The 61,232-nt window shown below is 40.1% G+C and overlaps 1 protein-coding gene across 13 annotated transcripts; it reads right to left on the reverse strand.

Annotated features, from left to right (window-relative positions):
* Positions 1–21,213: 21,213 nt before the first annotated feature.
* On the reverse strand, positions 21,214–58,304 carry ZNF248 (zinc finger protein 248). Of its 13 annotated transcripts, none has more exons than XM_086381486.1 (8): positions 49,294–49,425; positions 47,547–47,692; positions 47,416–47,457; positions 41,239–41,333; positions 40,363–40,402; positions 34,272–34,398; positions 33,897–33,992; positions 21,214–28,613 (listed from the first exon to the last, which is right to left on the reverse strand). In XM_086381486.1, the coding sequence occupies exon 8, from the start codon at positions 28,057–28,059 to the stop codon at positions 27,118–27,120; it is 942 nt and encodes a 313-aa protein (XP_086237612.1). In that variant the 5' UTR covers positions 28,060–28,613; positions 33,897–33,992; positions 34,272–34,398; positions 40,363–40,402; positions 41,239–41,333; positions 47,416–47,457; positions 47,547–47,692; positions 49,294–49,425; the 3' UTR covers positions 21,214–27,117. The 13 variants fall into 13 exon arrangements, with proteins under 13 accessions (XP_086237612.1, XP_086237608.1, XP_086237610.1 ...); XM_086381482.1 differs by having other exon boundaries at positions 21,214–28,616; positions 49,294–49,424; XM_086381484.1 differs by lacking the exon at positions 49,294–49,425 and adding an exon at positions 48,449–48,943 and having other exon boundaries at positions 21,214–28,616.
* Positions 58,305–61,232: the final 2,928 nt, after the last annotated feature.

Raw genomic sequence — 61,232 nt, forward strand, 5'->3', positions numbered from 1 at the left:
CGCAACTACTGAGCCCATGTGCTGCAACTTTGCCTAGATCCTGTGCTCTGAAACAAGAAAGGCCATCCCAATGAGAAGCAATGAAGAGTAGCCCCCACTCACTCCAACTAGAGAAAGCCAGTGCTGCCATAAAATAAATGTTTTATGAAAAGAATTTTTGAACCCAAAACTTTAACACTAAAAACAATTCAACTCTTCAGAGGTTTGATGTTTCATCAATTGAAAGTAGAAATCAGGTTCCAGAAGTAACGTGGGAAGCTCGGCCTACTCACTGAGACCAGGTTGCTATAGTTTTCCAGCATCACATCCCTATACAAAGTCTTCTGAGTTGAGTCTAGCCACTGCTACTCTGTCTGGATGAAGTTGGTTGACACATCCTTGAATGATACTAGTCCCTGTAAGAGTACATTTTATTTAATCTGAATTGTTAACAATTGGAGAATGTGAAAAATATGTATAAGAAATGGACTTTATTGCATGCACTGATACAAGTTATAAAAATTTGATTTGATGCATACAGTATATGATGTTTTCATTTTTATAGGAGAAATAGGTATTAGAAATAGCTTGTCAACAAGCTTAGTGATTAATTACTGAATTAAAAAATCCTTCGGTTGGACTTCTCTGGTGGTGTGGTGGTTAAGATTGCCGGTGCAGGTGACATGGTTTCGATCTCTGGTCTGGGAAGGTTCCACACGCCACAGGGCAACTAAGCCGGTGCACTGCAACTATTAAGCCTTGTGCTCTAGAGCCCAAGAGCTGCAGCTACTGAACTACTGAATCTGTGCTGTAGTTCAATAAGGGAAGCCTCTGTCATGAGAAGCCCATGCAGTGCAACTAGGGAGTAGCTCCCACTTGCTGAAACTTGAAAAAGACTGTGCCCACCCGTGAAGACCCAGTGCAGTTGAAAATAAAATACATAAATAATAAAGAAAAGAAGCATTAGGAAAGCTTCTATTGAGCTCACTACTCTGTACATGGAAACATTCTAATTGCCCAGAAAAACCAAGATCAATAGCTTAAATTCTAGTAGCAAAATAGATATACTAGCATCTATTTACAATAAGATATTATAGGAACTATGTAGAAATGCTTACAAGATTGTTGTTTAGTCACTTAGTCATGTCCAACTCTTTGCAACCCCCTGGACTGTAGCTTGCCAGGCTCCTCTGTCCATGGGGTTTCCCAGACAAGCATACTGGAGTGGGTTGCCATTTCCTTCCCCAGGGGATCTTCCTAACCCAGGGATCAAACCCACATGTCCTGCACTGGCAGGTGGATTCCTTACAGCTGAGCCATCAGGGAAGCCTGTACAAGGTATATAATGTAGACATAGGGAAGGAAAAATGAGTTCCATTCTATTATTTTGTGGCTGTTATGAGGCTGAAAGTCTTTGAGTAGTTGTATTATGTAAAAATATGCATTAGCCTCCACATGGTCAAATGCATTTTGTAGGCATTTAAAATGTATTTTAGAAGTTAAGTTCAGAGGAGAGCAACTAGAGTGTGTGTTACATCAACAGAGTAAAGGGATATGGTAAGATAAAGAACTAAACTAGGCCAGACATGGAATAATTCAGAACCAGTTTCTATAAATCAGTGGTCTCCAAACATCCTTTGATCATCACTCCATCATTTGAAGTACACTATTTGTATATATTGTACATAAGTACATGTAATTACTACTCAAGGATTATTTAATGAAAATCACTTTCTCAATTTTAGATAAAAATTTAATACAAATTGTAATATCTTCTTCAAAGATTCTGATGGACGGTCTTACACATATCCTAGAATGCCCATTTCCCATTCTGAAAGCCCCCACTCCAGAAAATGTGGAATCAGTAAAAAGATGTGAATAAGTCCTGGACTTACATAATTTCAGATTTAACATTCTGGAATGGTGGTTCCCAATTCTGCCTGCACATCTGAGTCACCTTGGAAAGTATATAGACCAGACTCTATAATGTTAGTTTTTAGAAAAATGTTCAAAAGTGGTCAAACCCACAGAAATACTGCAAAAACAAAATGTGTACAAGGAATACTCACATACCTAGATTCACTTTTTGCTAACATTTAACCCATTTTGTCATTTGTAGGTGTTCCCTCTTCTTCTTTACCTATAAACACATATCTGCTAACATACACTCACACTTTTTCCTGTACTATTTGAAGCTAAGTTACGTATATCATGGCCATAAATATTTCAGTGTGTATTGCTAAGAATAGGGATATTCTCCTATATAACCAAGGTATAGTTATCAAATTCAGTACATATCACATCGACATAGTACTTTTTTTTTAAGTTTCTTAAATTTATTGAGAACTCTACATCTGTCTTACATTACATATATTGTTTGAGAAGTTGGAGTTTAACTTGTTATTCATTCAATGTAAATAATGGGTTTTTTTTTGGGGGGGGGTCGGGCATAAAGCATTGCTGGCAAAAATCTGATAATGATCTAATTTTCTTTCCTTTGTAAGTCACTTGCACTTTTCATCTAGTTATTGCTCCTATTTTTTTTTCTTTTTTAAAGTCAAGTAATTGTATGAATATGTCTTGCTTGAGTTGATATGCTCAGATATAAGTTGTGCTTTTTCTTTTTTAAAATTAATTAATTAATTTTAATTGGGGGCTAATTACTTTACAATATTGTAGTGGTTTTTGCCATACATTTACATGAATCAGCCATGAGTGTACATGTGTCCCCCATCCTGAACCCCCCTCCCACCTCCCTCCCCATCCCATCCCTCAGGGTCATCCCAGTGCACTGGCCCTGAGCACCCTGTCTCATGCATCGAACCTCAACTGGCGATCCATTTCATGTATGGTAATATACATGTTTCACTGCTATTCTCTCAAATCATCCCACCCTTGCCTTCTCCCAGAGTCCAAAAGTCTGTTCTTTATATCTGTGTCTCTTTTGCTGTCTCACATATAGGGTCATCATTATCGTCTTTCTAAATCCATATATATGCATTAGTATACTGTATTGGTGTTTTTCTTCCTGACTTACTTTACTCTGTATAATAGGCTCAAGTTTCATCCCCCTCATTAGAACTGATTCAAATGCTTTATTTTTAATAGCTGAGTAATATTCCATTGTGTATATGTACCACTGCTTTCTTATCCATTTGTCTGCCGATGGACATCTAGGTTGCTTCCATTGACATGGTACTTTTATCTGTTATCTTTCTTATGTCAGTTTTGTTAATGGACACAATAACCTCTTTTACAGAACTTTCCTCTTCCAAGCAGATTCAATCTGGGGTCAAGTATTGCATTTAGTTGCCATGTTTCTTTAGGTTCTCTTGTTCTAGGACATTTCCACAGTTTTTGTCTTTTATGACATTGGCATCTTTGAAAAATATTGTTCCCAACCCTTTCTAAATGGGCTTCCCTGGTGGCTCAGAGATAAAGAATCCACCTGTAATGCAGGAGATAAAGAAGATACAGGTTCAATCCCTGGGTGGGGAAGATCCTTTGGAGGAGGGCATGGCAACCCATTCCACATTCTTGCCTGGAGAACATCATGGACAGAGGAGACTAGTAGGCTACAGTCCATAGGGTAAAAAGAGTTGGACACAACTTAAGCGACTGAGCACAGCCTTTCAAAAAATTAGAATGCTCACTTTCAGTGTGTCTGCTGTTTCCTCATGGTTAGGTTCAGGTTATGTGAACTAGGCTGGAAAGTGCATAGGTGATGTTGTTCCCTCCATAGGCATCCCATCCACAGCATACGCTGCCACTCTCCCTCAGTGAAAATGCTAATTCTGATCTCTTTGGCAAAGGGTTGTCGAATTTCTCCACCACATAATTACTGCCTTTTTAAATTCCCTTGGAACTAATAAGCGATCTCTGGGGAGACTTTAAGACCATGAAAAGCCCTCAGTCCTCATCAGATTTAGCATCAGTTGATGATTCTTTTTTAAATTTGCAAATTTTCTTTTTTCCTTTGGCCACACCTCATGGCATGCAGAACTTCTCCGACCAGGGGTCAAGCCAGTGCTCCTTGCAGTGAAAGCACAGTCTTAACCCCTGTACCACCAGGGAAGCCCCAATTCATGATTCTTGCCTGATACAATCTTCACTATGATAAATGCAAAATGTTTTTCAGCTTCTGTACTCCTCCCATATTTACCAATTTGCTCTTAATTTACCATAAGCAAGAAATCTCCTTTTTGCCAATTTATTATACATATGCTATGCTATGCTAAGTCACGTCAGTCGTGTCCAACTCTGTGTGACCCCATAGACGGCAGCCCACCAGGCTCCCCCGTCCCTGGGATTCTCCAGGCAAGAACAGTGGAGTGGGTTGCCATTTCCTTCTCCAATGCATGAAAGTGAGAAGTGAAAGTGAAGTCGCTCAGTCGTGTCTGACTGTGTGACCCCATGGACTGCAGCCTACCAGGCTCCCCCGTCCCTGGGATTCTCCAGGCAAGAACACTTGAATGGGTTGCCATTTCCTTCTTCAATGCATGAAAGTGAGAAGTGAAAGTGAAGTTGCTCAGTCATGTCCGACTCTTAGCGACCCCATGGACTGCAGCCTACCAGGCTCCTCCGTCCGTGGGATTTTCCAGGCAAGAGTACTGGAGTGGGGTGCCATTCCCTTCTCCTATTATACATATAGACTCACAAATTCCTATTTTTCCCAGTGGTTTACAATTCATTATTGTACCTAATTATATTGGTGTTCAACTATCTCAAATTTGACTGGTAGAAGCCCCTTCAACCTGACATGCCCTGTGGTTACTTTGAATACTTCTTTCCTTTAGGGCATAACACGATGTCCCAAATTCATCTTACACTCATCCTGCTCCAGCCCTGGAACAGTCAGTTCTCCAGTGAGTTCTGGTTCCTTTCAGTGGGGAGTGGTATTAGACATCAAGCTCCAGATGCAAGGTGTATGCCAAAATGCTGGGGTTTTTTTTTGGCTGAGCCAGGCCTTAGTGTAGCATGTGGGACCTTTAGCTGTGGCATTGGGGATCTTATTTTTTTTAGTTGCAGCATGTGGGGTTTGGTTCCCTGACCAAGGATCGAACCTGGGCTCCCCGCATTGTGAGCATGGAGTCTTATCCATTGGACCACCAGGGAAGTTTTAACCACAATGCTGTTTTTTTACCCCTAATTTTTTCATTTTGATTTTCAAACTTAAAGAAAAGCTGAAAAAACTAAAATGAACACTTGAATAATCATCACCTAAATTCCTTTTTGTAATATTTTTGGTACTTCTTTCTATATATAACTTTTGCTGAATTACTTGAAATTTGCAGTGATCATGACACTTCACTCTTCTATATTTCAGCATGTATATCCTTAGAATAAAGTCACATTCCCATACATCACATTCATACCTGAGGAGATTAATTCAATAATATAATCTAACACAACTCTTATTTATGCAATTGTTTCAAAATAGTTCCCCAATCCAGAATTCAATCCAGTCTCACATATTACACTTGGTTGTTGTCTTCTATCTTCTCTAATCTAAGAACAAAGTTTATCTTTTTGTTTTGATTTTTTTAAATATCCAGGACTTCTCCAGTGGCCTAGTGGTTGAGACTCCATGCTTCCAGCACAGGGGGAGCAGGTTTGATCCTTGGTCAGGGAAGATCTCACATTACATGTGGAAGCACCCCAAAATAAAATTAATTAAATAAAAAAAAAATCCAGACCAGCTGTTTTGTAAAATATCCCATATCCTGGATTTGTCAGATTGTTTCCTTATGGCTAAATGCAGATCAGCTTTTTATATTTTGGAAAAGAGCACAACACAGGTGCTTTGCACACCTCTTATTGCAACAGAAAGGGGAACTAAACACCAGATTATCCCTCTACTGGTGAAAATGAGTATGAGTATTTGGTTAAAGTTTGATCACCAGCAATCTCCATTGTAAAGGTACACTTTCTCCTGGAATTGATAAGTACTCTGGGGAGAGAGAGGAAGCGATGCTTTAAGGCCTTATAATTATTTAATAATTAACCTGTTCACCTTCAACATTTCAGTCAATGGTTTTAGTACCAATGGATGATTGCTGTAAAGTCAGTTAATACTGTGGGGCTTATAAAATGGTGATTTTCTTATTCTCATTCCTTCTGTATTTGCTAGTTGGCATTTTTTTCCATGAGGAAGAGCTTTCTTTCTTTCTTCTATATCTCTCTTCTGTATCACTAGGAACTCATGACATTTTTTTGGTTGTTGTGTAATAATCCATTACCAGTTATTCTTTTTGAAGCTAAGCTGTCTCAGTTTGGTCAGTGGTGGCCTTCTGTGTTCTTTTAATCAGGTATTTCAGTACATTTTTATTTATAGCATAAAATGATTTTCCAGAATTTACTTTATACTTTCCATGTCCCATCTGCAAACAGTACAATTATCAAAATCAAGAAATTAACAGCATAGGAATTCCCTGGTGGTCCAGTGGTTAGGATTCCTCACTGTCACTGCCAAGGGCCTGCATTCAAGTCCTGGTCAGGGAACTAAAATTCCACAGGCCAAAAAAAAAAAAAAGGAAATTAACATTGGTATGCTATTAACCAAACTATACTCTTTATTTAGATTTCACCAATTTTTCCATTAATATTCTTTTTTTGTTCCAAGATCTAATCCAGGATTCCACACTCTAAGATGAATTAAGAACTAATCAAATAAATTAGAATGTCCAGAAATAGATGTGTGGAGACATGCTAATACACTGTGGCATTACAATTGCAATTAAATTACAATTACAAACATTAATAATGAGTTGGTACACCTGGCTTTGTGTGTTAAAAGGTAAAACTAGATTCCTTCCTCAAACTATCTACAATAGTGAATTCCATATTGATTCAAGGCTTAAATATTTTACTTAAATATTTTAAAATAGTATTAATGTTAATTAAAGAAAATACTGTGATCTTGGGTTAGAAAAGAATTTTAAAATAAAATTCAAAAGAAAAAAAAATCAAATGGGAAAGATCAAAAGATCAGCCTACACAAAAACACAGAACTCTCATAAGGCCAAAGGCACTGCAGAGGGAGTCTGGGAGAGTTAGAGAAAACATACACAAAAAATACAATAGAAAAAGAATTACTGTTTAAAATATATAAAATATTATTTAAATTAATATAGAAAAATACAATTTAAAAATGAAGTCATTCACAAAAGCAATGAAAAGCCAATATATGTGATGTACAAGCTCATTAGTAATCTCAGAGTGAAAGTCACTCAGTTGTATCCAACTCTGTGACCCTATACAGTCAATAGAATTCTCCAGGCCAGATTGCTAGAGTGGGTAGCCATTCCCTTCTCCAGAGGATCTTCCCAACTCACGGACTGAACCCAGGTCTCCCACATTGCAGGTGGATTCTGTACCAGCTGAGCTACCAGGGAAGCCCAAGAATATTGGAATGGGTAACCTTTCCCTTCTCCTTTCCCTTCTCTTCCTGACTCAGGAATCGAACCAGAGTCTCCTGCATTGCAGGCAGATTCTTTACCAGTTGAGCTACATGGAAAATCATTTCTGGAAGTAATTTCAGATATGCAAATTAAAATTATGAGCTTTTTTCAGAAGTGTGATTGGCAGACTTCCCCTGTGGTCCAGTGGTTAAGAATCTGCCTGCCAATGCAAAGGACATGGGTTTGATCCCTGCTCTGGGAAGATTCCACATGCCAAGGAGCAATAAGCCCAGGCACCACAACTACTGAAGTCTGCAAGCCTAGAGCCCATGCTCCACAATAAGAGAAGCCTGCATACTGCAACTAAGACCCAGTGCAGACATAAATAAATAAAATAGTCACAATCAAATTTCTCAAAAAAAAAAAAAGAAGGAAATGAGATTGGTAATACATCTAGAGTCTGACAATACCAGTTGCTGATTGCTGGCAAGAAAGCAGGGTAAGTGGCAGTCTTATGCACAGCTCCACCGTCTAGCTAAGGAAAATACTCATGCAGAGCTATTTTAAGGGCATGCAGAGCATTCAACCTTCTTCCGATATTCTAGATCTTACTGCTGGACCAAGCAAGACCATTGGAAAATTGTCTATTCAAACCCTGTAATGGACTGAACATTTGTGTCCCCTCTTCACTGTCCCAATTTGTATGTATGTTGAAGCCCTAATCCCCAATGTGATGGTATTTGGAGATGGGGTCTTTGGGAGGTAGTTGGCTCATCAGCATGGAGGCCTCATGATAAATTTAGTTCCTTTAGAAGAAAAGACACAAGAGAGCCTGCCCCCCCGCCCCAGCCCTCTTTCTCAACCACATGAGGATACAAGGAGAAGGTGGCCATCTGCAAACTGAAAGAGGGCCCTCAGTTCAGTTCACTTCAGTTCAGTGGCTCAGTCGTGTCCGACTCTTTGCGACCCCATGAATCACAGCACGCCAGGCCTCCCTGTCCATCTCCAACTCCTGGAGTTCACTCAAACTCATGTCCATCGAGTTGGTGATGCCATCCAGGCATCTCATCCTCTGTTGTCCCCTTCTTCTCCTGCCCCCAATCCCTCCCAGCATTAGAGTCTTTTCCAATGAGGCAACTCTTCGCATGAGGTGGCCAAAGTTTGGAGTTTCAGCTTCAGCATCAGTCCTTCCAATGAACACCCAGGATTGATCTCCTTTAGGATGGACTGGTGGGATCTCCTTGCAGTCCAAGGGACTCTCAAGAGTCTTCTCCAACACCACAGTTCAAAAGCATCAATTCTTTGGCACTCAGCTTTCTTCACAGTCCAACTCTCCCATCCATACATGACCACTGGAAAAACCATAGCCTTGACTAGACGAACCTTTGTTGGCAAAGTAATGTCTCTGCTTTTCAATATGCTATCTAGGTTGGTCACAACTTTCATTCCAAGGGGTAAATGTCTTTTAATTTCATGGCTGCAGTCACCATCTGCAGTGATTTTGGAACCCAGAAAAATAAAGTCTGACACTGTTTCCACTGTTTCCCCATCTATTTCCCATGAAGTGATGGGACCAGATGCCATGATCTTAGTTTTCTGAATGCTGAGCTTTAAGCCAACTTTTTCCACTCTCCACTTTCACTTTCATCAAGAGGCTTTTGAGTTCCTCTTCACTTTCTGCCATAAGGGTGGTGTCATCAGCATATCTGAGGTTATTGATATTTCTCCTGGCAATCTTGATTCCAGCTTGTGCTTCTTCTAGGCCAGTGTTTCTCATGATATACTCTGCCTATAAGTTAAATAAGCAGAGTGACAATATACAGCCTTGACATACTCCTTTTCCTATTTGGAACCAGTCTGTTGTTCCATGTTCAGTTCTAACTGTTGCTTCCTGACCCGCATACAGATTTCTCAAGAGGCAGGTCAGGTGGTCTAGATTCCCATCTCTTGAAGAATTTTCCAGAGTTAATTGTGATCCACACAGTCAAAGGCTTTGGCATAGTCAATAAAGCAGAAATAGATTCTTTTCTGGAACTCTCTTGCTTTTTCCATGATCCAGCAGATGTTGGCAATTTGATCTCTGGTTCCTCTGCCTTTTCTAAAACCAGCTTGAACATTAGCAAGTTCACGGTTCACATATTGCTGAAGCCTGGCTTGGAGAATTTTGAGCATTACTTTACTAGCATGTGAGATGAGTGCAATTGTGTGGTAGTTTGAGCATTCTTTGGCATTGCCTTTCTTTGGGATTGGAATGAAAACTGACCTTTTCCAGTCCTGTGGCCACTGCTGAGTTTTCCAAATTTGCTGGCATATTGAGTGCAGCACTTTCACAGCATCATCTTTCAGGATTTGGAATAGCTCAACTGGAATTCCATCACCTCCACTAACTGTGTTCGTAGTGATGCTTTCTAAGGCCCACTTGACTTCACATTCCAGGATGTCTGGCTCTAGGTCAGTGATCACACCATCGTGATTATCTGGGTCATGAAGATCTTTTTTGTACAGTTCTTCTGTGTATTCTTGCCACCTCTTCTTGATATCTTCTGCTTCTGTTAGGTCCATACCATTTCTGTCCTGTAAATCATAGTTGGTTGATGGTGTTATGCAAGTTTTCTATGTTCTTGATGATTTTTCTACTGTTTCTACTATTGATTAATTGGTGTTACCCAATTGTTCCCTCCCCGTGTGCACACAATCATTAACAATAGCAGTCTCTACCTTAGGTTGGGAAAGAGCATCGCTGCAAGAGGGGCTGGAGCAGGAGCCTGATGTAGGCTGGGAGGTACCCTGGGATGGTTACGGCATGCCTGCCAGAGTCCCAGGCAGTTTTCAATCCACTGCCTCTGTGCTATGACCAGGAGTAAAGCAAAACTGTGCACATACTCCTCAAGCTAAGAAGGCTCATATTTTCTGGTATCAGACCCCCATAGCTGAGGTGCCTAATGTGTAGTTCAAACCTCTCACTCCTCAGGGACATAGCTCCTCCTCTGTGTCTACCACTAGGGGTGTGGGTCCCAACCAGGTCACTCCTCTTTTCCTGCCAGACCCTGTAAGGAGCTTTCTTTACAGCCTTGGTTGTAGAAGAGCTGTTCTGCTAGTCTCCAAGTCAATTTGAGGGAAAGTCGTTCTATATGTTGTTGTAGTTCTGACGTGTTCGTGAAGGAAGGTGGGCTTGGCATCCTCCTATTTGCCATCTTTATCTTGCTCATGTTCTCTATTTCTTCATGAGTCAATCTTCGTAGATATTATTTCTTCATGAGTCAATCTTTGTAGGTTTTGTGTTTCTAGGAATCTGTTTCATCTATGTTATGCAATTTGTTGGAATAAATTACTCAGTACTTTCTTTTAATTCTTTTTATTTCGGTAGGATGAGCAGCTATGTCCCCACTTTCATTTCTGATTTTAGTAATTTGAGCCTTCCCTCTTTCTTTTTTTTTTAATCAAGCTAAAGTTTTGTCAAGTTCATTCATCTTTTCAAAATCAGTTCTTCAGTTTGCTGATTTTTTTGTTGTTGTTGCTTTTCTATTCTCTATTTTCTTCTACTCTGTTATTATTTCCTTCTTTCTGTTATGTTTGAATTTAGCTAGTTCTTCTTTTCCTAGTTCCTAGTTTGGTTGTTTTGAGCTCCTTTTTATTTTTAAATGTAACTACTGATAGGTATTGCTTTCATGGAATCCTTAAGTTTTGATATATTGTTTTTGCTTTCATTTGTCTCTAAGTATTTTACAATTTCCCTTGTAATTTCTTCTTTGACCCTTTGGTTTTTTAAGTGTGTCTTGTAATTTCCACAAACCTGTGTATTTTCTAGCTTTTCTTCTATTTATGATTTCTAACTTCATCCTGTTGTTGTCAGAGAAGATACTTCTTATGACATCTATCTTTTAAAATCTATTGAGAGTTAACTTGTGGACTAACATAGCCTATTCTGGAGAATGTTCCATGTGCACTTGAGAAGAATGTGTATTCTCCTATTGTTTGGTAGTTTTCTGTATGCATTTGTTATATCTAGTTGATTTACTGTGTTTTTTTAATCCTTTATTTCTCTATCTCGTTCCTCTATCCCCTATTGAGAATAGAGTATTAAAGTCTCCAAGAAGTATTGCAGAACTATATATTTCTCTTCTTTTCTGTTCATTTTTGCCTCATCTATTTTGATGGTCTGTATTAGGTGCATAAATGATTATTTTTGAAACTTTTATTGGGTGGAACCTTTTATTGGGTTGGATTCCTGAGTTTGGAAGATCCCCTGGAGAAGGGAATGGCTACCCACTCCAGTATTCTGGCCTGGAGAATTTCATGGACAGAGGAGCCTGGTGGGCCACAAGTTCATGTGGTCGCAGAGTCAAACATGACTGAGCAACTAACACTTTCACATCACTATACTTCTTTACAAAGTTTATTTTTAATTGAAGCATAAGTGCTTTACAATATTGCCTTGGTTTCTGCTAACATCAACATGAATTATCCATAGGATACATATGTCCCCTCCCTCTTGAACCTCTCTCCCACCTCCCACCTCATTCCACCCCTCTAAGTTGTTACAGAGCCCGGGTTTGAGTTTCTTGAGACATACAGCAAATTCCCATTGGCTATCTATTTTGCATATGGTAGTGTATATGTATCCATGTTACTCTCTCCATTCACCCCATCCTCTCATCCTCTCCCCACCCCCATGTCCATAAGTCTGTTCTCTATGTGTCTCCACTGCTGCCTTGCAAATAGGTTCATCTATACCATTTTTCTAGATTCCATATATATGTGTTAATATATGATATTTATTTTTCTCTTTCTGACTTACTTCACTCTGTATAATAGGCTCTAGGTTCATCTACCTCATTAGAACTGACTCAAATGCGTTCCTTTTTATGGCTGAGTAATATTCCATTTTATATATGTACCACAGCTTCTTTATCCATTCATCCACTGATAGACATCTAGATTGCTTCCATATCCTAGCTTTTGTAAATAGTGCTGCAATGAACACTGGGGTACATCTGTATTTTTCAATTTTTATTAACAAAATATAATGCTTTCTCTCTTAAAATTTTAAAGCCTTAAAAAAAAAAAACTGATAGTATAGAGACCTCTGCTGTCTCTTGGCTATTATTTGTACATAATATCTTTTTCAATCCTTCCACTTTTAATCCATTTTTGTCTTCAGATGAAAAGTGAATATGTTGTAGGACAGCATACCATTGGCTCATTATAAAAAATCCTTCTGCCAATCTTTGTCTTTTGACTTGAGAGTTTTATCCATTTACATTTAATCACTTATAAGAAAGGATTTATTTCTGTCATTTTGCTATTTATTCTCTATATGCCTAATAACTTTTTTCCCTTATTTTCTACATCAATGTCTTCCATTTAGTCTTTTTGTAGTGAAGTGTTCAGTTCAGTTCAGTCACTCAGTCATGTCCAACTCTTTGTGACCTCATGGACTGCAGCACACCAGTCCTCCTTATTCATCACCATCTCCCAGAGCTTACTCAAACTCATGCCCATCGAGTTGGTGATGCCATCCAACCATCTCATCCTCTGTTGTCCCCTTCTCCTCCTGCCTTCAATGTTTCCCAGCATCAGGGTCTTTTCTAATGAGTCAGTTCTTTGCATCAGGTGGCCAAAGTATTTGGTGTTTTTAATTTTCTCCTCATTTCCTTTTGTGTATTTTATATAGCTACTTTTATTTGCATTTATTATAGGGATTACATTTAACACTTTACAGTTAATAACATTTAATTTCAATTTATACCTGCTTAACTTTAATAAGATATGAAAAATCTGTTTCTTTACAGCTCTATCCCAACCCCTTTCAGTTACTGATGTCATAAAATTACATCTTTGTGCATTATGTATCCCAAAACATACACTAATAATTTTCAATGCATCTATATATTAACATAGAAAAAAATGGAGTTACAAAAAAGTTATAGTAACACTAGTTTTTATAATTATTTATGTATTTAACTTTACCATAGATATTTATTTAACAGTTTTGAGTTTCTGTCTAGTGTCTTTTCATTCCTATCTTAAGGACTCCTTTAAACATTTTATTAAGGATGGATCTAGTGGTAACAAACTTCCTCAGCCTTTGTTTATCTTCCGATGTCTTAGCTTCTCATTTTTTAAGGACAGTTTTGTAAGATATAGGATTGACTTGACAGATTGTTGTGTTTTTGTTTTTCCTTTAGAGCTTTGAATATACCACCCACTGCCTTTTGGCATCTAAGGTTTCTGGTGAAAAATCTAATGATAATCTTCTTGGTGATTCCTCATATGCGATAAGTTGGTTCTCTTGCTGCTTTCAAGGTTCTCTTTTTGTGACTGGCTTTGGACAGCCTTTCTGTGAAAAGTTTCTGAGGTCAATATTGGAGACGCATTTTGAGCTCAGGTAGACACTTATTTGTCTTTTCCTTGCTTCTTTCTAGTAAACTACATGTTCCATGATTTAGCCTAGATCTCTCATGATGCCTTCAGTCTCCTTGGAGAGAGCATAGGACCTCTTGATTCTATGATCTGCCTTTTCCCCTTTGCAGAAATCTCTGAGCCATGCCCCAGATGTAGGAGTGGAGACAGTGGCATTCTGTGACACCCATATTTTAGGATAATGCTGTGTGGACATAGTAGCCTCTGATCTTATTTTCCCTTTTGGCTTGGAACCTCTACCCAACATAGTCAAATTGGGGGTGACTGGGGCCTCAGTATTCTCAGTGTGCTGGGGAATAGAAGCTCTTGGCTTTTCTTCAGCTGCACTTGTCTACAATGCAGGCTGTAAAAGAGGCTGCAGGAGAAATGTAAGAAATGACTGGAAGCCTGCCTTTCCCAGGCAGAGGCCATAGCATGTGACTAGAGCTAGGGAGGCAGGGGTGGGAGTAGTTGAGGTTCAAATACCACAAACTCCTGCTGTTCTTAATGACCATGAGTAGATTTTCTTGAATGTTTCCTCTTTGCCATATGCCTTTAGGACAATTTCCAGAGACTTTGCTTTAAAAAAAAAACTTTCATTACACATCATGTGAAGCATCTGCTTGCTTCACATGGGAGTGGGTCTGTGGAGTCAAAAGTAACTGTTTTTACATTTGCTGCCATTCTGGGAGTAATAAGTAACCATTTTATGTTTGTTGTCCCTGTTAGAAGATAAGCTCTATAAGAAGACAGAGATTTTCCCCAGTTTTATTGAGATATAATTGACATATAATATTGTGTAAGATTAAAGTGTAAAATGTGATGATGTGATACACTTGTAGATGGCAAAATGGTTACCACCATAAGGTTAGTTAATTACTATTTTGTTGTTATGGTGAGAACAATGAAGCTGTGCTCTCATACCAACTTTCAATTATATAATACAATAGTATTGACTATACAGTCTCCAAGCTCTTCCTTAGATCCACGAATTTATTCATCTAATGAATGAGTTTGTATCCTTTGCCCCACATCTTCTCATTTCCCCCACCTTTCAGCCCGTCGGCATTCTACACTGTTTTTACGAGTTTTTAGATTCCACACATAGATGAGAACATACGGTGTTTGTCCTTCACTGTCTGACTTATTCCACTTAACCTAATGCCCTCAAGGTCTATCAGTGTTATCTCATATGGCAGGATTTTCTTCTTTTTTGATGGCTGGATAATCCTTCATTGTATATATGTAAAATATGTATATATTATTTCTATTTTTTCCCTTTGTCAGTGGACACCTAGGTTGTTTTTATATTTTGGCTATTGTGAATAATGCTGCAATGAACATGGGTGCAGGGATCTCTTTGAGACTGTGATTTCATTTCTTCTGGATATACACTGAGTGGGATTCCTGGATCATATGGTAGTGCTGTTTTTAACATTTTGAGGAATCTCTGTACTGTTTTCCTTGGTAGCCTTACCAATTTATATTCCTACCAGCAGTGCACCAGAGTACTCTTTTCCTCACCAGCACTTGTTAACTGTCTTTTGGAACCCATACCCCTTGCAGTGAAAGCATGGATTCTTAACCACTGGACTACCAGGGAGGGCCCTGAACTGTCTTTTTGATAAGAGTTATTAGTGTGAGGTGATATGCCATGGTCACTTTGACTTAATTTCCCCTGATGATTAGCGATGTTGTTTCAACATCAATTATGTCTTTTTTGAAGGTATGTCTATTCAGTTCCTCTGCCCATTTTAAAACAGAATTATTTCAGGTTTTTTTTTTTTTTTTTTTTTTGCCATTGTGTTGTGTGAATTCCTAATATATTTTGGATATTAACCCCTTACCACTTTTATTATTTGCAAATATTTTCCCCCACTACATAGTTTGGTTCTTTTGTTGTGCAGTTTTTTAGCTTGATGCAGTCCTACTTGTGATTTTTGCCTTTGTTGCTGGTGATTCAGGTGTCATCCAAAAAATAATTGCCAATGTCAAGGAGCTCTTTATGCATTCACCTGGGAATTTTATCATTTCAGATCTTATGTTTAAGACTTTAATCCATTTTAATTTTTGTGAGTGATGTAACATAGAGGTCTAGTTTCATTCTTTTGCATATAAACAGTCCAATTTCATTCTTTTGCATAAAGTATACTTTGATTCCCTTTTCTTGAGTGAATCTACTATAGGTTTTTGTTTTCTGGTTACCATGAGGCTTATTTGAAACATTTTACTGACAAAACAGTTTAAGCTCAAAACAGTTTCCATCATGTACAAAATCTGTGCTTTTTTAAATCCCATTTTATGCTGTTGATTTACATATTTTTGTATTGTATGTCCATTTACTATTACGGCTATAGTTATTTTAATGCTTTTGTCCTTTAAGGTTTATACTGATACGAGAATTAAATGGTTAACACACCACATATTACAGTATTAAGAGTATTCCAAATCTGACTTAGAATACCTATATTTACCAGTCTGTTGTATATTTTCATGTTATTAATTAGCATCTTTTTGTTTCTACTTGAGTAACTCCTTCCAGCATTTCTCATAAGCCCTGATCTGTGAGTGAGTGACAGTCACTTAGTCGTGTCCAACTCTTTGTGACCCCATGGACTAGAGCCTGCCTGGCTCCTCTGTCCATGGAATTCTTGAGGCAAGAATATTGGAGTGGGTTGCCATTTCCTTCTCCAGGGAATTTTCCCGACCCAGGGATCAAACCCTGGTCTCCTGCATTGCAGGCAGATTCCTTACCATCTGAGTCACCAGGGAAGCCTACTATTAAAGAGACTTTTCTAAGTATAAAGACAGGGCAACTCAAAAAGTATCAGCAGATATATACTTGACTTTATCTTATAATCTATAGACAATATATTAGAATATGTAATGAATCCATACATCTTTTCCAAAGGAATACCCAAGACAGAAGTAGCAATAAAGTTATAAGTGACAATCATCAATCAGATGAAATAATTTAGACAAAGGCCAATCTAGTGGTGATGAATTCCTTCAGCTTTTGTTTGGGAAAGGGGATGACTTTGCTGGGTAAAGTATTCTTGATTAGCAGTTCTTTTCTTTCAGTACTTCAAACGTAACCTGGCCTGCAAGATTTGTGTTGAAAGATCCACTGATAGCTTCATGAGGGTTTCCTTGTATGAGAGAAATTTTTTTTCTCTTGCTGCTTTTTATCTGTCTTTGATTTCAGGTAGTTTTATTAAAATGTGTCTTGGAAAAGATTATTTTGGATTGAAATGGTTGGGTGATTTATTGGTTTCATGTACCTGGCTGTCCAAATCTCTCTCTTGGTTTGGGAAGTTTCCAGCCATTATTTCTTTAAATAAATTTTCTGTCTTTCTCACTCTTATCCTGGGTCTACATGATACATATATTGCTTCACTTAATGGTGTCACATTAGTCCCATAGTCTTTCTTCATTTCTTTTTTCTCCTCCTGTCTGGATAAATTACAAGTGATCTTTTTGTGGGGTTCACTCATTCTTTCTTCTTTAAGGTATAGTCTGCTGGTGAAGTTATTCTTCATTGTGTTGTTCAGCTAAAATCTTGTTGTTTTTTTGTTTTTAATGCTTTCTCCTTATTAAACTTATTTTGTTTTTGTGTTTTCCTGATTTCATGAAATTCTTAATCTGTGTTCTCTTGTAGCTCTCTGAGCATATTTAGAACAAGCATTTTGAATTATCAAGCAATTCATGAATCTCTATTTCTTTGTGGTCAGTTAAGGGAAAGGCTACCCAATCCAGTATTTTGGCCTGGAGAATTCCATGGACTATACAGTCCATGGGATTGCAAAGAGTCAGACACGACTGAGTGACTTCCACTTTCACCGTAAGTTTACTGTTTCTTTGCTATTGTTGTATTTCCCTAATTTTTCATAATCCCTGTATTCTTGCATAGGTGTTCATACAGGGGTTGGTTGCAGACACACAGCGGTGAGGACCAGCGCCAGCAAAAAGGGCCTGCACCAGCTGTGGGCTCACTGGCTGCTGTGGGGGCCCTGGCTGTTGGTGTGTACCCCTATGGCTGCAGGGCTGTCTCCACAGGCACTTACTTGCACGACAGTGAAGCCAGTGAAGGGAGTCAGGTTAGGAACATGCAGGTGCACAGCTGCAAGGGTAGTTTCCAGTGAGTGCAGTGGTGCAGACCAGTGACAAGAGACAGGGCTGAATCTGGGTCCAGATGCAGTTAATGGGGCCCTATTGCCAAAAATGGTCCATCTAGTCAAAGCTATGGTTTTTCCAGTAGTCGTGTATGGATGTGAGAATTGGACTATAAAGAGAGCTGAGCACCAAAGAATTGATGCTTTTGAACTGTGGTGTTGGAGAAGACTCTTCAGAGTCCCTTGGACTGCAAGGAGATCCAACCAGTCAATCCTGAAGGAAATCAGTCCTGAATGTTCATTGGAAGTACTGATGCTGAAGTTGAAACTCCAATACTTTGGCCACCTGATGTGAAGAACCGACTTATTGGAAAAGACCCTGATGCTGGGAAAGATTGAAGGCGGGAGGAGAAGGGGAAAACAGAGGATGAGGTGGTTGGATGGTATCACTGACATGATGGTCATGAGTTTGAGTAGGTTCTGGGAGTTGGTGATGGACAGGGAAGCCCGGTGTGCTGCAGACCATAGGGTTGCAGAGTTGGATATGACTGAGCGACTGAACTGAACTGATTGCCTTGCACTCCTATGGCTATAAGGTATAGCCACAGGCACACAGCAGTAGATGTTAGTGACATAGTTCAGGCCAGAGGAATGCAGTGCAAAGCTGGCAGTGTGTTCAGTTCAGTTCAGTTGAGTCGCTCAGTCGTGTCCGACTCTTTGCGACCCCGTGAATCGAAGCACGCCAGGCCTCCCTCTCCATCACCAACTCCCAGAGTTCACTCAGACTCACGTCCGAGTCGGTGATGCCATCCAGCCATCTCATCCTCTGTCATTCCCTTCTCCTCCTGCCCTCAATCCCTCCCAGCATCAGGGTCTTTTCTGCCAGTGAATCGAGAGATACAGTCCAGTGACTTGAGATATGGCTGAATCCAGGCCCACAAGCATTTATGGGGAACATGGCTGACAGCATGCACTTCCATGGCCACAGGATAGCACAACAGGTGTGAACATGGCAAAAGAAATTGGTGACAAGAGTCAGGCTGGCAAGGACTTCCATGGCAGTTCAGTAGTTAAGACTTTGCCTTCCAGTGAAGGGAGTGTGGGTTTGATCCCTAGTTGGTGAACTAAGATCCCAGTGCTTTGTGGCTAAAAAACCAAAACATATCAAACAGAAACAATACTGTAACACATTCAATAAAGACCGGGAAAAAAAAAAAAAAAAAAGAGGCTGGCACTATGCAAATGCACAGCTAAAGGAGCTAACCTCAAGGGTGCCTATGGTGGTAGAGGTTAGTGTGGGGTCTAGGCTGGTGTCTTACACTCTCCCAGCTGCAGAGGTCTTGACTATGTGCTCTTGTGGATCCCAGGCTCTGGAGGAGGGGGTGGAGCTGAAGGGAGTAAAGAAGGACTCAGGCAGCTGGTGTCGGTAAATGGAAATATCTGTTGGGCAAAAACTGGTGAAATCTGAAGGGACTGTGTGGCTGTGCTGGCTGTTGGTTTCTTCAGTGGGAAAGCTGCTGGGATCCTCTGCACAACAGGTGACTCAGAACCGTGGTTATTCCTACTGTGTGACTGATACTGGTGGCCCCTGCTCTTCTTCCTTGTTCCTAGCTACCTCTGTTCACCTCAGCTGTGCCAGTTTCTGGGTGGAGTGAAACCTAAGTGAGTCCTTTGTGTGATGCCCTGAAAGGCTGGGGAGGCTGGCTGCTTGCCTGCTCCTCCTTTTCCAAGAAAACTTTCTAGCAGGGTTGTCCCGTCTGGCACCGAGCCTTGCTGGCCAGGGTGAGTGTGATGATACAGGCAAAATGAAGTGGTACTTCCTTTCCTTTTTGAGTTCTTCTCAGGTTTCTTGTTTTGCTCTGTATTCCAGGCTTAATTGGACTCCTGAGATCTCCCAGAGCTGTTTTTGTTCCTGGATAATTATTTTTTGATCTTTGTTGGGGGATGCTGGGGTCTCCTACTTCACCATCTTGGTGACGTAAGTCTCCAAAGACTTTTTTGTTTGATTTTCAAATAACTCTTAATCAACTGTAGAATTGTCTGACTCCTATTAATTGAATGAATAAATTTAAAATTTACTTGCTTATTTAAGTCCTATAACTCTACAAAGTAGGCACCGCTGTCATTCACATTTTAGAGAGGGATAAACTTAGGTTTTCAGTGGCTCGATGCAGAATGCCTATGTAGAATCACAGATGTATTATTAAGTAGTAGAATCTGGACATGTATGCAGACATAGCTCCAAAGTCCATGCTTCTGAACAGTGTGCTTTACTACACACCACTAACACCCCATAGCCTTAGCTTTTATCAGAGAGCCTTTAACAACTCTCCTCAATAACAGGGCATGAGGTCATGCCCTGGCATGTACAGCTCTAGAAAGATCTTCTGGAATTAAGATGTATACATTTTACTGCACACATCTGGCTGCTGACGTAAGGAGCTTTCCTCAAGGAAAGTAGCAAATGCAACCACAGCCCATCCCCTGCTTAATTCCAGTCTTCATCCTCTCTCTCTGCATTGTTCCCATTACGCTGAAACACAGACCCTGGAGCATAGCCTGTCTTCAGAGGCCTTTATCTGAAGGTAAGTCCAGGGCAAGCACAAAAATATTATGGGCATAAATTAAAATGTAAATGGACCCAACTGAGAAGTATCTGGAGAAATTTTGGAATCTATCCACTGTAAAATAATCTTCTTTTCTGACTGTCAAACTCCACAGAACCCCAAAGTGCACAAACTTCCTTTCCAGCTCTCTGCCCCAACTAGGTCTCTGAAGGTGAGACGCTGGAGCCTTAGGAGGCTGGAGGCAGTGAACTGCACACGTGCAGAGCAGAGGGCTGCACCTTGCCTTCCCAGAGTCAGAGGCCCAGTTCGTCACTTTTCTGGATTCAGTGGACATTAGCCTCTATGGTCCCTCCTTCAGTGCTTCCTAAATAAATAACCTCTTCTCTCTGGAGATGCTCCTCTTTTATAATCCCAAGAAGATGATTCAGAAATGGGCTATAATCACACTTTGACTCTATACTAACATAAAACTACCACAGATGTATGTCACCAATATATCCACTTCATTTATGAATACAGGTACAACATTTAAATAAAGCTGAAAACAGAGGCCAACAATTAAAAAGTGTCATATCCATGGTAATCAGGGTTTCTCCTGGGTTGCAAATTATGTTAAATGGGAAAAATTACACAATTATGAAACAAAAATGAAAACATACAAAAAAACAAATATTACCCAAAAGAAACCCCCTTCTCTCAAAGTTAACTTTAAGTACCAGCTCTTTTTTTTTAAACAAATACTTTGTGACTATCTTTTCATTGAGCATACAGTGAAAATCTTTATTGGTATATAAATTTTAATAATACAAAGTGTCCCTCTTATGTCCACAATAATACAGTCAAGAGGTTTACAAGTTCAAAGAAAAATATGTAGACATAAATAACAAATATGCAGAATCTATATGAAGGAAATGAACTTTATTAAACAACAGTTTAAAAGATTTGAGTAATTAGAGGTACATATCATTTTTCTGAATGAAAAATGAAGCATATTACGGCACAACATTCCCAACAAAATCTCAAGTTATTTATTTCTTTTGGTTTCATTGTTAGAACAAATGTAAATTTTATGTGTAATATTGGGAAGAGCCAAACATTTTGTGAAAATGGAGACTAATACTTATCTGAAAATGTATAATAATCTAAATATTTTAGCTTTGAGTGGGGAAATATACATGTTAAGTCCTAAGATTGTGATAAGAATTTAGTCTATGATAGTGTTTCAAAGAAGTGGAGAGAAATGGGCCTATTCAATAAGTGGTGTTGGGATGGCAGAGTAAGATAGTGTGAAAATAACAGGGATTCAACAGGATAAGCCTTCCCCAAAAAACACAGATAAAGGGGTAGGTTCAGGACAACCTATCAATTGGAAGCTGCAGTCTCCAATTGGAAGCAATAACAGGGGTAGTGGCTGAAGACATATAGTCTACTCATGAGTTGAACCCTCCCAGAGTCTATGGCTCTGCCAAATATACCTTCCCTGCCAAGTATAGACTGGATATGAAGTGATAGGTCGTATCAGGCAAGAGGAGGTCAAGTTCAAGATAGAAAATGGGCCCAATGCCAAAACAAAACAGGTTATACATACATATGCATCACACACACACATACACACAGCTTCCTCCAGATATTCAAATGGCTCCGTCCCTCCATGCTGGCCTCCCCATTGAGGTCTTTCCCTTTCCACACTACATAAAATCACTCTTTCTGACAACTTTTCCCATTGTATGTCTATAAGTGGGAAAATTTTATACTGATCATGTTCTCCCATGGAGATGTATTTTCTTGATATGGCTGCTGACAGCAAGGACACAAGCTATCTGGTCATGATGACTTTTTGATAAAAATATTCTAGAATGGGTTCTCATTGGCTTATTTTTAACAAAGGATTATTCCTGGATGAATACAGACATGGGGCCAGAAGAGATGGTATCATCTGAGGTAAATTCCAACTCCATGTACACAAAAATAGGTTATATTACTAGAAGAATGTATAAGAGTTGCAGTAGCCACTACATTATCTTTTTAAGTACATAATCTCAAATTCCTTCCTTTTGTCTGAGGAACTAAGTCTCCCCTTTCCCAGCCTGCCTCTCCTTTCACACTCAGGCTTGTCTTCCAGACAATGAGAAACTGGTGTCTACTCTTAGACACACACTGTTTAAGAGCAGGTTCCCCTCAGATACTTGGGGAGGTGGAGAAGTGAGGCTTAATATTTTTCATGCCACCCTGAACATGTTTGGAGTCTAGAGTATAGGATGGTTGATCCTTTCTGGGTTCAGATTCCTCATCCACAAAATAGGGGAGGTTGCTGCTAAGTTGCTAAGTCACTTCAGTCGTGTCCGACTCTCTGTGACCCCATAGACAGCAGCCCACCAGGCTTCCCCGTCCCTGGGATTCTCCAGGCAAGAACACTGGAGTGGGTTGCCATTTCCTTCTCCAATGCATGAAAGTGAAAAGTGAAAGTGAAGTCGCTCAGTAGTGTCTGACTCTGTGCGACCCCATGGACTGCCGCCTACCAGGCTCCTCCATCCATGGGATTTTCCAGGCAAGAGTACTGGAGTGGGGTGCTGTTATCCCTATGTAAAAGAGGTGATCGTATCCTGAACTTACTTCCAATAACACACAGGCCAAACGTTCTCAGTTGTCTAACCCCTCAAAAGAGGCTCAAGTCCTTAGAGAATAAAGAGGGTTTTCAGAATTCCTTGAAGCCCCTAGTGATGACAAGCTCTGCTCTTGTCACTCTTTAATTATATTTCTTAAAATGGAAGAACTTGGTGAAGTATGGCAGCGCTGATCTGTGCCCAGGGGGTAGTGGAATTTCCTAAGCTTTCCTAGGACTATGCTGATTATGCCAGGGCCCATACTGTGCGAAGAGGGCATACATACTCTTTGGAGTATAACAGAAGAGTGTTCTTCAATCTCTACATGCAATAGTTGCTGCTGCTAAGTCACTTTGGTCGTGTCTGACTCTGTGTGACCCCAGAGACGGCAGCCCACCAGGCTCCACCATCCCTGGGATTCTCCAGGCAAGAACACTGGAGCGGGTTGCCATTTCCTTCTCCAGTACATGCAAGTGAAAAGTGAAAGTGAAGTCACTCAGTCGTGCCCGACTCTTAGCGACCCCATGGACTGCAGCCTACCAGGCTCCTCCATCCATGGGATTTTCCAGGCAAGAGTACTGGAGTGGGGTGCCACTGCCTTCTCCCCACTCAATAGTTACCACCCTTAAAATAACAATTGGCTTTTAGATCAACATGTATCCTGGGCCTTTTGCCATGTAATTTAACACATGTATGGGCGCCCCTAGTGGCTCAGATAGTAAAGAATCTGCCTGCAATGCAGGAGACTCGGGTTCAGTCTCTGGGTTGGGAAGATTCCCTGGAGAAGGGAGTGGCTACCCAAGCTAGTATTCCTGCCTGGAGAATTCCACGGACAGAGGAGCCTGGTGGGGTACAGTCCATAGGGTCACAAAGAGTCAGACACACTGAGCAACTAACACTTTCACTTTCTTAACCTTATATATCTACCTATAGAGAATTTATAACATACCAGAGTCTTATTTTATGGGCATTTGAATTTTACCAACCAGAAATACCGTCAAAATATTATATTTGAATTAAAAATCCCATAAAATGTACTTATTATAATATGTGAGTTAAACATCTACTATTATGGTACCTAGAGAGGTACCCAGTTACCCCAGTGGTCATATCAAGCCAACAAGAAAAAGAACGAATTAATCAAACAGTGCAGAGAGGACTTGCTATTTATTTGGAAGAACACAGAGCTGCTAACCTCACACCACATATGACAAGAAATATCATGTGGGGTTATATGAATAATCAAGTTAACATGTCTGCTTCACATATATCAAAGGAGAGACATACCTGCCACAGTGCTCAGTTCCAAAAGGAATTTACTTATGACAGCATAAAAGCACAATGAAGCAGAAATACTTAACTTTCAACTAGAAGAATAATTTTATTTCTAATACTGAGCCATTATATAGGAGTTTACAGGAATAAAAAACACTGTGCTGCTTATTCTCCAGTAGCTCCACCCAGACCTTCCCCTCTACGTTCTCTGTGCCCACATGGGCTCACTTGCAGATGGCATCTGATTGGGTTCCAGAAATGTGGTCCATAATTTTGCAGATGACAATATCTCCCATGAGATGGCCCCTCCTCCACAAGAGCAGCGGCTCTTATTGGGCTCTGTTGAACACCTGCTTCCATCCTTTGGCCTCATGGACTTAGAAGGGTAATGGCCTCCTGGGGACACTAATCTCTAGGTGCTTCAATATCCCTTGTTTCTGGCAAACCACTGTAGTAAGTCTGCCATGAAAGTCTTCTTAGTTGGATCAGAATTGTTTTTCACTAGAACCACGGCTGATACCAACAGCCCTCCCTACATTAATCTGTCAAAGAAAATAATTCATCTCTAAAACTAGAACAGTAACACCAGAACATTAAATAGAACATTAACACTTCTATTAGAAAAGAATTCATTTGAATCAGGTGAATGCCTTCAGTGCTAAATAACAGACATCTCCAAGAATAAACAAGAAGCCTCTTTTGTCCCAGTATTTGAATTAAATACTGAGCAGAGAGCAGGTCCAGAAAGAGTTGTGCAGTTCAGTGACAGTACCTCTGAGTCAGGTTTTTCCCATCTTGTGTACTGTTCTCTTCAGGCTATTGCCCTACCAGGCCACAACTATAATCTAGGATAACATACAGCCATGAAAAAGTTCAGCAGATGAGAGACAATCTGTTCTCATGTCATGACAATATTTTATCACTGAGTTCTTTCCCCGAAGCACTGAGAATATTTTCCAAGTATCTCATTATTCACCTGTCCATCCCAACAAAATCACTAGAACAGAATATTCATGATTAACTTAGACTAATGTGGATTTACCCCTAAATCATCTGGGGAAAGGATGGACAAAAAGACAAAACATGGCCCAACAAGGAGGAAGCAGGGAATGGCTATTTGGGGGGCAGTGTTTCTTGGAACTGCTTATCAGTGTTTTCCAAAGAAGCAAAGAAAACAGTAGGACAAAGGAGAGAGAGATAGTATATTACATTCTATTAAATTAGATACAAGTACATAGTTCCTGAGTTACATACAACTTGGGTTACACACATCATGCCCAAATAGATACAGCAATAAAGCACCAAGAGTAGAACAGAAGCATTTCATTACACACGCTACTTTTATTTGCCGAATACCGTGAGCGTTACTGTTCATAACTGATGTTAACCTTTGCAAAATTTATGTAATTATCATTATTATTAACAGCATTCACATTATTGACTGACCCAAGGCAGCTGAATAACTTCAGGAAAATATTGTTTGGCCTTTTTATCGACGTGGAAGCTCAGTAATAATGGCCATACTCATTCACATATGCCAGCAAAATTAGAAGAAAGGTGAGCAACAGGTAGTAAAACAGCATATACTGGCCACATTACAGAGAGTCTCTGGTAGTACTGAAAATAGGATTGATGCATAGGTAGTTAAAAACCTCCCCAAAAACATATTTTGGCTTCTTTTTTGAAGAGGCCATTCAGCAGTAATGGACAGAGCCATTTATCTATGGAAATGGGAGAAGGGGTATGTGGCTAGTATTTTAAATTTGCCAAATGTATTTGCATATATACACAGTGATGTACCACTGTAAATACTGCCACTAATGCCACACTACCAACACAATGGCACTGAACGTAGGGCTGGTCACAGATGTATAGTACTACATCATTATATAATATTCATCATGCTGATTTAACAATACAGATAACCTAAAGAACAAAGATAATAGCAAAACACTGTGAAATAATTAGGAAATGATGAGTGTTGAGTATGTATTATCTTTGTTTTTTTAATATTTAACTGTAAATTAATACTTTAAAATAATGACTGTGTTTAACAACTGGCTCATAAACTTCCTGAAAATTTATCAGCAGTGCTTGCAAGTCAGTATAAACTTACTGCAGCACATCACTGTGTATTGGTAAGTGTATATAAATACATTTACATATACAAATATACATAATTATTACAACCTAAAAAGACATTGATGGTATCTAGTGTGGGAAATGTTAATATAGACTGTAACAGTTAATTAAGAGTTTAGATTTTCTCTTCATAAGCATGTTAGGCTCTAATACACCAATCAAGAATACCTCAAATTTCTATGATATTAGCATACCCACAAAAGGCCTGCAAACATCAAGGACTCTTCACATAAATGTTTAATGCTGTTGTCATTTAATGTCTTTAAACTTCAGATTCCACTGTGAATATGACTGCAAATGAGTATCACCTATTATATTAACAACAATAAAATTTTTGTATCACATCCAGAATATGGCACTACACAACATAAATTCTAGACAAAGGTGTTTTTTTTTTTCACCATATTATGTAACTGAATTTCCCTTCAATATAAATTTTCTGATGAAAAGTTTTACTTTTTTTGGAAAGCTTTTACATATTCAAAACATGAATAAGGTTTTATTCTAGTACTAATTATCTGAATTACAACAAAATCTCACTCTCTAAAGGAATTTGTGATATTCTTTGGGTTTCATTCATCTCATTTAAAAAACCTGTATAACATATTTGAAAGCGTGGATGAAGGCTTCTTAATGTTCAGGATGCTGAAAGAGCTTTCACCCTTGTGTGAATTCTCTGATGTTTAGTGAGTACTGACCTCTGACTAAAGGTTTTCCCACATCCATTACACTCATAGGGTTTCTCCCCTGTGTGAGTCCTCTGATGTTTAGTGAGAGCTGATTTCTCACAGAAGGTTTTCCCACACTCATTACATTTGTAGGGTTTCTCTCCTGTGTGAGTTCTTTGATGTACAATGAGGTTTGATTTCACACAGAAGGATTTACCACATTCATTACATATAAAGGGTTTCTCTCCTGTGTGTGTTCTCTGATGTACAGTTAGGGCTGACCTGTGGCAGAATGACTTTCCACATGCATTACATTCATAGGGTTTCTCCCCTGTGTGTGTTCTCTGATGTTCGGTGAGGTTTGACTTCACACAGAATGTTTTCCCACACTGCTTACATTCATAGGGTTTTTCTCCTGTATGTGTTCGCTGATGGTTGGTAAGATGTGGTTTCTGACAAAAGGATTTCCCACATTCAGTACATTCATAGGGTTTCTCTCCTGTGTGTGTTCTCTGATGCTGAGTGAGGTTTGACTTCTCCCAGAATGTTTTCCCACATTCACCACACACAAAGGTTTTTTCTCCTGAGTGAGCTCTTCGAAGTTGGGTGAGATGTGACTTCTTGTTCAAAGTATTTCCATTTTCATTGTGCTCATAAGGTTTTTCCCCCATGTGTACTATCTGATGTTTAAAGAGAGCTGACTTTTCCCATGTTTTGTGACTGACTTTATATTCATGGGGAATCTTTTCTGTGTAAGTTCCCTGATGGATAACAAAAGTTGAATTGCCGCAGAAAATTTGCCCATATTCATTATATTCATAAGGACTGTCCCCCATAAGAGCTCTCTGATGTCCGAATCTTAAATCCATATAGAAGGACTTACCACAAATGCTGCATTCACATGGCTCCATTTCAAAAAGAGTTCTCTGAGATAAACTGAGCTTCAAACTTTGGATGAAGTTTCTTCCACATTCATTATATTTACAGTGTGTCTCTCCTATCTGAACTTTCTTATTTGTGAAAAAGGCTGCCTCTCCATGGTTGCCTCTTCCATTTTCATTATACTCAAAAGGCTGGTCAAAAATTGACTGAGTGAGATCCTGTCCATGATTGAGGACATTCTTTTTTTGATTATATTTATAAGATTTCCCTCCAAGAGGAGCTTTGTCATGCCCAATATCAAGGAGCAATTTCTCATATACATTAAACTCATCAGGCTTCTTTCCAGAATAGTTCTTTCTGTTAATAATTAAGCCTGAAATATTTTTCAAACTCACTTCACATGAGTCACATATTTTATATAGAAAATTGCTTGAAGGAATGGAGTCTGTACCTAGATTTAAAGTTTTCCTTACTCTGTCACCACTATCTGTACTTAATGCTTTGTTGCTGGTGAAAGCAAGTTGCCAAAAATGTTCATCTTGATTTTCCTGGGTGCTGTCTATTAGGTCATCAACTTTCCAGTCTTCTAGAAATGAGAAAAATAACCACATCTTATGAATCCTAGTACATTTCTAATTGAATTCGACTTTTACACAAATGCCCTATTACACAGTCAGTTCTTTTGCTTTAGGCTCAGTTTTCTGGTGTGAACTAAAATCCAGCATACATTTTCTTTACTCTTCTGGTTTGAGTGGAAAATAAAAACATGCTTCAGTAAAAATAGGGGAAGGAAACTGGCAGTAACATTTAATACTTTATTAATACACACTTTAAAACTAGACAGAAAAAGGTGAAATATATTCAAAACACAGGGAACCAGAGAGTGGCTGATTCAGAAATCAGGAAACTCAAGAGAATGGAGTGAGCCCAACAGAGACATTGAACACTGAATATCATTACACTGAAGATTAGTAGACAAGGGCTTTCAGAAAATGAACTATGTTTTGTGGAAACAAAACAGTCGAGTCCTAACCCCCTCAGACACTGATTACCTGGTGTGATTCCTACTAGAGTACTCACTTCTACTCTTCACATCAACACCAGACTAAAGTTCTGAAAACACCAACTGCCTCAGGTTCAGAAGAATAGTCTGAGAGTTCAGGATTCCTTTAATTCACATGGAATAATTATAATAAGACATGGTAAGCAAGGGATGGAGATTTTGTAAGAATTATTCATTTAGGGAACAGGAAACTCCAAGAACTGGATGAGTTTAACAAGAGAGGTTTTTTGTTTTGTTTTGTTCATTTGTTTCTCAAGAAAAATAGACTGTTTAAGAAACATATTAGAGGATGAACTCAGTTTGACAGAGGTAGATCATGCTTTCTTGTCCTTACCTTCCCACAGCTTGATTACTGTGGTAGGAGCCTCACTAATGTGCATGTTACTATTCTTTTTTCCCATTTGATATATGAACATCAAAACAAATTTCTGAAAGTACCTACTTCCTCATGCTCTAAAGGACAATGCTTTAATCCAGACTCTAACTCTCTATCAAGCTGTGATTCGCAACAACACAAATGCCCAACAGGAAATACAAAACAGATGATGGACAGACCATCTCTGCAAAAGGACCAGGCTCATTCTGTGGACTCACAGCTGTTAATGAAGTTGTCCCAACCATCAAGGCATACGTTTCTTTATTTCAATCTGCTGCCTTATTTTCCCCCAAAACAATTTTGTTCCTGAACCAATACTGATCTTTAAGTCTGCTTTCATATCTAAGTTTATAATTTACATCAAGGTTTTCTGCTTTCATATCTAGACTATCTGTGGCTTTTGCTTACAGATGAGACCTATAACGATCATATTTTTCTGTTAATATATGGTTCTGAGGCCTTCAACAAACTTTATTGTAAAAATTCTTGGCTATTCTTTACTGTCACTACTCAATGAAACTGGCTTCCCAGGTGGCTCAGATGGTAAAGAATCTGCCTGAAAAGGAGGAGACCCAGGTTTGACTGTTTGAGTCAGGAAGATCCCCTGGAGAAGGGAATGGCTACCCACTCCAGTATTCTTGCCTGGAGAATTCCATGGACAGAGGCCTGGTGGGCTACAGTCCATGGGGTCACAAAGAGTTGGACATGACTGAGTGACTAACTAGGTGAAACAATATTAATATATGTTAAAAAAAAAATCTAAAACAGTCCTGAGTCCATGGCTCCAAAGACTAACTGATAATAGTTACTACCTTGACAAACACAAATTAAAACAAAAACTGAATTCATATTATGAGTTCAAGTCATAATTCTGTAAGTCCATTAAAAAATATGTGCAGTTCTAGCTGGATATTTAACAAATTGCTCATTCTCAAAAACACACCTTTTATATAATTAGTTACACTCCAGCCTTGGCTCTTCTTGGGACCTGAACATCCTCCAGGAAATGCTACTTTAATTTAAAACAACAAACCACAAAACTAATAATAAAATAACAAAGCCAACAAACTCTACAACATCCCTATCATTTTCAGTCTCCACCTGCTGCCTTTAGAAGTTACTACCTGTTTAATTCACTGTAAGATGAAACAAGTCCATTGCTCAACGATACACCCTGTGTCATGATCACAGTCTAGGCAGGTGTTAGCAAAATTCTATTTCCTCTGACTTCACTGAGGAGACAGGACATTTATGATTCTTAAAAACTGATGTGCGTATGAATTATTTTCAACCTGTACTTCAGGATAAAATAAGAGAATGTGCATTTAGTAAAAATACTATAGAATGCTTTCTGAATGGATGAAAAAGAGTGATCTCTTCTAAACTTGGTTCAACAAAGTAATTATTAAAATATCAGAATCAGGAAAAGTATGAAAGGAAAGTATGGATACTTCTAGTTCTGGCCTCAACTATGTACTTTATACCATATATGGTGTGTATGTATATATATGTATGTGTGTGTGTATATATAGATATATACGTACACATATATATGTAATATATGTACATATATATCTATATATACTGAAAGTGAAAGTCGCTCAGTTGTGTCCAACTGTTTGTGACCCCATGGGCGATACAGTCCATGGAATTCTCCAGACCAGAATACTGGAGTGGGTAGCTGTTCCCTTCTCCAAGGGATCTTCCCAACCCAGGGATCGAACCCAGGTCTCCCACACTGCAGGCAGATAGATTCTTTACTAGCTGAGCCATGAGGGAAGCCCAAGAATCCTGGAGTAATATATATATATGAAACTTATTCCATCTCAGATTCAAATAATTATCTCAAGCTTCTCTTTGGGAAAACAACATCTCAGCAATGATAGAAACCCTAAGCAACAATCATATCATCAGGTATGAGTTTTGGGGCTACAGATGCTAGTGGATTAGGGTTATAAAATACAGACTATTTAAGTTACAGCAAAAAATTGATCACTAACTTAAAGTAAGTGAAATAATAATAACGCTTTACCCTCTGAGCCACTAGGGAAGCCCAAAATAATAACAACAAGCCATTATTATAGACCATGCAATGTTTAAACACTTTGCATGCCCAATTTTAATTAAGTTACTTAAAAGGCAAAATAAACCAAAGTGAAAATTATAGAAAAATGAGAAAATATTTAAAAGTGAAATTTAAGACATAAGATAGCATGAAGTTTAAAATGAACTCTGAAGAGCAGTAAAAAAGATACAGATATGTAAAACAGTGCTAGACTGTGACAGTCACTGAAAGGAGATTTTGATTTCATTTATTAATAAGGATCAACTTTGTTAGGCTAGTGAAAGATAAATTGGATGCTTTAGGCAGGAAAAAACAACTAGGAAGATCAAGTCAGGTATCAGTGACAAGTGAGAAAATGAATAGATGAATATGAAGAAGATGGAAAAGAAAATAACATTAGGAATTTGAAAAAACTAGTAACAGGGGATAACAGGTTTAGGACACTGAACCCATGGTTGCCATTTAAGGTAGTAATGGATGGCTGAATGTTCCTTATTTGACCCCTGGGAAACCAGGCTCTCTAATTTTCAAGTGACTCAGACTGTTCCCCTCAATCTCCTCTAATGACAAGATTTAGTGGATTCACACACCTTGTAAAAGCAGTACTGCACCACAACTACCTCTCTCATTTACAAACAACCACTCTCTAGAAAAGGGGTCAGCAAACTCTTGACTGTAAGGTTGTGGGCCTAGAACTAAGGATGTTTTTAAAGGGAAATATAAGAGTGAGGAGGAAGAGAAAGAAGAGAAAGATGTAAGAGGAGGAAGAGCAGCAGCAGCAATTGAGACCATGTGTGGCCCACAAAGCCTAAAATATTTACTGTATGGTCTTTTACAAAGAAGTTCTATGTATGTCTCTCCCAGAGTCTAGCAGTTATCCCAAGCTTCTTGTGACCAACTGTACTAACTCTCCTCTAATCACTCCTCCAAATTTTTTCTCTCAGTAAATAGTACTCTAAGTTATCAGGTACTGGAAACAAATCATTGAATTCATGCTCAACTCCTCCTCCTTTCGCACTCTACATCCAACCCAGTAACAAATCCTCTTGGCCTCATGTTCAAGATATATGTACAAATCCACCATTTTTCAGCATTTCCAACACAGCCTAAGCAACTAGCTTCTCTTCTCTGGGTATACAATAGTATCCTAACTGGTATTCTTTCCTTGCTTGTGCCTAAGCACCATCCACCCATCTCATGGTCACAACAGAGAAGTCAGAGAGAGTCTTTTAAACTGTAAATCCAATCTGCTAGCTTAATTTGATTTATATATACTGAAAAAAGCCTGAGGATTTCCCACATCACTCAAAATAAAATTAATATATCTGCCACAGTCCATGCTACTTATGACATCATCTCCTACCAATCTCCCCCATGCCCACTCACCTCCAGCTACCATGACATCGTTATACTTCCTTAGATACTCTAACAGCACACTAATCTGACAAGTTTAACACCAGCACCTGATGTTCCCTCTGCCGGGAGTATTCAGAATCCACAGAGCTCACACTTTAATTTATTAGAGACTCATATCTATTGTGTACCTCATAAAATATATTTTCTCTTGAAGTGAAGTGAAAGTCGCTCAGTCGTGTCCAACTCTTTGTAACCCCATGGACTATACAGTGCATGGGATTCTCCAGGCTAGAATACTGGCATGGGTAGCTGTTCCCTTCTGCAGGGGATCATCCCAACCCAGGGATTGAACTCAGGTCTCCTGCTTTGTAGGCGGATTCTTTACCAGCTGAGCCACAAGTGAAGCCCATTTTCTCTTGAATTCTGTATATTTGATTACAAATAGGATGTTATCATTCTCTAACCCCCTTTTCACTGCTTCAGCTCTTCACAGTACTTACCACCACCCAACACCATGTGTGTGTGTATACATGCACATACATCTTCATACACACACACGAATGCTTTTTGTCTCTCACTGTATTACACACTCTGATAATAGGGACATTCTTTTAATTATGTATAAACATAATTGGGTCATACTGAATGCTCACCATATATTTATTAAATGAATATATTAAAGTATTACATGAATCATACCATCTAACAAAAGATGTCCAAAGACAATAGATGGAAGGTGGACAGTTTTAAAATAATCAAGAAAAATTATCTCAGATGGAGCCAAATGAGTTTGGATTATGGATATAGGTAGATGACTCTAAAATGTCAAAGAAGAAAGGGAAAGATTTATGAGTGAAAGTGACATACAGAAGAATGTGATTAAGGTAACATAAGTATGTGGGCCAACTGTCAATCACTTTCAAAGGTCAGGGGTTGGAATCATATACCAATGGCCTAAGATCTCATTTCCTCTGGCTTCCATCTGCCTGTGAACTCACTAACTCACCTGAGTGCCACTGTTTTGGGAATCTTTCCTCTAGTATCCACGGTTCTTCTCCTTGCTCGATCTTGAAGATCACTTCTGGCTTAGTAATGCAATTCCCTGTAAAGAGAGTAACACAGGACTATGGCTGAACAGTCTGGCTTCAAGAACTCTAAAAAAATGATGGGGAAGAAAGGTACAGCTTTGGGAACTATCTAAAAGAGGTGCCTAAATAAACCAATTCCCAAGGAGGTAAGACTACAGCATACTTTATAGTGGGCAAAAGGGACCAGTCATTTAGGGCCTTGAATCTCCATCAGAAAATTTCACAGGGAGTTTTTACATTTCATCAGCTAAGAAATGCATGCTACTGGTAATCATGTGGAAAAGAATTCTTACCTACTGAGACAAGGTGGCTATAATTTTCAAGGATCACGTCTCTGTATAATATCTTCTGAGCAGGATCCAGCAGGTACCACTCTTCCTGGGTGAAGTCCACACATACATCTTTGAATGACACTTGCTCCTGTAACAGTACATTCCTTTTCTATAAGAAATTGTCAGAGCTATACGAGTGGAAAATATTTAAAAGAATGACTTTGCCAACAAAGGTCCGTCTAGTCAAAGCTATGGTTTTTCTAGTAGTCAGGTATTGATGAGAGAGTTGGACTATAAAGAAAGCTGAGTGCTGAAGAATTGATGCTTTTGAATTGTGGTGTTGGAGAAGACTCTTGAGTCCCTTGGACTGCAAGGAGATAAAATCAGATAAAGTCTGAAAGGAAATTAATCCTGAATACTCATTGCAAGGATTGATGCTGAGGTTGAAGCTCCAATAAGTTGGCCACCAGATGTGAAGTACTGATGTTAAAAAAGACCCTGATGCTGGGAAAGACTGAACGCGGGAAGAGAAGGGGATGACAGAGGATGAGATGGTTGGATGGCATCATGGATGCAATGGATATAAGTCTGAGCAAGGTCCGGAAGTTGGAGATGGACAGGGAAGCCTGGCATGCTGCAGTCCGTAGGGTCACAGAGTCGGACATGACTGAGCAACTGAACTGAAATGAATCTCTTTAGTTTACTAAAAATTTAGGACTGCTTTCTTCAATGCTGGGCTTCCCTGGTGGCTCAGCTGGTAAAGAAACTGTCTGAAATGTGGGAGACCTGGGTTCGATCCCTGGGTTGGGAAGATCCCCTGGAAAAGGGAACGGCTATCAACTCCAACATTCTGGCCTGGAGAATTCCATGGACTGTATAGTCCATAGGCTTGCAAAGAGTCGGACACGACTGAGCAACTTTTGCTTTTCTTTAATGCTATACTATGTAGGATAAAAGTAGTATCTTGTATAAATTGAGTTTCCATGAGAGGGTGGAATGGTCCTAGTTGCTACAAATATTATTCTTAATGAGAAGACATACACATTAACATGTATTAAACTGGAAACTGTAGGAGCTAGCACTATACAAAACGTAGAATGGGATGACCAAGAAAAAGTTATTTCATATTATCTTTTGTATTATAAAGTTAACTTTTACTAAGGAAGTAAAAATTTCAGTTGTTAAAATGAAAAGAAGGATTAAAACTAATATGTTATGGGCCCTAACCAAGCTCACTCATGTCTGATTAAAGTGACCAGTTCTGTATTCCACCTGCCCAGCAGAGAAAAGGATGAATCCTCTCTACTTCAGATAATTTTTGGAGCCTCTCCTAATATCTGTGTTGTTAGAGATAATGCTCACCATCCAACAGAAAACGTCATGTTATACGAAGAGACAAGGCCAAAGGAAAAGGACAATGATAGCATAACCACAATGTTTGTTTGAGGAGGCCTTACAAAAAGCTGAGAAAAGAATAGAAGCAAAAGGCAAAGGAAAAAAGGAGAGATATACCCACTGAATGCAGAGTTCCAAAGAAAAGCAAGGAGAGATAAGAAAGCCTCCCTAAGTGAACAATGCAAAGAAATAAGAGGAAAACAACAGAATGGGAAAGACTAGAGATCTCTTCAAAAAAATTAAGAGAAACCAAGGGAACATTTCATGCAAAGATGGGCACAATAAAGGACAGAAATGGTATGGATCTAACAGAAACAGAAGATATGAAGAAGAGGTGGCAACAATATACAGAAGAACTATACAAAAATATCTAAATGACCCAGATAACCACAGTGGTGTGATCACTCACCGAGAGCCAGTCAAGTGAGCCTTAGGAAGCATCACTATGAACAAAGCTAGTGGAGGTGATGGAATTCCAGCTGAGCTATTTCAAATCCTGAAAGATGATGCTGTGAAAGTGCTGCACTCAATATGCCAGCAAATTTGGAAAACTCAGCAGTGGCCACAGGACTGGAAAAGGTCAGTTTTCATTCCAATCCCAAAGAAAGGCAATGCCAAAGAATGCTCAAACTACCGCACAACTGCACTCACCTCACATGCTAGTAAAGTAATGCTACAAATTCTCCAAGCAAGGCTTCAACAGTACGTGAACCATGAACTTCCAGAATTAAAGCTGGTTTTAGAAAAGGCAGAGGAACCAGAGATCAAATTACCAACATCTGTTGGATCATAGAAAAATCAAAGGAATTCCAGAAAAACATCTACTTCTGCTTCACTACACTAAAGCCTTTGACTGTGTGGATCACAATAAACTGTGAAAAATTCTGAAAGAGATGGGAATACCAGACCACCTTATCTACCTCCTGAGGAACCTGTATGCAGGTCGATAAGCAACAATTAGAACTGGACATGGAATGGACTGGTTCAAAACTGGGAAAGGAGTATGTCAAGGCTGTATATTGTCACCCTGCTTATTTAATTTATATGCAAAATACGTCATGAGAAATGCCGGGCTGGATGAAGCACAAGCTGGAATCAAGATTGCCAGGAGAAATATCAATAACCTCAGATATGCAGATGACACCACCCTTATGGCAGAAAACAAACAGGAACTAAAGAGCCTCTTGATGAAAGTGAAAGACGAGAGTGAAAAAGCTGGATTAAAACTCAACATTCAAAAAACGAAGATCATGGCATTTGGTCCCATCACTTTATGACAAATAGATGGGGAAACAATGGAAACAGTGACAGTCTTTATTTTCTTGAGCTTCAAAATCACTGAAGATGGTGACTGCAGCCATGAAATTAAAAGATGCTTGCTCCTTGGAAGAAAAGCTATGACAAACCTAAACAGCATATTAAAAAGCAGACATATTACTTAGCCTACAAAAGGTCTGTATAGTTAAAGCTATGGTTTTTTCCAGTAGTCCTGTATGGATGTGAGGGTTGGACCATGAAGAAGGATAAGTATTGAAAAACTGATGCTTTCAAATTATGGTTTTGGAGAAGACTCTTTAGAGTCCCTTGGACTGCAAGGAGATCAAACCAGTCAATCCTAAAGGAAATCAACCCTGAATATTCACTGGAAAGATGCTGAAGCTGAAACTGCAATACTTTGGCCATCTGATGCAAAGAGATGACTCATTAGAAAAGACCCTAATGCTGGGAAACACTGAAGGCAGGAGGAGAAGGGGACAACAGATGAGATGGTTAGATGGCATCACAGACTCAGGACATGAGTTTGAGCAAGCTCCTGAAGATGGTGAAGGACAAGGAAGCCTGGCATGCTGCAGTCCATGGGGTCACAAAGAGTCAGACATGACTGAGTGAATAACAACATAGAGGCTCAGATATTATAACACAAAAGAACTTCAGAATGAATTATAATTAATATAAAAGAGGAAAATATGAACAAAATAAATGAAAGGATGGGAGAAGTCAACAGATACATGGTATGTCTGTTGTAGATAAAGAATTAATAGAGCAGGCCTGAGACTGCTATCTTCTGAAAGATCTGCTACAAGGGTGTCTTGTGGCTGGTATCTGGGAATTTGGAGTTCATGATGGTTCTTACCAGTCCTTGGTAAGAATGGTTCACTGAGCCTGAACTGTTTGTGTGAACTATATGGTTTTTTCTGCTCATGTACATTCCTTCTGGAGTTTGAGACTTTGTTATATGTTAAGCAAACAGTACCTACGTGACTAGCCCCTAATAAACATTTTGAACGCTGAGTGTCTAATGAGATTCCCTGGCAGACATTTCACATTTGTCATCACACCTCATTGCTGTAGGACTTAAGCCTGTCCTGGGAAAAGTCTTAGGAGCTTATGCCTGGGGTCCTCTACTTGGGACTAAACCCCAAGTATCTTTTCCCTTTGCTGACTGTGCTTTGTATCCTTTCACTTTAATAAGTCACAGCCCTAAGTACAACTACATGCTGAGTCGTCCCAGAAAATCACTGCACCTAGTGATAGTCTTGGGGACCTCTGATAAATGTGTATACAAACATGTACATGTACATACATACATGCATAAAATGGGCATTCCAAAGTTGAAAATTATAATATCTGAAATTAAGAACTCATTAGATGGTTTTGTATGTATCCAACAAAAGTATCAAAATACATACAGCAAAAAGTGACAAAACTGAAAGGAGAAACAGACAAATCTATAGCCACAGCTGGAGACTTCAATACCCCTCCAATTGTCCTGAGAAATAAAGCAGGCAGAAAAGCAGTAAGTATATAGATGACCTGAACAGTACTGTCAATCAACATGATCTGAAATTTCTAGAATATTCCATCCAAAAAAATAAGCCACACATTCTACATTCTATTCTACCTCTTATGGAACATTCACCTAGATAGGTTATAGTCTAGGCCACAAAACACACCATAACAAATTTAAAACAATAGCTATCATAAAAAATATATTATCAGACTACAATGGAATTAAAGAGAAATCAATAAGCAAAAGATAGCTGAAAAATCCCTCAAATACTTGAAAATTAAATAGCATATAGGTCAAAAAAGAAGTCTCAAAGAAAATTTTAAACTACTTTAAATGAAATGGAATAAAAATGAAAATATGATATATCAAAATTTGTGGGATGCAGTGAAAGCAGTACCAGAGGGAAATTTATAGCATCAAATGCATATATTAGAAAAGATTTTAAATCAATAATCTAACCTTCTATCTTAGTAAACTAAAGGGAAAAAAAGGCAAACTGAGCCCAAAGCAAGCAAAATAAAGGAATTTTTATTAAAATAAATCAGTTAAATTGAAAATGTGGAAAAAAATAGAAAAGTCAATGAAACTGAAAGTTGCTTCTTTGAAAAGATCAATAAAAATTTTAAAAGCCTCCAATCTAACCAAGTAAAAAAGAAGCAAACTGTGAATCTCAGAAATGAAAGACAGATTTACACTACTAATCCTAATGACATTAAAAAATAATAAGAGAATACTACAAACAATTCTGCCCCTGAAAAATTGGTAACATAGATGAAATTAAAAGACACAGCTATGAAATTCACACAAAGGAGATAGAGATAATGTGAAAAGATTCATTTCTGCTAAAAAAATTAAATCAATAATTAAAATACTTCCAAAAGAGAAAGCACCAACCCAGACAGTGTCACTAATGAATTCTAATAAACATTTAAGGAAAAACTAATACAATTCTTCATAATCTCCTCCAGGAAATAACACTTCCAAACTCATTATATGAGGCCAAGTGAAAGTGAAAGTGAAGTCGCTCAGTCGTGTCTGACTCTTTGTGACCCCATGGACAGTAGCCTGCACCAGGCTCCTCCATCCATAGGATTTTCTAGGGAAGAGTACTGGAGTGGGTTGCCATTTCCTGAGGCCAACATTACCCTAATACCAAACTAGATAAGGATATTATGAGAAAAATAAAGATCAGATTATCTTTCAATAACAGAGATGCGAAAATCCTCAAACATGGGTAAATCAAATCTGACAATGTATAAAAAGAAATATAAACACAGCCAAGTGGAATTTATTGCAGGTATGAAAGGGTCCCTGGTGGCTCAGACGGTAAAGCGTCTGTCTATGATGCGGGAGACCCGGGTTCGATCCCTGGGTTGGGAAGATCCCTTGGAGAAGGAAATGGCAATCCATTCCAGTACTATTGCCTGGAAAATCCCATGGACAAAGGAGCCTGGTAGGCTACAGTCCATGGGGTCACAAAGAGTCGGACATGACTGAGCGACTTCACGACGACCATGACGACAATGAAAGGCTGGGTCAACATTAAAAAAAAAAAAACAAACCAAGAACATGATCCAATGTATCAGGAAGTCAAAGAAGCAAAATGACACAATAATAGCAACTAATGAAGAAAAAACAGTCATTTATCATAATGAAAAAAAAAAAAACCAACCTCTCAACCTCTCAGTAAACTAGGAATAGAGGGGAACTTTCCCAACTTGATGAAGAAGAGAACATCATACTGAAGGTTTGTTGCTGAACCACGAAAGACACTGGGATTCTTGGCCTCCAGAGAAGAATTCAATCCGGGGCCAGAGATGAGGCTTGATCGCTCAGAGTTTTTGTGTAATAATGTTTTATTAAAGTATAAAACGGATAGAGAAAGCTTTTGACATAGACATCAGAAGGGGGCAGAAAGATACCCACCTGTTAGTCTTTAGCTGGATGTTATATAGTTACTAGCAGTCTGTTAATGAAAGAAAGCAATGTCTCAAAACTCAGAGAATGGCACCAGGCCCCTCACCCACAGGATGCATTCTGAGGTAATCTTGGCACCAGGGGGGTCATCCAAGGCCATAAAATGATTGACTTGAATCTCCTATAAAGGCAGATTACCATACAAAAAGTTTCATTTACATGACTTAGGAGAACAATGTATGAGGATAACATAGTGGTTTGTCAAGTCAGTTCTAAGCCTTTAGGTGGAATCGACTTGAAGACAAGAGTCTGGGGTAAATGTATAGTACATTAACATAGCTTAACACAAACGTTTCCATAAGAAAAATGTATTTGTTAGCTCAAAATTTGAGAAAAGTTAAGTTCAGGTGGAACCAGGTGTCATTATGGCAACACAGTATTTTAAGAGAAATCTCTTTTTAAATTTGTGTAGAGAAGGGGAACTCCAGTACTCTTGCCTGGAAAATCCCATGGACGGCGGAGCCTGGTGGGCTGCAGTCCATGGGGTCGCTGGGAGTCGGACATGACTGAGCGACTTCCCTTTCACTTTTCACTTTCATGCATTGGAGAAGGAAATGGCAACCCACTCCAATGTTCTTGCCTGGAGAATCCCAGGAATGGGGAAGCCTGGTGGGCTTCTGTCTATGGGGTCGCACATAGTCGGACATGACTGAAGCGACTTAGCAGCAGCAGCAGCAGAGAAGGGGAAAAAATATATCACTAGTTTGTTTCCTCCTGCTGCTTAAGAAAGAAATTAAAAAAAAAAAAAAATGTCTGATACTTGCAGGCTATTTCCTCCATTTGGAGACCCCTGGCCTTCCTGCCTGTTACCCCCTCAATACTTACTGTTAGGACTTGACACTTTTCCCTGAAATGCAGGAAAAGAGCAAGGATGCTCTGTTTCAAGACTATTATTCAAGTCCTAGCTAGTACAGAAAGACCTAAAACAAAACAAACAGAAAAACCTGAAATAAAAGGTAGATGATTAGGAAGAAAAAATAAAACTGTCTTTATCTGAAGTCAACATGATTGTCTATGCAGAAAATCCCAAAGACTCTGAAAAAAGGAAAAGAATAAAAATCCTGGAAGTAATAAGCAAACATAGCAACATCATAGGATACAGGTCAATATAAAAAAGCCAACTGTTTTCCCATGTCAGAATAAACTACTGGAATTTCACATTTTGAATGAAAAAAAACCATTTACAACACCACCACCACCAAAAAAAGGACTCAAATATAAAACTAATACATTACAGGGATATACAGAAAAACAAAAACTGATGGAAGAAATCAAAGATCTAAATAAAGGGAAAGACAGTCCATATTCATCACTCAAGACAATTCAGTATTGTTAAGATGTCAGTTCCTTCCAATATAATCTACAAATTCAATGCAATTCAAATTAAAATCCCAGCTATTTTGGAGACGCTGACAAATGATTCTAAAGTTTATATAGAAAGGTAAAGCAACAGAATAGCCAATGGAATATGGAAGGAAAAAGAGGATTTACACATTACCTGATTTCAAGACTTATACAAAGCTACCAAATAACATGTACAAATAACCAGATGTTCAAGCTGGATTTAGAAAGGCCAGAGGAAACAGAGATCAAATTGCCAACATCTGTTGGATCATCAAAAAAGCAAGAGAATTACAGAAAAACATCTACTTCTGCTTTATTGACTATGCTAAAGCCTTTGACTGTGTAGATCACAACAAACTGTGGAAAATTCTTAAAGAGATGGGAATACCAGACCATCTCACCACCTCCTGAGAAACCAGTATATAGGTTAGGAAGCAACAGTTAGAATGGACATGGAACAACAGACTGGTTCAAAATTGGAAAAGGAGTATGTCAAGGCTGTATATTGTCACCCTGCTTATTTAACTTACATGCAAAGTACATCATGCAAAATGCTGGGCTGGATGAAACACAAGCTGAAATCAAGATTACTGGGAGAAATATCAATAACCCAGATATGCAGATGACACTACCCTTATGGCAGAAAGCAAAGAAAAATTAAGCCTCTTGATGAAATTGAAAGAGGAGAATGAAAAAGCTGGCTTAAAACTCAACACTCAAAAAATGAAGATCATGGCGTCTGGTCCCATCAGTTTATGGCAAATAGATGGAGAACCAATGGGAACAGTGACAGACTTTATTTTCTTGGGCTCCAAAATCACTGTGGGTGGTGACCACAGCCATGAAATTAAAAGACGCTTGCTCCTTGGAAGAAAAGCGATGACAAACCTAGACAGCATATTAAAAAAGAGACATTATTTAGCCTACAAAGGTCCATATAGTCGAAGCTATGGTTTTTCCAGTAGCCATGTACAGATATGAAAGTTTGACAATAAAAAAGGCTGAGCTCTGAAGAATTGATGCCTTCAAACTGTGGTGCTGGAGAAGACTCGTGAGAGTCCCCTGGACTGCAAGGAGATCAAACCAGTCAATCCTAAAGGAAATCAACCCTGAATATTCATTGGAAGGATTGATGCTAAAGCTGAAGCTCCAATACTTTTGCCACCTGATGCTAAGAACCGACTCATTGGAAAAGATGCTGATGCTGGGAAAGATTGAAGGCAAGAGGAGAAGGGGACCACAGAGGATAAGATGGTTGGATGGCATCACAGACTCAATGGACATGAGTTTGAGCAAGCTCTGGGAGATGGTGCTGCAGCCCATGGGGTCGCAAAGAGTTGAGCACTTTGAGTGACCAAACAACAACAACTAATATCCAAGACAGGGCGTTATTGGTGAAAGAAGCCCATAGCTTAATGGAACAGAATAGAGTGTCCAGGTACAGATCCACTGAAATATAGTCACCTGATGAAATAAAAAAAGGTATAGATGATGCATAATACTATGTAAGTTTTAGGTGTACAACGCAGTGATTCACAAGTTGTAAAGACTATATTCCACTTATAATGGTTATATAATTTTGACAATAGTGCTGTGTTATACAATATATCTTTATAGCTTATTTATTTTATACATAGAGGTTTGTACCTTTTAACCCCCTACTACCATGCTCCTCCCCACTTCCCTCTCTCCACTGATAACCACTAGCTTGTTCTCTATATCTGTGAGTCTGTTTCTTTGTTGTCATATTCATCAGTTTGTTTTAGTGAACTGATTTTCAACAAAGCCCTAAAGGCATTTAAATTGAGAAAAGACAGTCTTTTGACAAATGCTTCAACAACTCTACATCTATGCAAAAAAAAATGAACCTAGACACAGACCTTACACTTTATACAAATGTTAACAAAAATGAATCACAGACCTAGATATAAAATGCAAAACTATTAAATTTCTAGAACACAGAAGATAGGAGATCTATGTGATCTTGAGTTTCATGAAAAGTTTTTGAATACAACAGAAAAATCACATTCCATTTTTTAAAAAAGTACATGGATTGGCTTTCATTAAAAATATTTTACCCTGCAAAAGTCATTTCTAAGAAAATGAAAGGACAAGCCACAGACTGGGAGAAAATATTTGCAACATATATATCTAATAAAGAAGTTGCATTTAAAATATACAAAAGAATTAGTAAGAAAATAAATTGCCTAATTAAAAAATGGATAAAAAATGTGAACAGGTCAAGTAAAGACATACAGACAGTTCATAAATTTATGAACAAATGCTCAGTGTCATTTGTCATTGTTGTTGTTCAGTCACTAAGTTGTGTCTAACTCTTTGTGACCCCACAGACGGTAGCCCATCAGCCTCCTTTGTGCATGGGATTTCCCAGGCAAGAATACTACAGTGGATTGCCATTTTCTTCTCCAGGGGATATTTCTTACCCAAGGATCAAACCCACATCTGCTGCACTGGCAGGCGGATTCTTTATCACTGAGTCACCAGGGAAGCCCATTATGTGTATTAAGGAAATGTAAATTAAAACAAAAGTGAGATACCATAACACATTTATTAGAACCATTAAATCTAAAACAATGACAATGTCAATTTCAGGTCCAGATGCAGAACAAGAGGAATTCTCATTCATAATTAGAAATATAAAATGATACAGCACTTTTGTAAAATAATTGGGCAGTTTCAACTTTGTACAAAGCTGAAGTCTTAACATATGATCAAGTATTTTTAATTTCACACTCTAGCTATTTAAAAAACATGTATCTAGGTAAAAACCTACATATGTTTCTAGCAGCTTAATTCATAATGACCAAAAACTGGAAGGAACCAAGAGTCCATAGGTTAGTAACTTTGAAATAACTTATATATGTATGCTGGAATTGAACAATTAAGTAAAGAAATGATGATGGTGGTGGCCAAAATGCTGGAATGGGAGTTATAGACAAGCAAGGGGACAAGGTCAGAATGTTTCAGGTGATAATGATTACAGCAGGAGACATTAGTGTGAACTAATACTTAGCTTAATATAAATACAGATGGTTACATGCTGAAATATTCATAGATATGTGTTAGTATACATAAATATTTTCTTGTTCAGTCAGCTGACAGGATCTATAAGGAATTACAAACCAATAGCATATTCAGCCCTCCAGTCTTGGTTTCTAACACTAAACTCCAATAAAAGGAAGCAGAGCTCTTCAGGGGAAAATGGCTTATTCTAGGGCAGGAAATATGAGCCTGGACTATCTTCTAGCATCAGAAAGTATAGAAGAAGTACTCAAACAGAAACACAACAATGGGGTTCGTTGAAAGTGGTCTATTTAATAACCAAGGTGGGACAAACGATTTGAGCAACAAAGTGAACAAGGTAGTACTTGGACTATAATAAGTAAAAAGTAACTAGCCATGAGCTCATATTGATATTAAACACTGACTGAGTTAATAAATATTAAAATCTCCTGTGCAGAATGCCTAATTTATGTGGATACGCCACTGAGAAGGAGGGGTGGTATAACCCCCCACTTCCTTCCAAACAGTATATTACGAAAACAGAGGGAAAAAACGGGTAACTTTACAGTGGAGAAAGTTAATCTGCACAGCTTCAGGCTGGTGATCAACAGTGGTACATCATTTTTTGAAAAGTGAAAAGTCATTTGAGAGAATTTACCCCTGATAAGACATGACCAAATGACATTTTACCTCTCTGGTCTTTCTCCAAGAAAACAATTACCCCAATATAATCAATCATAGGAAAAACAGTAGACAATTCCCATGTGAAGGACATTCTACAAAACACCTGATTTATACTCCTCAAAACTGACAAGGTCATCAAAAACAAGGAAAATCTGAGGAATTGTCACAGCCAAGGGGAGCCTAAGGAAACATGATGACTAAGTGAAATGTGGTATCCTGAAGCAGAACACCTGCATGGGGAGGGGAGGGAGACCAGGAACAATTATCAAAAGACAAATGATACACAAGAAAATAATATTCTGTAACTTATATGAAAGATAAGCATTAGTATCACTAACATGCAAAGAGCTAACCAGACATTGAAAAAAAGAAAAAAAAGCCAGAAACCTAAGAGCAAAATGGGTAAAAGACATGAACAGATCACAGAAACATAAAAACAAGACATCTTTTAGATATGTGAAAAAAATCTTCAATCTCACTGAGCATTAGGATAAGTACAGATGTAAACTACATAAAATACTAATTTTTACCTATCAGATGTCAAAATCCAAAAGTGAACCACATTATTTCTATGGGAGAAGCTGTGGAGAAAAAGCACTCTCATGCAATGCCAATGTAAGTACAAAGTATCTATAATCCCACCAAACAGATCAAGTTTATCAATTGTAGTCAACCCTTTGGGAATTTATATATTCCCAAATATCACTTCTGGAAATTTACCTGACAGAATAAATCTCATTTCTGGGAATGTATATGATAGAATAAACCTAATGTACAAAGTTATTCATCAAAACATAGTTTATAGTAGCAAAAGGTTGGAAATAGTTAATTACTAGTTTAATAAACTATGGAACATTCAGAATTGAATTTCCATGTGATTATAACAAAGAAAGAAGTAATCCACGTTCTGTTACAGACAGATTCCCTGGGACAAGCCGAAAAAAGAAGTGAAAAAAGCAACCAAAAAAAGAAAGAATGGGAAACAGTGTTTAGACTCACTACTTGGTGTGGTTCTCTGAGCAGCAGAATCAGCTCCATCTGATTAGAAATTCACCTTCCAAGGCCCAACCCAGATCTACTGAATCAAAATCTGCATTTTAAAAGCCCTAAGTATAATAGATTCCCATTTAAATAAAAGAGGGCTCATACTTTCTTTCAACTGAATAAAGAAACACTGGAAGGACAAACAAGAAACCAGAAAGAATGTATACCTATAGCTGAGTGACTGTACACTGCAGTTTATCTGGGACTGTCCCAATATATGCCAGTTGTTCCAGCATAATCGTTAATAAAACCTCTCTCACTCTCAGTGAAAGAGACACGGTTTAGATGAGAAACAAATGTCACCCTACGTGGAGGAAGCCTAAGGTACAGAGAGGAAGGGATGTGAATTTTTACTTTCTCTGTATCACTTACATTTTTTTAAAAACCATGTTAATATACTAACAATTTTAAAGTATTTTAATTTTTAAAGACAAAAGTTGTCAGGAAAAATAGGTATCTGAGAAGAGCAGTTGTCTAAGAACAGAGAAACAATGGATAAGCAATAAACCCAGGGATAAGCAATGTTGGGGCAAAAGGCAAAGACAACTTCACGCTGGAAGAAGTTAGGAAAGGGAGAACTAGGACCGTAGCGTCAAAGACAACAGCAGAGCAGACTTTCAAAACAGACTATGCATAATAGTATCAAATGCTGCAAAAGGGTCCACTAAGACTAAGACAAAGACAAAAACTGGATTTGACTACAATTTGGTGGCTTTTTCCAGAAATGATTCAGGTGGAGAGGTATTAAAGGAGCAAGACTGCATGTATTAGGTTGAAATTTAAGTGGAAATGCAGAAGCAAAAGCCAGGACTATCTGCTACTGAAGCTAGAAACACAAATGAGCTGACCCCTTTAAAAACTTTAGAAAACTCATTTTAGATAAAGTGGGAATAAAAAAAAACTCACCTGGGATTTGTTCATTTTTCACTCTTAGTGGAGGACGGAGAGCTGAGGGAGAAAGAAGGAAGTAAGAACTTGGCTTGTCCTGTAGTTTCTGGATTCACCAGCCTACACAGCTCCACACACAAGACACTTACCTGCTCATGTGTGGCTCCCATTTATGTTGACCTTAGACCTGATACTTTTCACCGAGTGAATGTAAACTTTTGCTTCTTACTGATTTATTACCGGGTTTCCCTGGTGGCTCAGTCCATAAAGAATGCTGGAGACCTGGGTTCGATCCCTAGGTTGGGAAGATTTATTACCAATTTAGGTTTTGTAACACAGAAAAATTAAAAACATGAGAGGATTTTTAACACAGAACAGTAAAGTAAAGGATACACTAGGGATTTGTCATAACTGAGGTTCTAGGGGGTAAAAACACCTTCTCACTGCTGTTTAGTCACTAATCCTATCTGACTCTCATCTGCTGACACCATTAATCCTATGAGATCAGATAATCAAAGAAACCTCTGAAAAAAGGGATGGGAGTGTTTAAGGCAAGATTTATTTTTTAAAAAAGTCTGTTCTAAGCTGCTTACAATTTTCAAAAGGATCTTTTAATAAAAAACTAACTCTGACCTAACAAAATGGCAAAATGGGCTGTGGCCCAAGAATCTGCAGACCTGACTTTCAACTGTGATTCCGTCACTAACAAACTGCATGATCTGAGCCAGTCATCTTCTCGGGCTCATTTCTTTTTGCATCTTTCAATAAGAAACTGATAACCCAAAAAGGACCTGTCTGCACTACCATCCTGGGAGCAGGAACCTCAGCATTTCTCTAGAAGCCATCAATAATGGAACACTGCTCGAGGGCAGCTAACCTCAGGAAAAAGTGAATGGAGAGTTAGGAGAGGAAGAGGTGTTAGGCTCGGATAATGACAGAATTTTAACTATGGCTGGTGAGCCTTTCAACCCGAACTATGGCTTCACAAATTTCTAAAGAGGTGACATTTCCTGTGTAGCCTGTGTGCCCACCCCGCTCATCTCCAGCTCACCTCTCTTCTTAAATTTGTCCCAGACCTTCCACCATCACACAGCCTTCGATGGCTTCAGGACACCGTGTCATGATTATATACAACAAATAACAAATGAAGATATAACAAATAATAACTTAGGATCCGAGTAATGTTAACAGAGCCAGGAAAAGGCTTTGGTGGCTAGGTGGTCCAGCCCCTTCCAATCCATTTCACAAACGACTTAACGGAGGGGTCCAAGCTCCAGCCGCCTATACAGAACAAATACAACAGCAGCTGACAAAACGTGGGCGCTCAAAACAACCCAAAGAGGCAAGCACTATAGAGGTCTGCATTTTACAGATAAGAAAACCAAGTCTCTAGGCGGCAATTTGGTCCGGGAAATTCATTTATTTCTGGGCCCTGCAGGAGACAATGGTCTCCTACAGCCTCCCGGCTCCCCGTAAGCCTGGCGCAGGAGAGACGTATACGTCACTACGTGAAGTGCGCACAAACATGTCACACAGGCGCAATCGCTCTTCCCCTACCTCCCATCCGCCCCCCCCCCCACCCCCGTGGGCCCAGCTCACACTTCACGCACGCGCACTCCCCACCCGCGGCCACAGGACAGCGCCGCCCGCTCCGCTGAGGGGCGGAACACCTGCAGACCGAGTGAGCCTGAGAGGCCGCGTTCCCACACGGGACTCTGGCCCCTTAAGGCGGAAGCGCCCCCGCCTGCCGTCCCTTCAGTTCTGCAGACGCTGCAGACTCCCGGGGTCGCGCAGTGTTCGCGGGGCTCCAACCCACCACCCGGCACCGCTGCCTCGGTCGGCTCTCCCAGCCGCGCGGAGCCCGCTCGGCCCTCGCCCTCACCCTCCGGGGCTCACCCGCAGCTCCCTCGCCCGTGGACCTGGAGGCTAGGGATTGTTTCCCACGAGGGGCTGGAGGCCGCGGAAGGACGAGCCAGCAGCAGAAGGCGGGGATGCACATGCGCAGAGGGAGGGAGCGGCGCGGCGCGGCGCGGTAGCAGAGAGCTGGAACTTAGCTCCTGGTAGTTTGCTTTGGAAAAGTGGCTCTACCTTTAGAAGCATGCCTCGCTCCTAAATTGTAAAAGTAAGCTAATAGTAGTACAGTACCTAACGGTTTTTATGAAGATTCAGGATGTTTGTCTTGTACAAGCACTTAGGATGAGTTCCGGCACATAAATTGTTCAGTATGTTTCTTAAGATTATCTTTCCAAATATACACCATGCCCACTCTAGAAATCAGCTGGAGAGTTTCTGCCTTATTGACTGAACTGAGAGATTACTATCTGTTATACTCACTCCTGCTACCTGAACCCTGGATTCTGTCCGTGTCCCATAGAGATATGTCAAAGCAGTGTGCATTTTTGACTAGACACATCAAGTGGCACATGAATTTTATTTATGAAAGTGAACAGATGTTATTTTAGTTTTGATAAACTTATCTTCTAGCAGTTTAGACAGCAAATTTATGTAAAGTAAAATGATATCTGTGAGCAGCAGAGTTGTTCTCTGGAATGAGGAAAAAAGCGACCTAGCAGTTCAGTATTAATAAAAGTTGTTCATATATGCGAAACTGTTCATACATTAAACTTAAGGAAGAAAGCACTTTCTCATCTCTCCAAACCAACTATGTTTTCCCTGGAACCAAATATATATTCTTTTATGTGGGCATTCTCATGACATTTTTAACACAGTATAATCATATGACCTGTTAGTTTATGATGAACTTTTCATAAAAGAATATGTAGTTAACTCTTTCTGGTCAACGTCATTTAAATTTTTTTAATAACTTTAAGTTGCTCAGATTGGTCCCATGTACTCTTCACCCAGTTTCCCTTAATTGTTAACATTTTGCAAAACCGTGTACATTTAGCAAAACTAAGAAAGTGATATGGGTACAATTCTAATGAAACTAGAGTTTATTCGTTTTTCCATTAATGCCCTTTTTTACTGATCTAGGATTCAATCCAGGCTACCACAGTATGTTTAGTCATCACATGTTTGGTCTCATCCAATCTATAATAATTTCTTGGTCTTTCTCTTTTATTACCTTCAGATGTTTGAAGACTAGTGGTCACATATTTTGAAGAGTGTCCCTGAATTTAAGTTTGTCTGATATTTTCTCCTGATTGGACTAAGGTTTTAAATTTTTAGAAATATCTCAGAGAGGATGTGTCCTTCCTATATATGAGGGGACACATGATTATCAACATAACTTATATTAGCCTTGGTTACTTCGTTAAGGTCGTGTCTGACAAGTTTCTCCATTATCTTTAGGATTTTTCCCTTTCCAATCTATGCTTAGAAGTGCAGTGTATACACTGGTTACAAAGTCTAGTGCACTCAGCGGGGGCAGAAATAAGCTGCATCTCAAATTTAGGGTGATATTTTTAAACTGCCACATTTAGTAGTAAATTTGGGTTGAGAAACTCTGAGGTTACGCAGATATACTCTTCCTGCTTAGAGTTTTGGCCACTAATTTTACCTTTCATTGGTGGATCTTGCACGCAACACTTATTACTGTGGTATTCCAATTTAATATTTCACCTTTTTCTTCTTTATTAATTGGAAATCTTCTATAAGAGAAGATTTTCATTCCCCAAATGTATTTATAACATCATTTATTTATATCAGTATGGATATTTGTTTTATTCCCAACTGTCGGGGGAGTGTGTAATTTCCTCGGTTCTGTCTCAATGCAAAGATCTGAAATGGCAGATCGGTTTTACAGGTTTGTTATAGCCCAGTTTTATTTGGCGAGCAAAGGATGGTACATCCTGGAGATGTGAAGACACGCTGACCCAAAAAGGACAGAGGTTCAATGTTGGCTCCTCTTTTTATAAAAACGTTTTGTCTCCTTCTGCTGAGCCTGTCCTGTGTAAATTGGACTAGCCAGGAGGTCTGTTTGTTTCACCTGTGGTACTCAATCCGGTCCTCAGATTTTCTTTTGTTGCATTTTCACGAGCTTTTTCCTTTCTTTGTCTTTTAGCCACTGCCATTTTGGACTCTTTTTTCCTATTCTAACTACCTAACAATTCCCCCCTCAAGAGATGGGAGGCCCAATTCTTTGGGAATAGGGGTGTCGAGGTCTCTCTGGCTACTTCCTGCTGAGCTGGGATGACGAGGGGCATTGGGCCTCCCTCTCTTGCTAGTCTCAAGCGTCAGAGTCCTTATAGCAGTGTTCATCTAAGGGTGAGTGATATTTTCTGTGGTTGGGTGTAGTTTTCTATATCCTTGTTGAAGTGGCATTGCATGTTGTAGCTTGTTGACCTGGGCAGACAAAATGGGTTAGACAATTGCTAATATATGGAGCAGTCATAAGCAGCATTAATATGGTGATAACATGGGTTAGTAGATGCATTAGCCAACTCCAAATTCCCCTTCGCCAGAAGAAGGATCCCCCAAAGAGAGATTATAGCCACCTTGAGGACTCTCCAGCTCGTTCTTTGAGATCCCATAGGATCTTAATTTTTTTTTTTTTTGAGGACTGTGAGACTTTCTTTAACTTTTCTGGAGGTATTTACCCAGCAACAACACGTCTCATTCAAGACGCCTCAAGTCCCTCCTTGTTCAGGGATCAGGAAATCTATCTTCTATCTGTTTTGGAGTACAACCACTGTCAAGCTGTGTTGGCTCTTTAGAGCTATCCTGAGAAACCTTATTCCTGGAAACTTAAATTGAGAATGTTCATTAGAATGACACTCATTTGTAGTCCTGGATAGATATCTGGAAGAAACACAAGCTAGAATCAAGATTGCCAGGAGAAATATCAATAACCTCAGATATGCAGATGACACCATCCTTATGGCAGAAAGTGAAGAGGAACTCAAAAGCCTCTTGATGAAAGTGAAAGTGGAGAGTGAAAAAGTTGGCTTAAAGCTCAAAATTCAGAAAACTAAAATCATGGCATCCGGTCCCACCACTTCATGGGAAATAGATGGGGAAACAGTGGAAACAGTGTCAGACTTTATTTTTCTGGGCTCCAAAATCACTGCAGATGGTGACTGCAGCCATGAAATTAAAAGACGCTTACTCCTTGGAAGGAAAGTTATGACCAATCTAGATAGCATATTCAAAAGCAGAGACGTTACTTTGCCAACAAACGTCCGTCTAGTCAAGGCTATGGTTTTTCCTGTGGTCATGTATGGATGTGAGAGTTGGACTGTGAAGAAGGCCGAGCGCCGAAGAATTGATGCTTTTGAACTGTGGTGTTGGAGAAGACTCTTGAGAGTCCCTTGGACTGCAAGGAGATCCAACCAGTCCATTCTGAAGGGAATCAGCCCTGGGCTTTCTTTGGAAGGAATGATGCTAAAGCTGAAACTCCAGTACTTTGGCCACCTCATGCGAAGAGTTGACTCATTGGAAAAGACTCTGATGCTGGGAGGGATTGGGGGCAGAAGGAGGAGGGGACAACAGAGGATGAGATGGCTGGATGGCATCACTGACTCTATGGACGTGAGTCTGAGTGAACTCCGGGAGTTGGTGATGGACAGGGAGGCCTGGGGTGCTGCGATTCATGGGATCGCAAAGAGTTGGACACGACTGAGCGACTGATCTGATCTGATGTGATCTGATAGATATCTGAGATTTCCCAGGGGCTCACAGGTGTACTGAGTGCCCTCTTATATTTTCTTCCATGGCTTGACTCTTGAGTAGTGAATCCAAGAGTTGTGCCCTGGAACCTTGTCTGCTGTGGGGGTAGAAAGTATTACAGGGTAGGGGCCCTTCCGTGTAGGCTGGAGTTGAGCCTTTGGGGATCCATCTTTCCAGACTTTAATTAGGACTTGAGTCTCTGGAGCATATAGTGGTGGCTCTTTAGAATCTTTTGGGTCCTGGTTGACACCCCACAAGGCTATTTCTTGTTGGAATTGCCCAGTGGCCATGGTGTAAGACCAGAGGCCTTGAGCCTCTGGATCTAGGAAGAGGTTATTGATATAAACAAAATGTCTCCCATATAGCATCTCATAAGGGCTAAGACCAACCTATTCCTTAGGGGCAATATGGGTGTGGAGGAGAGCTATGGGTAAAGGCTTCTTCCATTCAAGGGAAGTCTCCTGTGTTATCTTTGTTATTGGTGATTTTAAGAATTGGTTGGCTCTTTCTACTTTGCCTGAAGACTGAGGCCTCCAGGCACAATGGAGGCAATAAGTAATGCCCAATGCTTTAGAGACCCCTTGGGTGACCTTAGAAGTAAATGATGTCCCATTGTCCCTTTGTAATGACCTGGGCAGACCAAATCTTGGAATGATTTCATCTAGCAGTTTTTTTTTTATACTACCTCCTCAGCCTTCTCAGTCCAGGTGGAAAAATCTTCAGTCCACCCTGTGAATGCGTCTATCATGACTAGTAGGTATTTATGCTCTTGAGAAACTGGCATCTGTGTGAAGTCCATCTGCCAGTCCTCTCCTGGGTATGTCCCACGCTGTTGGACAGCCTGGGTCGACTGGAGTCTTCTAGCCCCTTGGAGTTGTTATTGGCAAGTGGAACAATTGGAAACCACTTGACTTATAGTCATTTTGGAGGCCTGTTCCTCTGAAGGACCTTTCTAGTAATCTTTGGAGGGCCTTCTCCCCTAAATGAGTGGTGGCATGTAAGGAGTTAACCAACTTCCAGTGGAGGTTCCCAGGCAGAAAAGAGTCAAGGAGTCCCTCCTTTTGGAACCACCCCATATCGTCTTCTTGAAAGTCCTCACTCTTAGCTTTAAGAGTCTCACTTTCAATATATGAAGGAGTTCCTGGCAAATTAGTCTGCGGAACTAAGGTGGCAACCCCTATTAGATCATGGTTCTGTAATGCTGCTCTCTTAGCTGCCTGATTGGCTGCTTGGTCCCTTGTGCCACTTCCGTGCTCCCTTTTTGGTGTCCTCTGCAATGGGAGACTGAAATCTCAGCGGGCAGATGGACTGCCTCCAAGAGCCTAAGGATTTGATCACCATACTTGATTTGGAACCCTGGGGGTGGTCAAGTAGCCTCTTTCTTTCCAAATAGCGGCATGTGCAGGTAGCACCAGAAAGGCATACTTGGAGTCAGTGTAAATGGCTACTCTTTCTTTTTCCCAGCTCTAAAGCTTGAATCAGGGCTATGAGCTCAGCCAATTGAGCTGAAGTACCGGTGGCAAAGGTTTAGCCTCTATGATCTCAAAATCGGAGACTACTGCATATCTGGCTCTTTTTCCATCCAAGACAAAGGTGCTTCCATCAGTGTGCCAGATTTGCTCAGAATTGGTCAGAAAATCTTCTGACAATCTCTCTTGGGGTTTTGAACAATGGTCCAAAGTTTCTAGGCAAGAGTGAAGGGAGAGAGCCCTTGGGGGTAGACAGGAGGATAGCTGGGTTAAGAACCTCACAAGGGGATATAGTGAGGCCCGGATTTTCCATCAGCACTACTTGATATCTGTGGATCCTTTGATCAGACACCTATAAATGGCTTCTCCCATTCAGGAGTTGTTTCATTTGGTAGTTGGTAAAAATAGTTTGCCCCCAAGAGAAAGTTTTAAAGCATCTTCTATCAGGACTGCAATAGCTGCAAGATTTCGAAAGCAGAGAAAGATCTCTTCCCAATAAGGGAGTAGGACACTCAGGGACCACCAGAAACTGGTGGGAAAATATTTGTCCATCCAAGCAACAAAGAAGTGCTTGGGTGAATCTTTTTGTAATTGTTTTTCCTGTAGCACCCACAATGGTACGGGTTTGGGAGGAGAAGGCTCCAGAATAGGAGGTCAGGACAGAGTAGGTAGCCCTTGTGTCAACCAAGAAATTCTTGGACCTACCTGCCACATCTTGCTGCACTCTTGGCTCCAGCCCCATGATGGTTATCTGTGACAGGTGGGCTGGCTGGAGTGAGCCACTTCAGTCCTGTCAACCATCGTGAGGGAAAGCTCGGTGCTTAACCTTGAGGCTCTTAGGTCCCAAGGACAGTGTACTGTCCAGTGTCCCAATTGATGGCATTTGTAGCAAGCCATTTTAGGAGACTTGCCACGGTTTGGACACTCTTTGGCCCAAAGTCCCGCCTGTATACAGATTAGGCATTTACCTCATGCCTTGTCCTTTGAGTACTCGGAGTTTGCCATAGGGCTTCCCTGGATGGCGGCCAGCATCTGGGCATGCCTTGTCTCTTTCCTTTTCTCCCTTTCCTGGGCCTTGGCCTCCCTCTCCTGTTCTGTTATAAAAGGTATTTATGGCTGTCTGGACCATCTCATCTAAAGAGGCAGCAAGGTCCTGCTTCTCTAGCCGTTGTAATTTTATCCTGATGTCTGATGCACTTTGGGAAAGGAATCTGTCCTTTAAAATCACCTGTCCCTCGTAAGAGTCTTTAAGTCCAGATTGGTAAACTTTTGGAGGGCCTCTGTTAGACTTTCCAGAAAGGCGATGATGTTCTTGTTAGACTCCTGAGTTATTGCTGAGACCGGGCACATTCCCACAACTAATAGGCTTCCTTCTATTTCCATGGGTGGACTTCCTTAGGGGTGAGTTTTTCTGAAGTTTATCCTACCTAGTACTGTTGCAACCTGAGAGCTGGGCATCCCTGGGTCGGGTGCAGATCCCCAGGCAGATTGAGGCATAACACCCTCCTGGAGATCAAAGCCTTGGGCAGGTTGAGGCAAGTCAGCCTCCTGAGAATTGGGTCCCTGGGCAGGTGGAGGCATGTCGACTTCCTGGGACCCTTGGACTGGCAGATTCCTGAGTAGGTTGAGGTGTGACAACCTCCCGAGGACCTGGTTCCTAGGCAGGTCGACCTCCTGGGACCCCTGGACTCGCGGATCCCTGAGCAGGTTGAGGTGTGACAACCTCCCAGGGACCAGATCCCTAGGCATGTCAAGGCAGGTTAAGCTCCTGGGACCCCAGGCTGGTGGATCTCCGAGCAGGCTGAGGCATGACAACCTCCCAGGGACCAGATCCCTAGGCAAGTCGAGGCAGGTCGACCTCCTGGGATCCCAGGCTGGAGTTGGGCATCCCCAAGTCTCCAGCATGACTAGTGCTGGGTAGGATTAAGGGGTTGTAATCTTAACTCATTGCCAGTTTCTTCACCACGGATGGGAATAGGTACCATGATGTAAAGCAATCCAAGCCTGTGGCCTGAGACTGAACCTGGCAAAATAGCCATAAGCCTTATCCTCTTATTGCTCTGAGATAGTATAATTTCCTCCTCTAGTCCTCAATAAGAGCAGTTTAGGATGTTTCCAATGGTAAACATTTCATTGTAATAGGCCCACTTTAGGTAATAACAGAAGTAATGACAAATGAGTGGGTTATCTGGTCCTGTTAGGGGCATTAAGAATATTTTAATAATAAACTTGGTGGAGCATTGTTGCCTACATGGGTGCAGAGTCCTGGTTGTAGGAGTTAGTAAGTGGCTTAAGGACAAATTGATAATAGGCAACAGACCAGATGTTCCATAAAAGTGGAGTGGAGATTTGATCTGAGGGTATGTTTGTAACTGTAGGAGAAGGGTGGTAAGGGTTTGGGCCCAAACAGCCTGAAGGGCTAACTCCCAAGGTAATAAACATTGTCCCTGGAAGCCCAGTTGCCCTTGAAGGGATGCCACCCACAGATGGACTTCTGGCAGGTATTGTGTGCCTCACCCACCCTAGCAGGTCCACTGAGAGGGGCTGTTGTCACACATGTAGGAAACGTGGAAGATGAAGGCCTGAATCTCTAGAGGGGTATACAGTATTTCCCTCCCAAGGGCCAGCTGTCTTCTGGTGGTCCTGCCAGAAGATTATAGACGCAATATTGTGGGCCCAGATGGGCCTCATGAAAAGAGCCTGAAACAGGACTGAAGGGGGCAGGGCGCAACTTTTGAAAGAATAACATAGCCCAAGGGCATAGCATAAAATGATTAAAATAAAATGGGTCCAAGATAGCAGACAAGTCAAATTTAACTAAACCTTGATCCTCAATCTGCAAGCTAAATAACATACCCAGAGGCAACAGAACAGTTCCAAGGCACTATCAAAAGACCAAGGACTGGGTGGTTCCCCAATTGTTGGAACTCATTAGCATATGAAATCACCCAGCTCACAAAAACTAAGCACACATTTCATGGCTGCCACACTCACCCTCTGTAATGGCACACACTCTGTGGACTGTGCTTCTCTCTGAATCCAAACAAATCTACCTCTTACCTATTGCTGTGTCTCTCACTGAATTCTTTTTGCAATGAGATATCAAGAACCTGAGCTTCATTAGGTCCTGAAACGAGGCACCATGGGCTTTCGCCTAGCTCAAGTCCTGGTAGAAGCCAACTGAGTGACTGAGCATAGCACATAGTACCTGCCACGTGGGTTTGAGTCCCAGTCTTAGGTAAACAGTTTCAAACACAACTTTCAGAAATGGAAAGATGATGACCTGCTCTATACTTTGTAAACAGTGGCATAGATGGAGAGAGGAACTGAAGGATGGGAGGAAAAAGCAGTGGGAAAAACGTGCCAAGGAACCCCTTTCAAAACTTGCTGGAAAATCTGCTATATACCTGACCTGTGCACACTATTTTCATTGGCTTGATCACTGGCACAAAGGAGGTTAGGGACAGAAGAACCCTCACCCGCCTGGGCAACAGCTCCTAGGGTGCAGCAGACAGCAGAGCCTTTGGGACACACTGGGGAGTAGCCCCTGCCAGAGTCCCTCAATTGCACCCACTGCTGCTCGTCTGTTTGCAGGGGATTTGAGGAAACAAGAAACGAGAGATTGTAAAGGAATTAAGATTTTGTTAGCCATATGTCCTTCCAGACATGGGGGCGAGAACCTCCTACCTTAACCGGAGGTCTTCTGGAATCTGAGACTGAGCCACGTGAGCTTTCTGCTGTTTGTTCTTGTCCCAGTTGCCAGCATCCTAGGCTTCTCGTCACTTCCACTGCACTGGGTTTCCTTTGCATTCAGCTTCCACCATGTGAGATTTCACCAAGCTGGGCTTCTGCTGTGCTTGGTCTCTGCCTCGATGGGGCTGAGCTGGGGTTGTTTCAGCCAGGTTAAATCTGAGACATGTCGGATTTAAGGTACCAGATATGTCGGGGGGAGTGTGTAATTTCCTTGGTTCTGTCTCGCCACAGCAAAGATTGAAATGGCAGACCTGTGTTACAGCTGGGTTACAGCTCAGTTTTATTTGGCAAGCAAAAGATAGTACATCCTCGAGGCATGAGGGTGGGCTTACCCAAAAAGGAGAGAGGCTCAATCCTGGCTCCTCTTTTTATATGTTTTGTCTCCTCCTCCTGAGCCTGCCCAGTGTAAACTGGGCTAGCCAGGAGGGCTGTTTGTTTCACCTGAGGTTCTCACTCCATCTGCAGGTTTTCTTTTGTTCCATCTTCATGGGCTTTTTCCTTTCTTTGTCTTTTAGCCACCACCATTTTGGACTCCTTTTTCCTAATCTAACTGCCTAACACAACCATGGTTATTCAACCTGTTACTGAATCACAAGTCTCTGCCTGACACACAGTGAGGCCCATCAATACTAAAACAGAGTTTAGAACAGAGAAAGGCTTAATTCAGATTCATACAAGGAGATGGGTGACTGATGCCCTCAGAATCCCAAAGTTACTGAACGCTTTTGGCAAGCCCCTTTAAAAGCAAAAGATGAGGGATGGGTGTGGTTGTTGCAAATTTCTTGCTGTAGGATCTTCTTGAGGTCAGGTCATGGCAGATGTTCCTGTAAATCTCTACCAAACGAATGTTATTCTCTGTCCTGAAAGAAAGGGTAAAATCCCAAGGCATAGCTTTCAGCCTCCAAGGTCCCAGTCCTGGCTAACAGGAGGCAGATCTCATTTGGTATTTCCTTCAGGCCAGGTTCCCACACCCTACCCAGTTGTCATCCCTGAGGGAGTGAGGCACCCAGCCCAACTGGCCCTCAATCTATTCAGGGTGCCTAAATGGGAAAATCATGTCTCAGAGACTGTGACCAAAACAGACGGCCACTGCTATTAGGTCTCAGAGACAGGGATCGGGGAGAGGTTCACTGCTACCTCAATACCTGGGCCAATACCTAGTGGAGGGCCTTAGCAAGGGCTCTGGGGCCCTACAGAACATAGTCCCCACTCTGTTCCCTGGGCCTTCCAGCCCAAGGCTGGATGAGCCGGAGGGCCTCAAGGAGAAGACCTGAATCTGACTCTTACCTCACTCACCACCCAGTGACCACCACACCACTGAGCCTTGGCTGAATCACTTCCCTAACAGTCCCTTATTAACAGTTACTTGTAGGCAGGGCCCATTGTGGCACTGAACAATAGCTGAGCAGGACAACTAACGGTCACTTACTGATGGTTGGTTGTGGGAAGGGCCCCCTGAAGCATCGAACAATGGCTGAGCAAGATCTATTGCCTGGTATCAGAGTGCAGAGTAATGAGGCACAGCAATGGCTGCCTACTAAGGGCTGTGCTCACCCTGCTCTGGTACACCCTCTGATCTGTTTTCTTTCTGTAATTTTACCCTTTTCAGAATGTCACATGGAATTATGTGTATTTCCTGGGTTTGGCTTAGCAAAATGCATGTAAGATTCATTTATGTTGTTGCTCCCCACTTTTTTAGGTCAGTTCCTTTTCTCCCACTCTTTTCACTTCATTCAGTACTACTATATTATTATGTTGTTCAAAGTGTTCTATCTTTGGGCATCAAGAGCTATCATAGGTTAGCTTTTGAATCATCTTAAAGAGTCGGACATGACTGAATGACTGAACTGAACTGAACATATTCTTATCATTTAAAAAAAAAATAATAGTTTTTTTTTTTTTTTTCCTTCGGCTGCACTGCATGGCATATGGGATCTTAATTCCTGACCAGGGATCAAACCCATGCCCCATGTATTGGAAGTGCAGAGTCTTAAGCACTGGATCACCAGGGAAGTGCCAAAAATAGCAGTTTTATTGAGATACAATTCAATTCATGTAACATACAACTCATTCATTTAAAGTGCACAATTGTACAATTCAGTCATTTTCAGTGTATTCACAGATAAGAGTGATCATCACCACAGTCAATTATAGAGCACTTTCATCAACTCAAAACAAATTCCATATGCTTTAGCAGTCATCCCCAGTGCCTTCATCCCCCAATCCCATGCAACTACTAATCTATTGTTTCCATATAAATGAGATCAAACAATATATGGTCTCTTGTGACTGATTTCCTTCCCATTAGCATAATGTTTTTCAAAATTCATCCATGTTTTAGCATGTATTAATACTTCATTCTTTTTTATGACTGAATAATATTCTGTTATGTGGAATATTTTTGTTTTATACCACATTTTATTTATCCCTTCATCAGGTGATGGACGTTTGGGTTGTTTCCATCTGTTAGCTATTGTGAATAACATTGCTATAAATATTCATGTATAAGATTTGTTTGAACATGTTTTTGTTATTCTTGGGTATTTACCTAGGAATTGCTGATTCTCATGGTAATTCTATGGTTAATATTTTGAGGAACTGCCACTTTTTTTTCACAGTGACTTCACCATTTTTCATTCTCACCTGAAGTGTATGATGGTTCCTATTTTTCCATATCCTTACATACACTTTAAAAAAATTTATTTTGGCTGTGCCACATGGCTTGCATTCCCAAGTAATTTTGCAAGGATGCTAAACATTTAAGTCCTGACTAGGAGAGCAATGGTCTAAAAGATAATACCTCAGAGGAAATGGTTAAGAACCTGAGGTTTTTATGGGGAATGTTACCTCGGGCAGATGGCGCCAGGCAGTCAACAAGGCCCAGATCCTCCCCAGGGCCAGGCTCTGAGGGGCACCTTCTGAGGTCCTTACTGGGCACACACTTCCTGACTGGTGCTCAATGTCTCTGCTTTAAACCAATTATCC

Source organism: Bos grunniens, chromosome 28 (assembly GCF_055505025.1).
Source record: "Bos grunniens cultivar Pamir isolate PY7600 chromosome 28, Bosgru_T2T1.0, whole genome shotgun sequence".
Taxonomy (NCBI): Eukaryota; Metazoa; Chordata; class Mammalia; order Artiodactyla; family Bovidae; genus Bos; species Bos grunniens.

Bases quoted from the DNA above. Each gene is read 5' to 3' on its own strand.
- ZNF248 (XM_086381488.1), bottom strand. From the start codon at position 58,304: ATGCAAAGGAAACCCAGTGCAGTGGAAGTGACGAGAAGCCTAGGATGC. The intron at 33,993-34,271 runs GTAAGAATTCTT...CTCTCTTTACAG, and splicing joins TAGCCACCTTGTCTCAGTAG to GGAATTGCATTACTAAGCCA. The intron at 28,617-33,896 runs GTGAGTTAGTGA...TCTCATTTCTAG, and splicing joins CCCAAAACAGTGGCACTCAG to AAGACTGGAAAGTTGATGAC.